Source organism: Meles meles, chromosome 8, assembly GCF_922984935.1.
Source record: "Meles meles chromosome 8, mMelMel3.1 paternal haplotype, whole genome shotgun sequence".
In the NCBI taxonomy this organism is placed as follows: domain Eukaryota; kingdom Metazoa; phylum Chordata; class Mammalia; order Carnivora; family Mustelidae; genus Meles; species Meles meles.
Genome location: NC_060073.1, coordinates 93,952,669 through 94,015,067, shown reverse-complemented (window position 1 = coordinate 94,015,067; position 62,399 = coordinate 93,952,669). Strand labels below are relative to the sequence as shown.

The following is a 62,399-nucleotide window of genomic DNA, read 5'->3' as shown; positions in this document are numbered from 1 at the left end:
TTCGTGTATGTCAAGTATTTTTATTTTTATTTATTTAATTTTATTATTTATTAATTAATATATTTTTGAGAGAGAGATGGAGAGAGAGAGAGAGAGCACGAGCATGGGGAGGGGCAGAGGGAGAGGGAGAGAGACTCCTACGCAGGCTCCATGCTTAGCACGTAGCCTGTTGTGGGGCTCCTGAGCCAAAATCAAAAGTTGGAGGCTCAACAGACTGAGCCACCCAGATACCTCTAGATTTGTTTATTTACTTGAGGTGGAGGGGAGGGGCAGAGACAGAGAGAATCTCAAACAGACTCTGCGCTGAGCACATACCCCGTCTCAGGGCTTGATCTCTCGATCCTGAGATCATGACCTGAGCTGAAAGCAAGAGTTCTATGCTCAACCAACTGAGCCACCCAGACGCCCCTCAGGTACTTTTATTAAAAAGAACACAATGATGGACGAAAACACAGCCTCCTGGAGGAATGATGTGTTTTATTTTGAAGACTTGTCTGACATTCTGAAAGGTGGAGGGGATTCTTTACTACTGATGCTGGTACATGGCCTGAGGCTCGAGTTCAAGCTCACATCTTGAAGCTACTATTCTGCATGCTGATGGTGATGGGGAAAAGGTGTACTGGGAGGAGCAAAGGGGATAGAAGACTGGCAGATAAAACTGCTCTCTAAACCCCAGACAGGAGTGAAGGATTTAGTGTTCATTTCTTCTCCCCTAGTCAAGATATTCCTCCTCCACCAACCTGAATGCTAGCTCTGTCCTCAAGACCCAAAAACTCCAAAGTAATTTATGTGTGTGTGTGTGTGTGTGTGTGTGTGTGTGTCTTTACATCTATAAAATGAATTGTTAAATTGGGAAGTCTGGGATCTAAGGGTAGTGTCTGTTATTTAAAACTGTATAAGGAGCAAGTCAGGGTATAAGCAGGAGGCAAGCTGGAACTATGATCTGATGAGTTTCCCCAAGCCAAGTCAGGACCCTTTGTTCTAACTTCCTAGTGTCCAAGAGAACAAATACAGGACTTAAGTACCAGAGGACCTTCTATGAAATACTTGGCTCCAGAGAACAAATCAGAGTGGGTGGCTGAGAGGGGAAAAATAGAGTTAAACATTTCCTCTGAGCAAAGAAGAATGGACCCAGGCCCAGGGTTATAATTCATGGGGCCTCAGATGAATCTCCAGCTGCTTCAGCTGTCTCCACATCTGGGAGAAGACTGGCCAAGGAATTCAGTACTGGTGGAAGCCCATGGATGATGCAGCTCAGTAGGTCAACACTCTCCAAGTCTTCCAAGAAGCTTCCTTGAACCCATGCCTTTTCTAGATGTGGTATGCTTTGCCCATCTCTGTGGCACAGTTTCCACGAAAAGCACTCAAACACATCTGGGGCTTTTAGAGATCTGTGACAAAGAATGCTAAAGACATAAAGCATCCAAAATAGTAAGTTCTTAAATTTATTTTCTGTGACAACCTAATCTGAATCCTAACATGATAAACCAATGAATTAATACTGTCTGATCTGAGGAATGGGAAGACTTCCTTTAGTCCCTTCCCTCCCCATTAAAATATTGCCTAGACCATAGAGCTTGTTTCTTATTTCTTTGCCTACCCACTCTCTCTCTCTCTCTCTCTTTTTTTTTTAGGGGAAGGGAAGCAGGCTCCCTGCTGAGCAGAGAGCCCGATGTGGGGCTTGATCCCAGGACCTTGGAATCATGACCTGAGCGGAAGGCAGAGGCTATAACCCACTGAGCCACCCAGGCGCACCAACCCACTCTCTTTCTCCTTGATTTTTTCCACCCATTTGGAGAGAGAGTCCAGGATGCTTGGTTTTCCAGGAAGGCAGGTCCTCACACTGAATAATCACAATCTGAAAGAAGTGAAGTCTAAGTCTCCAAAAAGAATCTTTGCAGCTGCATCCTCTGTAGATGCCTCCATGCATCATCCCTTTGGGCTAATTTTCTTACTGGAACCTTCTGCACCCACTTGACTCAGCCAGCCAGAGTCAACACCTCTTCTGGGGACTGTCATAGAGGCTGACATAAAAGTAAGGGAAGCCCTGGTTTTGGTGAGTTTCTAGTCTAGTCCTGTGTGGCCATAGCCCTGTGCAAGAAAAGGGTTTACCACTTGATTAGCAAAAAGACAAGTTCGAATAGAAATTCTTATGCTAGAAATGGAATAAGCATACACTGTAGGAATTGAGAAACAAGGAGCAAAACTGTGTGGTTTGAGTTAAATTAAGTGGTTTCCTGGACGAGGTGAGAATGAAATATACAGGCTCCAAAGAGACTGAGAGGACATCCTAGATGGAAGAAATGGTTTACATGAAGTTATGCATGTTGAAACCACAGCTTCTGGTCAGAAGAAGGCAAGCTAGCTAATTTAGCTAGAGCCATATTTTTGTGTAAGGGGTGAAGAGAAACGAGTTTATGACCTGAGCAAAGCAGCTGGCCAGGTAGCCTTAGACAAGTAACTCTCTCTCTCGCCCTCATCTGCCTCAACCAGGAAATGAGTGGGTTGGGTGACTAGGGCACTGGGGGAAGGTTTCCATCAGAGGTGAAGAGAGTTAATAATTATGGGAGCAGTGTGTCAGGTACTCCAAACTCTCCTAAAATTTCCTCTTACCCTCCCCATTTCAGAGACGAAGTACCTCATCCAGAGTTTTGTAGACTGTGAGTGACCAAGCAGGGACTAGGGTTGAGTCAATTTCTTTATCCACCATAAATGAATAGCTCCCATTTGCCAAGCACTGAGCCAGGCCCTGGGAGACATAACAGGGAGTGGGGCAAATACAGTCTCGCTCTCATTCTACTTAGGGTGTGGGGGAGGATAGTCAATAAACAAGTAAATATCCAAGTGAATAAAACAGGTTCAAATAGAAGTACATGCTATGGAGAAAATAAAATACGGAATCATGGTCATGATTTGGGGCTTCTTAGGTCAGGTGGCCTAGGAAGGTCTCTCTGAGGAGTTGGCAAACCTGGGTGGAGACTGGAAGGGCATGAAGAGGTCTGCCTAGTTGGCAAAGGGCAGAACTGGCCAAACTGAGGATTCGTATTTGACAGCATGGATGAGGCCCCCAGTCTTTCTTCTGGAGAAGGAGTTGAAATTATATTCCAAAGAGATTAAGATGGTGGAGGACAGGGCAAAGCAAGAGTGTGGCAGCATCAGAGTCCTAATATGGAAGTGCGGTGGCCAAAGTGACATCGGAAATTTCTGAGCAGGGTTGGGAAATGTTGTTTCCATTCACTTCCATCCCTTCCCCATTAGCAATACCAGAAAGCTTCAGAAAGTGATGATGACAGTCATCTTGGAGCCAAGTAAGGCTTGGTAATATATTAATATATATAATAATAATAGTTAATAAGAATATTAACTATTAGATAACATTTAAGGAGCTTTTTAAAAAAAGATTTTATTTATTTATTTGACAGAGAGAGATCACAGGTAGGCAGAGAGGCAGGCAGAGAGAGAGATGGGGAAGCAGGCTCCCTGCTGAGCAGAGGGCCCGATGCGGGGCTCAATCCCAGGACCCTGAGATCATGACCTGAGCTGAAGGTAGAGGCTTTAACCCACTGAGCCACCCAGGCGCCCCATTTAAGGAACATTTTAAAAAACATTTATTTATTTTAGAGAGAGAGAGTGCATGAATGGGGGGAAGGGCAGAGGGAGAAAGAGAGAGGAGGCAGACTTCCCGGTGAGCATGGAGCCCATGTGGGGCTCAATCCCAGAACCCTCAGTTCAAGACCTGAGCTGAAACCAAGAGTCAGACGCTCAAGCAACTGAGCCATCCAGATGCTCCAAGAAACATTTTTTATGTACTAAGCATGTCTGAGCACTTTTAAAGCAGTAACTTATTTAATCTTCATAGTAACTACAGGAGAAATATAGTATTATTATCCTAATTGTAATAAAGATGCTGAGGTTTAGGGAGGTACAGTCACTCACAAATACGAACACAAAATGCCTTTTGGTTTTGGAAAGACTTTGTAGGTATTAGGAGAGAGTAGGATTGCACAACTGAGATGGGTAGAGCAAGGATGCACACCATAGGCTTCAAACAGTCATGTACTATTTGATCTAGAAGTGATCTTAGATATCATAGAGACAAGAAATTTATAATTTGGTCCTCTGAGAGAAGACCTCTGATTTAGGATAATCTCCTCTCTTTTGACAGATGAGAAAATTAAGAGTTAGAGTATCAGATTAGTGATGGAAATGGAGGGTTGATGCTGAGTTCTGACTTCTGCTTGAACGCTCTTTGTAATCTACTCCACCGTACCCCTAGTTATGCAGATCCTGGTTAGGAACCCTGACAGAAGTGATTGCACAGAATCATAGCCTCCAAGAGGGGAGAGACAAGCATGAAATAAGATAATGCACATAAAATTCTTGTTTTGGGCTCAGCACAGAGTAAGGGCTCAGTGCATGCCCATGCCTTTGAGAAAGTCCACATGGTTGGTTTCTGTGCCCAGTGGTGAGAACAGCTGGGCCACGAATGGGGAAGGGGAAGCAAGACACACAGGTGGAGAAGGGCTTCCTCCCCCGAGCCTGCCATCTTGATTGATGTGCCACAGTCCTTACCAAACCCCATCCACCACAGTGAAAGTAAAATGTCTTTAGAAACCTTGTAACCCATCATTAAAACTGCTGGGTGTACGAAAGCAATTGCTTGCCCTAAATAAGTGTCTTATGATTGCCCTTGGTTTGTCTGAGTTTTCCTTTAATTATAGGCCCTCTTGAAACACTCAAACACACAGGGTCTTTGTAAATTTGCATCCCCTCTCTCTCACATACAATCCTCCCAAATGCACATACTCCCTTGCATTTATAGAGCACAAACACCCATCCTTTACTCATTCACATAATGAATTTCAGCCCCATGCATCTCAACTGAAGAGGGACCCAGGAGAATTATGGGTATCTGAGCAGTTTTCCTGTTCCAAGGCACCACAGGGCTCTTGGAAGAGCGGGTCCGTAATGGGGAGAAGATAATGGGCAAAAAGTGCTCTTGACTGATAGACCAGTCCGAGCATTCTCTTTCCTATAATAATAGAGTTGTTTGCTTGAGCCATTCCCTAACCAAATTTCACATTTCTTCCACCCAACCCCACTTTAGGCTTCAAATTATTGCACCCCCCCCCCATCCTCTTTCCTTGCGAACTCAACTTGATGCCTTTTGGTTTTGTAAAGACTTTGTAGGTATTAGGAGAGACTAGGAAAGCCTTCCTTCCTCTACTTGGATTTCTTCCTTGTCAGAAGAGAGAAGTGGGCTTTACGGAGAGGTACAGAGTGTCTTGGAGACCAGTGCCTGAAACAGGGCTCCTCAGAACTAAATGGGAACTCATAGCTTGATGGTCTTGTCCCCACCGACCCACACTCAGCCTTCCCTTCCAGTGTCCTAGATGACACCTGGTCAAGGATTTGATGAGAGAAACTCTTGGAGGAAGTACTGGTGGATTTCCCTGTTGCCCACCCTCACTCAGTGCCTCTCTTAGCAGGAGGACAACTTCTTTCTTTACATCCCCTCCAGGCATTGGTGCTGGTACAGTGGTCTCTTTCCTTCCCCAAGCCCTGGGTGATAGTGGTTACCCATTTGGTGGTGTAAGAACTCCCACTGGGACCTGTTTCAAGGTCCTGTTGTGATGTCCCTGAATGGGGAGGGACTGATTGTCCAAATCCCTGAAAATTTAAACTCTGCACCAGCTATCAGCCCACCATTGCTCCAGGGAAGATGGTGGGCCCACAGGGCCCTGGGTTTGAGACAGGTTCTCCATGTTCCTGGGAATTTGCCTCCTAACGACAGGACATTTACAGGGACAGTTCTTGGTTCTGGGTCTTTTAGGGGCCACTATGATGAAGAAACAGCAGGGATGTTGCAAGCGGTGGGGGTGGGGTGGGGGGGATGAGGCCGGCCTGGGAGGGGGCGGTGGTCTGTGGGGAGTCTTCATTCCCAACTCCTGACCCTGACTGCCTTGAGAGAAAGGCTTGGACCCAGGGAGCAGACAGATGTCGGTCGGGACAGAAGTAACTGATATGTGGGGGCACTGGGGCATAACGCGAGGGCAAAATGCGAACCGAGACACCAAGGCTGGTTTCTCTAGCCAGCCCACGCCTCCTGCCTGGGCTCAAGGCCACTCCCTCCCCGCCGAGTGGCTCTCGGTTCTGGAGGCGGGACTGAGTTCTCCGGTGGCCCCTGGAGGCTCGGGGCTGCAAGCTTTGGGAGGCTGGGAGGGGAGAAAGGGAGGGGCGCTGACTGGGCAGTCCAAAGAGGAGGGGGCCTTTAATAGGCTCGCCCAGCGCCTGGTTTGCGGCGCCGCGAGAGGCTGCGGCTCGAAGAAGCGGCTCGGCACCCCCCTCTAGTTCTCGGCTGCAAATCTCCGTCCTTGCACTTGACAGCGATTGTACTTAAGCTCCCAGAGCGCGCTTCGCTGTGGAGAGGCACAGGTAGGAGGCGCGGGCTGCTTGGTGCACGCTCACTGCTCTGGGAGGAGTTTCTCTCCCTTTGCTCTGCTTTCCGGGAGCTACTGACTGCCCCGGAGCGTTGGTGGTTCCCCTGTGCCGGCTGCAAGGAGACTCGCCGGCGGGGGAGCGGGGCCGAGCCCTTCGGAGAGCGCGGCAGTGCGCTGCCGGGCGCCATGCTTCTGCTGGGTATCTTAACCCTGGCTCTCGCCGGGGTACCCGCAGGCGGGTCAGAGCCAGACCAGGAGGTGGTGGTCCCCATCCGACTGGACCCGGACATCAACGGCCGCCACTACTACCGAAGGGGTCCCGAGGACTCCGGGGATCAGGGACTTATTTTTCAGATCACAGCATTTCAGGAGGACTTTTACCTACACCTGACTCTGGATGCTCAGTTTCTGGCGCCCGCCTTCGCCACAGAGCATCTGGGCGTCCACCTCCCGGCACTCACCGGGAGCTCTCCAGACTTGCGACGTTGCTTCTACTCTGGGGACGTGAACGCGGAGCCAGATTCCTTCGCCGCTATGAGCCTGTGCGGGGGTCTACGCGGAGCTTTTGGGTACAGAGGCGCCGAGTATGTCATTAGTCCGCTCCCCAACGCCAGCGCGCAGGCGGCACAGCGCAACAGCCAGGGCGCACACCTCCTCCAGCGCCGGGGCGCCCCCGGCGGGCCTGCCGGAGATCCCACCTCTCGCTGCGGGGTGGCCTCAGGCTGGAACCCTGCCATTCTGCGGGCGCTGGACCCTTACAAGCCGCGGGAGGCCGGCTTAGGAGAGAGTCGCAGTCGGCGGAGGTCCGGGCGCGCCAAGCGCTTCGTGTCTATCCCGCGTTACGTGGAGACTCTGGTGGTGGCGGACGAGTCAATGGTCAAGTTCCACGGCGCGGACTTGGAGCATTATCTGCTAACGCTGCTGGCCACGGCGGCACGACTCTACCGCCATCCTAGCATCCTCAACCCCATCAACATCGTCGTGGTCAAGGTGCTGCTTCTCGGAGACCGCGACACAGGGCCCAAGGTCACGGGCAACGCGGCCTTGACGCTGCGCAACTTCTGTGCCTGGCAGAAGAAGCTGAATAAAGTGAGTGACAAACACCCAGAGTACTGGGACACAGCCATCCTCTTCACCAGGCAGGTGAGTTGATCTGTCACCTTTTTGGACCCCAGTAGCCTCATTTTCTTAGGGTCACCGCCCTCAGCTCTCCAAATGCCCTTTGTGCCTAACAGGTGAGCCGGGTTAAAGTTTTGTTGCTCTCTTCCGACTCCCACTTTGGATATTCCAGGGACAGGCCGCTCCTAGGTTCCGTGGAGCTTCGGCTTGCTTGCATCTGGAAGCACGTGGGCGGTCGGAGGAGCGCCAGCTACTTCAGAAGGTGTTGGCCTGGAGTGGCCAATCAGCGCCTCCTAGATCAGGCGTCGAGGGGTTGGAACCCAGGAAGTTACCGCCCCGGAGCCGCAGTGTGTCTGCATGGCAGATAGGAGGCGCTCTGAGGATGGTGTTGGAGGGGTCGGAAAAAAGCCCGCCCCTGTTCAACCGGGGCGTCTAAATCCTTTCAGATGTCTCTTCTGAGGCTTCTCTGCTTTGCTTGTAAAACTGGAAGGTGATGCGAGCATCCCAGTTCAGATCCTGGGTTCATTTCCTCTGGGCATGTTCAGTTATCCTCTGTCTGGGCCTGGAAAACCTGGACTGGGAGGGAGGGAATCATTTGGGATATTTTGTGGTTGAAATGGAAAGGACAGACTCAAGTACGGGGAGCATTCCCTCCTTCGTTGCTGCTTCTCCTGTACCCTCCTGTGCTGGGCCCGCCTTCTACTTGAGGGATCCCAATCCATTCAGAGCTGGCAATCTAGTTAGAACACCTGTTTGGAGTCAGAATTTCTAGTGGTGTTTCACTTGGAGCTGAGTTGGGGAAAATCTCTCAATTTTCCCATTTCCTTGCTGGCCCAGGGTGACCCGTTTGCCCTGATGTGTGCTGGGGAGCAGAACAGGCAAGATGGCTCATGACACCGACTCACTAAAACTTCCAATGACCACACTTGACGGTGGGGCTCCAGCTTCCACCTCTGGCGGTGGGCAAGTGCTGTGAGCTGAGTAAAGAGCATCTGGAGACCCCAGGTGTGGGATTGGAAAGATACCGAGTATGGGGCTAAGAAAGATGGTCAGATCACAGAAGCAGCTCTGCCTTCTGCTATGAGTTTATGAACATTTATGGTTATAGATGTTGGAGCAGGGGGGTCCCATGAAATTTTTGGAGTCGTGCAATATCTTCAATTCGTGGATGGGACTGGGAGGAAGACGGGTGTCCAAGTGACCCGCTTCCTCTGATTTTGGGGGCTTAGCTCGAATCTGTGCCATGCTCTTGTTTTGTTATTATCGCAACCACGTCATTCCGGGGATGGCCCAGAATCCTTGGTTGCCTGTGGGGCTCTGAATCTCCTCTCTTTCCAACGGCCACTCAGAGCTGCGCTGGCACACACGGGGCTGGAGCTAACGTCTTCCACACTAACCCATTTGGCACTGTTTGTCCCCTCCTGGAATTGAACTTCCTCCTTTCCCAGCCTTCTCCTCCCACCACCTGGTTTCTCTAGGGAGGTCTTTGGCCTGAGACTGCTTCCTTGCACTCATTCTTCCAGCTGAGGTCTGTGGAGCAGCAACTGCCCGGCCCCTACACACACTGCCTGAGTCATGGGGAAACTGCAGAGGAGGTGGCTTCCACCTCTGCACACAGACCAACTCGGCAGTCAGATTGCTGGCGGAAAAAAAGCAATGGCCAAGAACAGGATATCTTAATGGGCAAAGCAGCTGTTGGCCCATCTGCTACCTGGGATGCCCCTGTGGAGGTCACTCTCGGCTTCTAAAGTAACAGACCTCAGTCTCCGCCGCTTAGTGGCTAGGCTGACTTTTGGAACCAGCCATAGAAAGAGGACTCCTGCTGGGAACATGGGCCACACCATCAGAAGGATTCGCCTTTTGAAGAAGCAATCAAGCAGCATGACAGCTTCTGCCTGTCAGTGGTGTGTGCTAGACCCAGGGGCTATGTCAACCATGCATAATGAGGACAAGATGCAGGAGCACTTGGGTCAGAAGTGGTGATGGGCAAGATATGACTTTTAGAAGCTGTCTTTTTCTTAGGCGGCTAGAGGGCAAAGCCAGGAAGTGGGGAGGCTGTGTTGGCAGGACCAGCATCCAGGTATGTGCTTAATGCTTTAGAATGAACATGTCTCTCTCTCTCGCCTCCTTGCCAGTGCAGACTTTGGGGCCTGCCACGTTCTCAGGGTCTTAGGAACTGCTCATTCCTCAGCTCCTCTGGGGAAGGTACAGTATGTGATGAAAACAGAGCACACAGCTGCTCTTTGTAGACTGAGGCAGATGTGGTCTTGGGGAACCTGGAGGAGTCTCCTGCTGTCCTCCTTTTGTTGTACTTTGTAAGGGTTAGCAGTAACCCTTTAACTCTGATATGAGCTTCCCTGATTATTATTATGTTGGTGTAATCCATGTTTTTTCAAACTAAAATTGAAATATACATATATACACACACATATACACACTTATTTATATGAAGATAAATATATACAGTTGATCCTTGAACAACATGGGTTTGAACTGCACGCGTCCACTTGTATGTGGACTTTTTTCGATGCATCATGGTACTCTGAGTGTATTTTCCCTTTTGATTGTCTTCATAACATCTTATTTTCTCTAGCTCACTTTATTGTAAGAACACAGTACATAGTCCATCCAGCATACGAAAATATGTGTTAATCGACTGTTATCGGTAAGGCTTCCGGTCAACAGTAGGGTGTTCATTGTTTAAGTTTTGGGGAATCAAAAGTTGTATGTGGATTTTCGACTGCATGGGGGGCCAGTGCCCCTAACCCTTATATTGTTCAAGGGTCAACTGTATATGTACAGTTCTTCCTTTGTGTTTGGCTAAGAAGTTTTTAGAAATGTGCTTATTTTGTTAATTGCCTTTTGCCTAGAATGGATGTCGAGCTGTCAGATGTCTTTAGAGCCACCTATTCCTTAGTCCCCCCCCAAAACTCTGAAAAATGGCCAATGACTCTGACTGATAGTACTGTAGCCATGGTTTTCACAGGGAGGAGGCAGAAAAGGGTCAGGCTTGGTCAGACTGTATTTCTTCCCATGAAGAAGAGGTGAGCCCAGTTCCTGGAGAGCTCCAGGTGCGGGGTACTTGAAGGGGGGACAGTAGGGGCATCAGGACTGGCCAGCACCTGGGCTCCCCCTTCCATCCACCATCATTGGACTTGCTGTGTGTGTGAAAACAAGGCTGGGCCAGGCTATGGGGAGATGCTGCTTTCCTCTTGGCAGGGAGAGGGAGGGATGTGGGGTGTTGAAATCAAAACACTAGGAAGACATGACCCAGGGAGGAGCCTTTGCTGTGTGCAAAGGAGAAAAAAAATTGATCATACAACAAGTATTTTGACAATTTGAGGAGTTTACTTAAAGATTCAGAGTAAGTTCATGTTCCTGGAGAAGGAGAACATATCTGATTTTGCAAAGCAATCAGTCTCCAGACTCATAACAGCAGGGTGAGGTCAGCACAGGATTGGAACCAGGATTGGCGGAGAACTGGAGCCAGCCTTTCAGGGTGGACATTCATTTCTTTTTTGTTTTGTTTTTAATTTTAATTTTTATTTATTTGACAGAGAGAGAGATCACAAGTAGGCAGAGAGGCAGGCAGAGAGAGAGAGAGAGAGAGAGAGAGAGAGAGGAAAGCAGGCTCCTTGCTGAGCAGAGAGCCTGATGCGGGACTCGATCCCAGGACCCTGAGATCATGACCTGAGCCGAAGGCAGAGGCTTAACACACTGAGCCACCCAGGCGCCCCTGGACATTCATTTCTATGAGAAGAAACGTTTCTACGGCTTCTTGCTGCCGTGGGCAGCAGAAACGGTATTTGGTGCTGGGACGTAGTAGGTCTGCATGTCTCTCTGTCTTCTCTCTCTTTACGTCTGATACCTCTGCTCTTGGGTTAACTTTGTGGTAGACTAGGCTTCGTGAATTTGTTCTACATTTTAAAAATACTCATTGAGCATCTGTTATTTCCAGGTACTGTCCTGGGCTGTGGAGGTATGGATATTAAGATGTGGCCTCTGGCTCTCAGGAATTCACTGAATATCAGGGAGCCTGACAAGGAAATAACTTAGTATACTAGGGCATGTTAAGTGCCATGAGGGAGACATGGGCCCTCTGTCCAAAGTCCAGTGGGGAGGCATTCTCCTTGTGGCTGGAGCCAGGGAAGCCTTCCGAGTTGGGGCGAGGGACAGGTGGCAAGAAGGCACTGGGATCAGAGCTGGTGGTGATGGGAAAGGAAGCTTGTCTCCTGTCCTGCAGGAGGTCCTCTCTTCCATCCCACCATCTGTTTTGCTATTTGTAACATTTTCTCCTTTGAACCGATTTTGTCTTGTGGGATTTACAGTTTGTGGTTTTTCTGCCTGTTTATTCCTTCCTTTGTGTTATTTATTCTGTTGTGCTTAGTACCACTGTGGGCCGTTCCCGGGTCCCCTCCTCCCCTCCCCATTTCTTCTGTGCTCTCTTTCTCCTCTTTTGAGATTCTCCAGGGCCATTCTTTGTCATCTCTCTCTTCTTTTTTGTTTCCTTCATCTAATGTCCTCACCTCTCTGCCTTTTGGTCCCAAGCTTGGCGCATTCCTTCTTGTTCTGGCCTTGAGTTGTTCTACGTTTTGTGGGACCGGTAGGCGGGGACATACATGTATTCTATACTGTGCAGAGTGGAACGGCAGCCTGGAACCTCATTTGACATAGAGGTCAGTTCTTTCTGTAATAAACGGCTTGTCATATGGCAGTGAAGTTTAGTGTTCAATGAAAATGTTAATAAAGTGATAATATGTATTTTATACATATCTCCTAATACAATAAAGAGAATCATAGTTGTGTGAGGACCTTTTTTGAAGTCAGGCGTTGGAAGTTATTAGCAGAGAGCAGCATCTGTAGTTTCGGTATTTAAGAGTTTGTAAATCTTTATCACTGAATGGAAACTCAACACTGCTTCTAGGCGGGAGGAGAAAGAGAGAGGAAGGAGTGGAATACTGTTGCTCCCTGACTTGGAAGGTAATTGCTCTTCTCCCTCCTTCTTTGACTTGCACCAAATAAGAAAGCCTATATTAATAGTGGAAGATGGGGGAGAAAGTTTGGAGGAAGGAATGTGCACCTGAATCTCTCTGTGTCTCTTCTTTAGTTTTTATTTACATTCCAATTAGTTCACATACTGTGTGATATTAATTTCAGGCACACAGGTTTTTTTTTTTTTTTTTTTTTTAGATTTTATTTGTTTGTCAGAGAGAGAGAGGGAGCATAAGCAGGGGGAGCTGCAGGCAGAGGGAGAAGCAGGTCCCCCGCTGAGCAGGGAGCCCAATGTGGGACTCCATCCCAGGACCCTGGGATCATGACCTGCATTGAAGGCAGACGCTTAACTGACTGAGCCACCCAGGCTTTCCTCAAGTGTACAATTTAGTGATTCAACACTTCCATACAACACCTGGTAGTCATCACCGTTAAGTGCACTCCTTAAATCCCCTCCCCTCTGGTAACCACCACTTCGTTCACTATAGTTAAGAGTCAAGAGTTTCTTGATTTGCCTCTCTCTCTTTTCCCCCCATGATCATTTTGTTTTGTTTCCCAAATTCCACATATGAGTGAAATCATATGGTATTTGTCTTTCTCTGATTGACCTATCTCGCTTAGCATAGCGTTCTCTAGCTCCATCCATGTTGTTGCAACTAGCTAGATACCATTCTTTTGATGGCTGAGTAATATTCCACTGTGTGTACACCACAGCTTCTTTATCCATTCTTCAGTCAGTGGACGTCTGGACTCCTTCCATGATTTGGCTCTTGTAGATAATGCTGCTATAAACATTCAGGAGGAATGTGCACCAGAATAATTTTCTCTCTTTTTCTTAAACACGGGGTTGAGTCAGGGAGGCAAATGAGGTTTTTTCCCCTCCTTTGGTCCTGCTCTTGTCCTACCTTTGAACTTCATGGTAGATGTTTGTATCACTCTTGGTGCATACCCTCGGCCCCCCACACCTTGCCTCGATGCCTGTCGTTGGTTGTGTGGCACAGTGGAAAGAACATAGGCTTGGAGTCAGACAGAGCTGAGTTTCAGTCCTGGCACTTGACTTTCAGCTATGGACATTGAATGAATCAGCCACTTGAACTTCACTGTCCTCATACATAGAAGGACAATGACAATGACAATGGTACTGAGCTTAAAGGCAGTATCAAGGACAAGTTAACAAATGTTCCAGAACAGCCACCCAGTTAATGGCATCTACAGTCATTGTTACTTTCTTGGTCACTCAGCACGTGTTTGTTGTTTTGAATAATTACCTATAGGTCCCTTGCCAGAATTTACATTTGGGACAGTCCTGTTTTGAACTATTCTGTTGCATTGCACTTGTAAGTATACTTAATATTTGTCTGTTTTTGTGGACCCAGCATTTGCCATTCCCACTGATTTGTAAGCTCCTTTAAACAAGACCTTTTTATATCTTTGTGGCTGCTCCAGTGGGCCCTGCATGCTGCCACTGTCCAGTATGTATTCATGGGAGGAAGGCACCGATGTCAGTGAAAAGACTGTGTGTGGCTATGGGTGCTTAGGTGGTTCACCTCTCTTACTGGGGATCATTATTCCAGCCTTTGCAACTGTCAGGCTGCGGGGTTTGGAGAGGGAGTCTCAAGTTCTTCTGGCATTTCTTCTTGGCTCTTTGCCATCAGTTTTTGCCCTGGAGAAAGGAGAGGCCCCAGCGAGGAGCCAGCAGACATGGTGCAGCGCAGGGGGTCAGTGTGTCAGTGCAGGTGTGGGGCAAGGACTTAGGAGCTTCCTCAACCAGGAAGGGGGCACAGGCATTGTGCTAAGAGCATTCTTGGCACTTAATCCTGCCATTTCCTTCTCCATCGGCCTCTCCCAGGCCTCTCTCAACTTCATGGCCAACATGAACATGCTATCTTGAGAGTCTCTGGTCTCTTCATTTGTGGGGTGCATCTGTACCAGAAACAGTACCAATGCAAGGAAAGCATTCAGCTCTGAGGCTGCACTTTTGGATTTCAACCTTCACTCTGCCTCTCCCTTCCTGTCTAACCTTGGGCTCACTGACCCTGTGCTAGTAACGTCCCTTCTCTGAGCCTCATCTGTAAAATGGGCCTAATAATGACATCTCCCCCATAAAGCCATTGTGAAGATGTAATGAGTTAATACGGAAAAGCTCTTAGAACAGTGTCTGGTTCACAGGAGCAACTCAGTAAGTGCTCGCCACCAACTTTGTGTTAGGTGTGCACCCTTGCTTGAACTGATGATTTCCGAGAGAAAGCTTGGTCTTCCTGCAAGCTTCAGATTTCTCTTCTTCCTCACTGAGGCAATTCTTGTCTTGGTTATCCCAGTCTCCTGCTGTAATGCCATTTTGCACACCTTAAGGAATTTATATTCCAGCGAAACCGATCCTGGATGGACGTGACCAGGGTGCATTCTCTTCTTCATCAGGCATCCTTAGCCACATTGCCCCGACACCTAGAATTGGTAGAATTTTTTTCTTCTAGCAAAACAAGGCCCTTCCATGTTTGGGGATCACAAACAGCATTGGGTTTGGGGTTGGTCAAGGAAATACAATGATGCATGGAAGAGATTCAGATGGAAACAAGTTCAAGGCACAATATTAATACCAGTGTGGGTGGTTTTCAGGAGTAATTATGATATCCTGAGTAGCATGCTGTGGTTTAGACCCAAAACCACTACCAGCCTTGGTGTCAAAAGGCATGGGGTTCAGTTCCCGTGTTAAAAGCTGCGTGGCCTTGGGTGAGAAATCTTAGTCCACCGAGCCTTAGTGTCCCCATCTGCAGAATGAGAGGATGGCTCTGAAGTTGTGTGAGTGCGAGTCTTGGATGTTATGGTGTGGCCATGAAGACGAACCCTGCCCTTCCATGAAGAGGAAGTTGGTCACATGACAGCATGTATTTTCTGCTCCATTAAAAAAAAAAAAGTTAACGTGCTTGATTTTTGTAGGTCCTCCACCCTGTATGGCTGGAAAATATGAGCATCTCAGTGCATGGCAGGGCAAAGGAGAGGAGCTGAGAAGGAGGGCCAAGGGGACTTGTGGTGGGAGGTGGAGGGAGCGTGCATGGGAAATGTGGATTGAGCCACTGCGAGGTGCTTGCTTGTTTGCCTTCTCTCAAACTGTGGTTCCAATCCTAAATTATTCTGTGAAGAAGGACAGTTAGAAAACAATAATCTGGGGTGCCTGGGTGGCTCAGTGGATTAAGCCACTGCCTTCGGCTCGGGTCATGGTCTCAGGGTCCTGGGATCGAGCCCCGCATCGGGCTCTCTGCTCCGCAGGGAGCCTGCTTCCTCCTCTCTCTCTGCCTGCCTCTCTGCCTACTTGTGATCTCTCTCTCTCTGTCAAATAAATAAATAAAGTCTTAAAAAAAAAAAAAGAAAACAATAATCTGGGAGGACTAGGTTCTTGGCCAAGATGATTCTTGGGTTATCTGGAAAAGCAGCTGCAGCTTCAAGGAGAAATGGCAAATTACCAGAAATAGTGAGGTAGATAGGGGTTGGGTGGGAAGAGCCTACACCCTTCGGGCGGAGGGGACCAGAACAGTTTCTATTGCTGGAGACAAATGCCTGAGCTGAAGAGGTTAAAGCAGTTTGAGTGCATCTGAGTTCATTCCAGAAGAGTGGAGATCTTCAGTGCCACAAATGAGGCACTGCTGGGCCTTGGGTACCCGCCTGTGGGCGTTCAAAGAACTAAGGTCCAGCGATTCTTTGCTGGAGTCTCTGACTGGGGGAAGAGGGACAGGCAGAGCCCGTGACCCCAAACAGCTGCATCTTCCCACAGTGAAGACACTGGTTCCTGCAGGCTGGCTGGTCTCAGCTACACCCTGACCCTCAGGAAATGTGCCAGCTCCTTCCTTGTTCCTCTTGTTTGATCCAGGGAAACCGGGATTTCTTGATGGAAAGAACAGGTTGCTCCTGGCCAGAAAGGGCCTGCAGCTGCATGTCTTCACTCCAGAGAGAACCCACCCTCTCAGGGAGGAAGGAGGCTCTTGACTTTAAGGACCTGCCAGCGGCAGAGGCAGGCTGCTGGACAGTGGAGGTCCAGCGGCGTCTTAGAGCCCTGTCTGAGCTGTCAGTCTGGCGTCCTCATTTCTGCTGAGCAGCGCAGGGGCTGGGACTCCGAATGTCCACATGGGTGACCTTCCCTTTTCTGGGAGTTAGTTTCGTGGGTTAGTAGACAAGATCAGGGTTCTTTCCATTCTAAAGTATATCATTCTTTGGGTTCCTTTTATAACCTAGAGAGGACCAGAAGGGGCTGAGCACTCTGGGATTGGGGCAGGAACAGAGGCTTAATTAAGGCACTGGTCCAGTCTGGGTTCTAGCTGAGAACTGGCCCTTCTCCTGCAGGAGAAACCCTGAGGAAAGAAGTGATCTGCCCAAAGTCACACATCTACTTCGTGGTGGGGCCAGGACCAAAATCTAGATTTCTTGGTTCTTTCTCCTATGCCCTTTCTCTTACACAAAGCCAGCAGTGAGCGTGCCTGGTGGCCTGGGGCAGTGTCCTTTTTGCCCTACAGGTTCTCCCTATGGGCTGTGACCACCAAACAAGAGTTTTCAGAGACTTCTGTCCAACCTCTTCTAGGTTTCAGAACTCTAGGGGAAGAACTTACTGGAAGAGTGAGCCTTTGGTGAAGGAAGACCATTTGGAAGAGGGGGAATTTGAGGTTCATCCTGAGGGTTCCCCGAAGTGGCAGCCTTGCTACGTGTGAGCCCAGGAGAGCAGATCAGGGTTGGGCACGTATCGCTGAGTTTTGATCAGACTCTGGAGTCTGATTGCCCTCTCTGTTCTTTGGCCAGAGAAACTGTAAACTCATTATTAGGAGGTGTGACCATCACCTGACCGTGGGAAGCCAAGTTTGACTGCTCAGCTGGTAAACTTCTGAACATTCTGGGTTAAATTTTGCTGATTTTCTGTACTATGACCACTTTCCTCCTCTGCCCCCTGGCCCCACCAACTCTGCTGCCCACCTTTCCCCCCATGTCAGCATGTGCCTGCACACGCACGTGCCCATAGCCGTAAAGAACATGAAGATTGAGAACAGTTCAGTGGGGTGTTTCTGCAGACACCTTGGCTCCCACGGAGAACACACGCAGCTCTTTCTCTGGAGAGTTAACTTAGGGGTTGCTGAGCAATCAGCTTTGACATGGTGGAAAGAGTGCTGATGGTATGCAATCACACAGACCCAGTGCACATTTCTGCTTTGCGACTTGGACCTCTCTGAGCTTTGGCTTCCTTGTCTGCGGAAGGTGATAATAGCTGTCATCCTTCCAGTGGGATGTTGCGAGGATGAAATATGGTCACGCGTGTGAAGTGCACACATGATGTCAGCATTTAATAAATCATCGCTGTGATTAGCTATGAGCATGAGCCTCAGTTTTCACCTTTGACAAATAGGTATAGTAATACATCTGCCTCCTAACGCTGTTGGGGATGAAGCAAGATGATGCATGGAATAGTTTCTTGTCAACTGTAAAAGAAAGGCAAGGATGTAATGAGAATCCTAGTATCACTGATTCAACAGGGTATTTTCTGTTAAGTGATAAGTATCTTACCCTATTTCCAACTCCTTGGCTCTTAAGGTATGTGGGTGCATTGCTGGCCCATAATGCTCGATAAATTCATTGACATTATCTGCCCCGCTGCCCCATTTTTCCCTTCCATATTCCCGGAAGTCCTAGCTTCTGCTGCAAGTTAAGTTTTATTACAAAAAGAGGGACTGTCTTAGGTGGCGATCCATTGATTTTCTTCCTGAGCTTCTGCAGCCAGTTGAGCTGTGTCTGGATAGCCGCTCGTATCCACCTCAGTCCGCCTCCTCCCAGCCCAAGGAAGCCAAATCTCTGGCTTGGGCGGGTCCTTGGCCCGTGACCCTTTGGCTGAGAATCTGAGCTTAATTCATGGTTGTCCAAAGGCAATCACTCAGCGCGGACTGAAACGCTCAGGACTGACTCCGGATGAGGAACACACTTGTCTTCCGCCCCCACCTGCCTCCGTTAGCCATAACCAGGGCCTTGCCTGGCTGTGGAACTCACCATTTTCTGGTTTGGAAATCTCTCTATATACAGCAATGGCCTTGTGGTTTAATTTTGTACCTCCTAATTTCCTCCCACAGGATGTCCCTGAGTAGGATTTGGGTAGAATCTTCTTAGAGACCCACAGCGCTTTCCTCCTGAAGCCTCCTCCCTCAGCCTGGGGTTGATTCCATGAATAACCCTGAAATGCCTTGGGAGAAAGGGGCTGGCTAGGAAGGTGCTGGACTTGGTTGGGCTGGGAGCGAGGATAAGCTGGAACATCCCGTATGATGCCTTTTCTTCCCATCGGGTCCCTTCTGTAGCTGTCACTAATTTCTGGCTGGCTTCTGCTTCTCCCCTCACCTGGCAGGACCTGTGTGGGGCCACCACCTGTGACACGTTGGGCATGGCTGATGTGGGCACTATGTGCGACCCCAAGAGAAGTTGTTCTGTGATCGAGGATGATGGGCTACCATCAGCCTTCACCACTGCCCATGAGCTGGGTAAGGCTAGAGGGGGCTTCTTGGGCGGAGGGGGGAGAACTCCCCTCGGGGGCCTTTCTGGGTTTGTCCTGGGTGTTTTGGGCAGGAGGTAGACACTTATCTTTGCTTCTTCATGTCCTGAAGCCTTAGGGATCCTTTCTTAGGGTCAGAGTCTGCCTTAGCAGTGGCTTGGTTTTATTTTTTCCAGTTGCCCCAGCCCAGTTGGCCAGCCATATTGTCTGACTCAGCAGTCAGAGTATCTCATCCATCAGGCACTAAGGGGAGAATATTTTAAATACACTGCTGTCCCCACCGAGCCCACAGCCCAATGGACAGGACCGAGAACACGAGAACATCATCTTGACATTTGCAAAGCAGTCTATCTCCAAGTTGAAATGACCAGCCTGGGAATTGCTGACACGGGCTCTCTAGCTTCCCCGGCTGAGCCCCTCTCCTTTTAAAACTGCAGAGCCCGGGGCGCCTGGGTGGCTCAGTGGGTTAAAGCCTCTGCCTTTTGCTCAGGTCATGATCCCAGGGTCCTGGGATCGAGCCCCGCATCGGGCTTCCTCCTCCTTTCTTTCTCTGCCTGCCTCTCTCCCTACTTGTGATCTCTATCTGTCAAATAAATAAATAAAATCTTTAAAAAAAAAACAAACAAACTGCAGAGCCCACATCCTTCTACCCTCTGAGTCCTCTTGCCTCCCCCCGCAGGCCACGTGTTCAACATGCCCCATGACAATGTGAAAGTGTGCGAGGAGGTGTTTGGGAAACTCCGAGCCAACCACATGATGTCCCCAACACTCATCCAGATCGACCGTGCCAACCCCTGGTCTGCCTGCAGCGCAGCCATCATCACCGACTTCCTGGACAGTGGGCATGGTAAGCCAGGAGGACAGAGGAGGGGTTTTGCTGCTGTCCCTGGAGAGATTGCTCAGCACCTCTCTGGACCTGTCTTCTATGACCTTAGGCGTGCGTGACCCCCAAAGAGTTGGGCTCTCAAAGAGGGTCCCTTGCACTGGCCCTTGCTTCATTGTCTCCCTACCATTTAGACTCTGGGCTGGCCACGTCCCACCCTTCTCAACTCATCTCTCATGAATGCCCTTGGCTCCCCACAGGCGACTGCCTCCTGGACCCACCCAGCAAGCCCATCTCCCTGCCCGAGGACCTGCCTGGTGCCAGCTACACCCTGAGCCAGCAGTGTGAGCTGGCCTTTGGCGTGGGCTCGAAGCCCTGTCCCTACATGCAGTACTGCACCAAGCTGTGGTGCACCGGCAAGGCGAAGGGGCACATGGTGTGCCAGACCCGCCACTTCCCCTGGGCAGATGGCACCAGCTGCGGCGAGGGCAAGTTCTGCCTCAAGGGGACCTGCGTGGAGAGACATAACCTCAGCAAGTACAAGGTGAGTGTGCGGGAGCTGCGCAGTAGCTCTGGGGCTGCTGGGGGTCGGGGGCGGACTTGGAGGCCTCTGGGGGGGACGGCTTTGCTGCGTGGCCGGAACTGTAGCACGTCGCAGCTCCGCGTCTCTGTCTTCCTGTCTGGGTTCCTCTTCCCGTCTCGATTCTGAGACTGGAGACAAGACATATGGTAGGTCAGAGAACTTGCTGAAGCCTTCCTTAGACGTGGGGGAGAAGGCTCGCCCCGGGCGCCAGGAGGCCCAGCCCTGAGCTCTGGGCCTCATCCTACCTGGGGAGGAGCCCTGAACCCAAAGCCCAACACTAGATCTTCGACATTCCTCACTTGTTGGCTCCTTCCAGCCCCCACTCCTCCTTTTATCAGCTATTTCTGAGTGTGTTTTGTTTCCAGGGAGCTCTGGGCCAGAGGGGAGCCAGGCTCAGCTCTGAAAGGAACCAGATCCCTGGGCAGGCTCCAGTAATTTCCTACATCCCGAACCCAGCTTCGCTTTTTGTCAAGATTGGTTTTTGAAGCTGAAACAAAATAGGGAAAAAGTTTTTCTTTCTTTCTTTCTTTTCTTTTTTTCTGGTAAAAAAACTATCAGTTGAATAGGAACAAATCCCAAACCCCACATGTTCTCTGAATATAATCAAAACTTCAGGTTAGGGGTTGGAGTCACAGAGGGATTGGGACTTCGTCAGCCAGGAATAAGATGTCCCTTCTCTTCCTTGATCCTGGTGATGGTCCCTTCCCCACCCCTGCCTCTGCCGCAGACCACCTTGACTGGGGGTTTAGTATGTGGAGACCATAACATAAAAAAGCATTTGCCAGCACTTCATCGGCTGCCCTGAGCTGTGTTTGGTACACAATTATGTAAGATCTTTTTCTGTGTTTTGGAAACATATATTTAATTAAGCTGTTAGCCCTTTATTGGGCACCAGCCCGTTGTACTTAGAGAACTGTGTGAGGTTCTGTGGTCATCAGAAAAAGAAATAAAACCTGGGTCGTGTCTCAGTGGGCTCACAGTCTAGTGGGGAAGCTAGAAATGTTCCTATGATCACAGACACAGAGAAGGTGTGTCCTGTGTTAAGACTGATGTGTGAAATGCGTCCTGGGAGAATAAGGGATGAAAGACTGATGATTACTAGAGAGGTCTGAACAAACTTTGGTGAGGAGGTCAGGTTTGGAGAGAGCCTTGAGGGTCTCAACAGGCAGAGATGGACCAAAGTCAGAGAGGTGGGGTGAGCTGGAGGGGTAGACAGGCTGGGGCTCTATGGGAAAGAACTTTGGGGGCATGGCTTAGGGCTAGTCTGGGCTTGCCTTGACCACCAGGCTGTGGGTTTAAACTAGACAGTCCTGAGGACAGGCCAGCCGTGGCCAGCTCCTTCTCTTGGGAAGATGAGTCTAGTGGATAAAGACATCGCCCTAGAGGATACTGGATATAGGAAACAGGAAATGTGATCTGAGAAGCCTGTGGAAAGATGATCCATCAGCAGCAAAATCCACTACGTCCTCAATCTCTTTTCTGGACAGTCCCTTCTCCACCCTGGCCCTTCATGGAGGATACTGCCCTAATCAGCAGAGGTCAAAGCACAAAGCTTATCTTCCTAATCACACAGCTTCCCTCACCCACTTGCCCCCCTCGCCCCCCCTGCCGGCCTGAATTCCACAGTTACAATCACTCCTTCAGGTATGCTCGCGGCTCCCATGTTCCTGCCTCTCTTTCTTGGCTATACTCACTTGGATGCGCTACCGTCCTGCTGAAATCCAGCTCCCACCTGTTCAGCTGGGCCAGTGTGGGTGAGCGTGGCTGGAGAGAGACACGGAACCGTGCTCAGCAGTCTCAGTTTAAACTAATGACCTGACAAGTAGGTGGGCCCGGAATGCCGCTCCGCAGGCATCTCGTATTTTACTGGCTTTACTGCACTCACTCTCCCAGTGCCCTGCACAATCATGTCACACCTTTGCCTCTCTCCTCCATCACCAACTCTTTCTCCTCATTTCCACTCTGGCCAGCGACCTTTTCTTCCTATCTCATTAAGAAAAAAGAAGCAATCAGCAATCCCATGAGCGCGCCCACCAGCTCCCACCTCCACATCTGCCGTCTGCCCACTTCTGAGCCTGTAATCTCTACCTTTCCTCCTTTGTGATGGGTGAGCTGTCCACGCTCTCGCTGGAGGCCCTGCACTGTGCTTTGCACTTAGGATGCTATCCCCTCTCTTTAAGGAAAGCTCTTTGCATTCTCCCGTCTCTCTCCTGCAGTGTCAGGTTTCCCCTCTCTCGAGCTGAATCATGCCTATCAGGATTCAGACTTGCTGTAATTCCTCCCACCTTAAACAGAACTTCTCCTAATCCGACTTCCTCTCCATAAATCACAGTCTCTCTCTCTCTGACTCCCTTTACCACAAAGTTCCTGGAAAGAGTGGTATGAAATTGCTCTCTCCGGTTCCCGTCTTACCATTTTTTCTCCGGAGCCCAGTCCAGTCTGGCTTTCAGTCCGACTCTTCCTCTAAAAATAACTCTCACTACAGTTGCCAAATGGCCTCTACACTGCTGAAGTCCGTGATTGATTATCGTTCCTCATATTGCCTGACCTGTTAGCGGCTTTTGACACAGCAGATCACCCTCTCCCCTGGGAACACGGGCTCCACTGCATCTTGGTTTCCCTCCCCCCCTTACTGGCTGCCCCTTCTGGTCCCCTTCCCTGGGTCTTCCTCATACTCTCGTTTTTCCAATGTTGGGCATTCTAGCGCTGTCCTTAGCCCTGCCCCCATCACACTGACCTCTTTGGTGATCTAGGCCAAAGACTTTAAGTATCACTTACGTTTATACGTTGAAGTCCCCCAGATTTGTATCTCCAGCCCAGACCTCTGTCCTGAACTACAGATTGGCATGTCTCACTGAATCTTGACACCTCCATCCGGATAACCGATAAGCATCCTAAACACGACATGTGTAAGACTGAGCTCCCATCCGCCCACTGCTCGGGCCAACCCTCTTTTCTCTCACATCCATCCATCTGATATTTCAGTAACTCCTGTTGACTCTATCTTCAAAACAGAGCCAGAATTCAGTCTTTTTTTTTTTTTTTTAAACTACCTTATCTGTAGTCACCCTGCTCTAAGCTACTTTGGATGATTGGTCTTGTACCCTAAGTGATTTCCTTGCTGCCCGTCTTACTTCTTACATATTGTTCCCACCATAGCAGCCGGAGGGATCCCTTACAGTGTAGCTCAGGTCATGTCCCATGCTCAGAACTCTTCAGGGGCTCTCCTCTGCGCTCAGGATGGTGAGCCTTATCTCTGCCTTCATCTCCTGCTTATCTTCCTCTTGTGAGGCAGGAGTACTCTAGGCTTGTCCCTCCCCAGAGTCTTTGCACTGCTCCTTCTGTCTGGAATGTTCTTGCCCTCACATCTGCACAACTCCCTCTTGTACTTCCTTCAGGCCTTTTCACTATGGTCACCTCTGCCGTGAAGCCTCCGTGACCCCCTGTAATATAGAGCAGCTCACCTTCCCCTCTCCCACCTGCATTTAACCCCTCCTGACCCTCTATAAGCACAGGCTTATCTTTAGTTTCTTCTGCTGGATTGCAGTCACTTGGAGGGCAGGGATTTTCTGTACATGGTGCCAGACATTAGTGAGAATGCAACAGATACTTGGTGAATGAATGGCCCATGGCAGGGCAGGAGTGTTTTCTGGGGGATGAATGTTTTCTGTAGGAACAGGTAGGAAGAAGTGATACCAGGGTAAAAACAAAAGTAATGACCACCACCACCACCACACAGCATCTTCTCAGAAGCCACAGAGACAATGTGAAGAACTGAAGGAAAACTGGAGACAGTGAGGTCTAAGCACAGACTCTTTTGGTCTATGGAGGGTCATCTCAGACCTTTGAAAGAGCAGCTTCCCTGGTGTGATGGGGACCAAGCCCATGGTGCAAGGCACTGAGGAGGGAGGAGGCTGGAGGAGCAGATGTGGACACTCCTAGGGAATGGAAGGCTGGAATGAGGTGGGGCGCTGGCTGGGGAGGAAGCAGGGCTATGGGCAAGAGTTTCTCTCACAGGAGGAGAGACATGTTGACACAGTGAAACAAGAATATCCGACCAGGCAGACGGATTATGCAGCATGTGTGCATAAGCTAATGTATTTACGTGACATGCAGCCAGTTCCTGATCAGCTCCACGCGGGTTAGTCTCTTTTGAGGATGCATGACAGCATTTTAATCCCAGGCTTGTACAATTGGGCTGCTTCCCCTGTTGTCTGACTGATGTGTGTTCAGGGGATGAAAACTCGCTTTACTGGCATCCTAAGAAAAACATAATGAAGATACATTTTCGACCCCTTCCCCACCCTCTTAAAAAATGAAACAACACTGCATCATTCACCTCGAAGCCAAAGAGAGTTTTAGGATTGCTTTGTAGTTTCCTATCTTCGTCTTCTCCGAGCACAAACATTAGAACCTCTTCGAGTGAAACTTTCTCAGATTCAGCCCCTGATTGAGCTGAACATTTGGTTAAGTCTGGTTGGGAGAGAAGTCAGAATTATGGAACACTGACAAAGAAAAATATCGAGATTTCTAGGGCAACAAGGTTTCCTGGCAAGGCTGGGGGCTGCTGCTCCTCAGATTTAGAGACTCGTGTCTCCAAGAGTGGGTACGGAGAAACTCTGAACTCTTGTTCCGTGGCAAGCACAGTGCATTGCATCATTTAAAGTTCTGTCTGCTCTCACACCTGAGTATTATTGGCCCCATTTTTGCAGATGAAGCCCTTGAAATTTAAAGAGGTTTTACTACTTTCTCAAGACCACCCATATGGTGAGGAAAAGGGCAATGATAGAATTTGGCCATCTGACTCCAGAGCCCAAAGGGGCCACTCTTCTGAGCAGCCTCATTTATAACTGGGTGCAGTTGGCACTTGTTAATTACCATGTTGAAGTGTTGCCTGGGCACTGTGTATGCTGACCATTTGCTCGCTATTTTCCCCGTGTGATACACAGTGGATTTCCTTCCGGTGGGATGGGACCATGAGGCTGTACCCGTGTAACCCTTCTGCAGGGTCAGGGTGTGGATATGCAGCTCAACCCCTGCATGAGGGTTGACGGACTCTTTCTTATAGGTGGACGGCTCCTGGGCCAAGTGGGAGCCCTATGGCACCTGCTCGCGCACCTGCGGCGGGGGCGTGCAGCTGGCCCAGAGGCAGTGCAGCAACCCTACCCCTGCCAATGGGGGCAAGTACTGCGAGGGAGTGAGAGTGAAATACCGATCCTGCAACCTGGAGCCCTGCCCCAGCTCAGGTGAGGAGGGGAGGGCCCCTCTCCCTGCCCCCCTTCCCCCACTTTCTGGCTGCAGATTACTGCAATCAAGATTCTTTCCCCTAGGGCCAAGTCTGGAAGTGCAGAAGAGCAGATGCCTCTTGGGATCACTTCTTTGCCCACACCCCTTGGGCAGGGGTGTTTTATTCCTGATGCTTAGGCTGGGAACCTAAGTGCCCCAAGGGAATGACGCACTAGATCTCCCCTTAGTTAAGAACTCACAAGCCCATCTTCATGAGCAGGAATTCTTTATCCAGGGTCCATGAACTTGGGAGGGAAGGAAATTACTTCTCTATTTTTTACTAGCCTTTTTTAATTTAAATTTTTTATTTCCTTCAATTAGAGTTTAATATTATTTTGCTGCTCTTTCTATCTAAAATTTATTATGTCTTTTAATTAGGCAACAAACTGTAATATTACTAGCAGTACCCATGACTCTGTCACCCAGAGAAACCATGGATATTTCTATATGACATTTCAGTTGGTGGGATTTCTCAGAATGTCATTTATTCGCATCACGACTTGAAAATGACAGCGGTTATTAGAGTCATTGTATCTTATTATGAAATGGATTAACAAGTACAAATATCACAAATATGTTTCAATATATATTGATAGTTGTCTATCAGTATAATTGGTATTGTTTGTAACCTACGTAATTTATCCATTTAATAACATCCTGAAAATAGTTTCAAAAGACTCCTGAAGGGTTTGATAGTCCCAGACTCTCTGGGGTACCTGTTATCCCAGATGGGGAATGGAGGTCAGATTACTGGGGAAGTTGGCAGAGCGCCTAGGGGATGCATGATCGTCTGCGACCCGCATCCTTTGGTCCTAGTCTACTTTAGTTCTTTGAGATGGGGTGGCGTCAGTGATGAGGGTAACTTGGCTGAGGGGAAGGGCTGTTGAGATCCACAGGCAGCCACAGCCAGGACTCTCCCAGCACTGCCCCTCCCTTTAGCTTCCTGCCTGTGCTTCCTTCCTCCTCAGCTTCCGGCAAGAGCTTCCGGGAGGAGCAGTGTGAGGCTTTCAACGGCTATAACCATAGCACCAACCGGCTTACCCTTGCCGTGGCATGGGTGCCCAAGTACTCTGGCGTTTCTCCTCGGGACAAGTGCAAACTCATCTGCCGAGCCAATGGCACTGGCTACTTCTATGTGTTGGCACCCAAGGTGAGTGGGTGTGGGGCAGGAGACCAAAGCGGAGAGAAAGTCTCTGGAGAGGCATCCGGCTGAGCTGCCCCTCTCTCCTTTTCTCCCCCGCTGGGGCCACTGCAGGTGGTGGATGGTACACCGTGTACTCCTGACTCCACCTCGGTCTGTGTCCAAGGCAAGTGCATCAAGGCTGGCTGTGACGGGAACCTGGGCTCCAAGAAGAAATTCGACAAGTGTGGGGTGTGTGGGGGCGACAATAAGAGCTGTAAGAAGGTGACAGGCCTCTTCACCAAGCCCATGTGAGTTCTGGGTCCTGGAGCAGGGGGAGGAGGGCTGAGGGCAACTGTCCCAGGTGATGAAAGCTTGGGTCAGATTGGGGTAAACCGGCAGTGCCCTTACTGGAGAGGCCACTCGGACTCTTCTTCTGAGAGTATGATGTTCGTTCATTCATTCATTCATTTCTTTATCCATTCATCCATCAAGCAGGTGAATGCTTGGTAAGTCCACCACTGAACAGGAGATGCTAGTTAAGGCGATAGCAGAGGTTCATTATGGTCTGTCTAGAATTCTAGAGTGAGACTCACCTGTGTTCAAATCACCCATTTTCTGGATGACCTTGAGCATGTGACACAATCTTTGGAATTCTGGATTTGCTCATTTATACAGTGGGTATGACATGAATATATTTCATGTTATGCTGTTGTGAAGATTAAGGTGTTAATCCAAGTAAATGCTTAGCATTATACTTGGTGCACAATAAATGCTCACTAAGTGTTCATGATGACGATCACAAAACAAAACAAGCCTAGAGACAAATGCGACAGCCTCTTCATCTCACAGAGGCTGAGGCCCTGTCCTCAGGGGTGAGACTGAGCTGAGAATGGCAATAAACAGCAGAGTAGGCAGCTAAGACCAAAGGATTCCCTCTTCCTGGGAGATGTGTGTAGGGTCAGCTGAAGAAATGTCTATAGGTCTCTCCAATTCTTACCTCCAGAGCTGGGGTTCCTTGCTTTCTGAAGTCCAGCATATTCCCTTGTATTTTCAAGGGGAATGTGCTCCTTGGAAAGTCCTGACCCATGGTCTGGAAGAATCTGGGGGAAGCAGAGCCCTCGAGGTCTCAATTGAGCAGGGATATGGTAGGCTCTGAAAACTCGGGAGTCCACGGTCTAGATGGCTGTCCGGGAGTCTCCGCTGCCCCCTCTGGACACAGTGCACTTTGCTGGGCCCCTAGCTGGGCAGCTTTTCTGGGAACTGGGGGCACTGCAAGTGGATGGCATTCGCAGGGATCTGAGGGGGAGGCCAAGTGGAGAATTAAAGGTAAATATTCCCAAACTTGCTTGGCTGGCTAAATGGCAGGTACCCGCTTCGTAGACTAGTAGGGCTGGTAGGAGCCTTAGAAAGCATCTAGTTTGACCTCCTCATTGTATAGGTGAGGACACTGGAACCCAGAGAGATGGATATGCTTGAGCCACCAGGGAGTTGGTATCCAAGGCTTGATCTGGGGGCCCGACTCCAGGGCCATTTTGTTTCAGTAGAGTGTCTGGCCCCAGCCTTGGACTCAGGGACTGTAGACTTATCTTCTTCCCCTCCTCTCCTCATTCTCACAGTTAGTACATATTTAGTGCTTACTGGGTGGCAGGCACTAGGCCATAGGCTTTATGGGCTTTAATGAAGTATGTGTGATTATGATCTCCATTTTCCAGGTGAGGCACTGAGAAGCTTAGAGACTTATCCAAGGCCAACAGCTAAGCCAGTGGTAGGGAAGGGTCTGGATCCAAAACCTTGGCTTTACTTTGCCTTAGGATTTACCACAGTATAGAGGCCCCTGGGTGGACAGTCAGTTGAGCGTCAGACTCTTGGTTTCAGCTTAGGTCATGATCTCATAATCTCATGATGATGACAATCATAATTATGATTATGACCTGAATAAAAGAGGTCACACACAGCCAGGGTGTGTAGCTCTAGATGATGTGGTGACAATCTCATACCGTCTTTCAGTTTGTGTGCCCCCTGACTTCCTGAGGGGCAGTTGAAGCCATCTGCTTAGTCTTTGTTCTCTGACTTCTTGGGTTTCTGAAAGGGGAAGCAGCTGTGACTTTTTTGGGAAAGAGGGCCTTACGTCCAGGCATCTGTCTAAGGCACAATCCCCTTTTCCACCACAGGCACGGCTACAATTTTGTGGTGGCCATCCCTGCGGGTGCCTCGAGCATTGACATCCGCCAGCGTGGCTACAAGGGGCTGGTTGGAGATGACAACTACCTGGCCCTGAAGAACAGCCAAGGCAAGTACCTGCTCAACGGGCACTTCGTGGTGTCGGCTGTGGAGCGGGACCTGGTGGTGAAGGGCAGCCTACTGCGCTACAGTGGCACGGGGACGGCGGTGGAGAGCCTGCAGGCCTCCCGGCCCATCCTGGAGCCCCTGACCGTGGAGGTCCTCTCTGTGGGCAAGATGACGCCACCCCGGGTCCGCTATTCCTTTTACCTTCCCAAAGAGCCTTGGGAGGACAAGGCCTCCCACCCCAAGGACCCCCGGGGCTCCTCGGTGCACCACAACAGCGTCCTCAGCCTCTCCAATCAAGTGGAACAGCAGGACGACAGGCCCCTGGCACGTTGGGTGGCAGGCAGCTGGGGGCCTTGCTCTGTGAGCTGTGGCAGTGGCCTGCAGAAGCGGGCGGTCGACTGTCGTGGGCCCCCAGGGCCACGTTCCACGTCTGCCTGTGATGCAGCCCATCGGCCAGTGGAGATGAGAGCTTGTGGGGAACCCTGCCCGACCTGGGAGCTCGGCGCCTGGTCGCCCTGCTCCAAGAGCTGTGGCCGGGGATTTAAGAGGCGTCCGCTCAAGTGTTTGGGCCCTGGAGGGCGGCTGCTGGCCCGGGACCAGTGCAACCTGCGCCGGAAACCCCAGGAGCTGGACTTCTGTGTCTTGAGGCCATGCTGAATGGGACTGTCCTTTTCTCCTCCTCACTCTCCGCCCCATTGGTGCTGCCAGGGCTCTGGCCAGCAGGAGCCATGGGCAGAGGGCGGTGGCCAGGTGTCAAGGCCATAACGTCACTCACTTCCAGGGACAAGGACCATGGGCAGGGCTAAGAGGTCCCTTCCTCCTCCCTGGCCTGGGCGGGGGAAGCCAAGTAACTAACGCACAGTCTACCTCACGCCCGGCTCCTCCAGGGCCCAGTCTCTGGGAGAGGCTGAGAGGTGCGGGCACTGGGCAGAGGCGCTGGGGCCCAGTTTCTGAGGGACCTGGAGGATGGGGCACCTCCCAGGCAGAACTTCAGGGACCTTGGCCCCCATAAGGGAGGCCACATGCTGCTGGAAGAGCCATGGCCCAGCAGCTTGGCACCCTCAGGTGGCCCCGGGGGCTCTAAGCCGTTTCTGAACAAGGCAGGTTTCTATGGTGCTGTCAGCCCGCCTTTCCCTTCTGACTGACCAGGACTGAATAATGAAAAAAATAATGGCTGGTGTGGGCAGAAACTGGTAGGGGAGAGGGGTGAGGAATAACTGGAGTCTGGGAAGAGGTTTCCGTGTAGGGGGAGTCTGGAGCTTTCTCATCTTCCTTCTACTCCTGACCCTCCGTCAAGAGCGGCCTCTTCTTCCTGTGTTGTCCAGGACGTCAGGCTGGGAGGAGGGCTTCCAAGTATGTGCCCTCTGAGGCTTTGCAAATAGGTACAGGAAGTCAATAGGGAGTCTATTGCCTTCTTCAGGAGGGATTGGACCATTGAAAAAAGATGGAAGGGATGATGGATTCTGTGGTGAAACAGGGAGTTTGAGCAGTGGCCTAGAATGTTCCGTGTCACTGGGATTGGGCTTGAGGTTTGGGGCAATGTCCCCCTGGGATGGGGAGGAGGCCTCAGTTTCAATGACTTCTTCCTCCAGAGAGGTGGGTATAAATAGGGCTGCTGCCTTGGGCTCTGTGTTGCCTCAGAGAACCTTCAGAGTGGCCACTAAGAGGGACGTGGGAGATGCCCAGGAGGGTTAGGTGCTGAACATCCACATGCCTGGAGGTGGGTCCTTCATCTGATAGCTACACGTGATCTGGCTTTGGGCACATCACATGGCATTGCAGTTGGATAACGGGGTTCACTGTTTGCTACCTCAGGCTATGCTCTTTGGGTGCCCACACCTGTCCCTTCCCTGGGGCGATGGTGACCCTGGTGCTTCCAGCGGACCTGGCTGTTGTCCTCTGCAGACTGAGCTGCCCAGACACAAAGATAAGTGTGTGGTACATGGCTTCCCACCCCCAGAGTCTGGCCACCCACTGGGGCTCCAAATATGAAAGCAGGATCTCAGGTGCCTTGGGGACAGGCTTCAGGAGACACAAAAATCAATGGCCTAAAAAAGAAAGAAAGAAAGAAAGAAAGAAAGAAAGAAAGAATCAATGACCTGACCCAGAGGCACTTGGCAGCCACCAACGGGAACTCCTGTCTATCCTAGAGACGTGTTGGGGCTGTAGAAACCAGGGTGTTTCCTGGAGCTCCGAATGGGAAGATGTTCTGGGGTGAGAGAGCCTTTGGTCAAGCAGGGTATTTCTTGAGGGTGCAGCTGCTCCCGCATGAACGTGGGAGATTCTGCTTCTGAGTCAAGTAATACGTCCTGGACTTTCGTGAGGTGATATCGGAGCAAGTGTCTTCCCTGAGAAAGGGCCTCAGTCCTTTTATTTGGCTTCCCCTAATAGGCAGACTCCACAAACCAGCCATTCATGTAAACCTCTGGGATGGTGCTCCAATCCCAGCCCAGCCCTGGGCTGAGCCCTTGACTGGAACCCCCACAGCAGGGTAGAGGGTGTGTGGATCTCTGAGGCAGAGCTGCGGCCACTTCTGGAGAATGAAGCGAGGAGGAATCTTCCTCCCTGTATAGAGAAACCGTGGGGCTGAGACCCTCAAAATGACGCAGGGCACCAGGGCACCAGGGCACCAGGGCAGATGTGTACCCCCACTAGCCGACGATAGCACTGCTCTCCGTGCTTGGTGCACCCCTCCTTGGTGAGGAGACAGTGGTGCGGGGGCTGTGCAGAACAGGCAGGGGAATGGGGAGGGGGGGAAGGGTGCTGCCATCAGTGGGGGTGACTGGTCTCCTAGCAGAGCAACTTTAGAAATCATTTCGAGGAGAGACGACCTATCTTGTTCCTGACACAGGCTGGGCCTCAAATGCTCTTTTCTGTCATGATTTTTTTTTTTTCCTTTTTAAAAGAAGTATGACCAAGACAACTTAGGAGGTTTGTCTTATCTTTGACCATTTTGCTAATCCAACCATGTTTTCCAAGGCTGAGCAAAGACAAGCCTCAAGGTACAGGTTTCTGGTGATGGAATGAAAAGTTAAGGTGGTATATCATGTCTATAGAAGAGGAGGATTCTGGGGGTTCCAGAAACTTCTTCCATGGGGTGTGGACCAGTAAGGATCTGGGCTCAGGAGTCCCCTGCCTCCTCTGCCCTTTGTGTGCACTGATTGGAGGAGTCCAACCTTGTGAGCCTGGCCGTGTTGGAGTAGGGGGCTGGGGTGAGCTGAAGGGCTTGGTTGTTCCCAGCCTGGGAGTTGGCTCCCGAAGGCACTAGACACTGTCACTTACAGAGCCCCCCTTTTGTGTTTGGTTCTTTCGCATTCCATGTGCAGCAGACGGATGGAAGGACCTAGGTCCTGGCTGGGCTGTGTATACTGTGTATACATGGGAGCTGGCTGCTGCAGGGACAACAGCCTGCTCCTAATAAAGTTGTAAGTATTTAACATCCGTGTCCTGCTTCCATGACTTCATCTCATTTGTGCAGACATCCCCCAGATCTGCTGAACTGGCCCATGTGCCAGCCATGTGCCAGGGGCTACAGTACCACAGCGACAAGGACAGGCACTGTCTCTGTCCCATGCAGCTGGGAGAGGTAGGACAAACAGTTGGGAAGCAAAGACCCGGAATAGTGACCGATGTGGGTGGTGCAAGGATCTGCGTATGGATCGTGTATGGGGTGGAGTGACCATGAAAGCCCGGCAGAGGATGGGATATGGCCCCGTTGAGAGGGGTGGGAGTCTTTCTGCGAGGGACAGCATGCTAGGGCTTGGTGACCAGAAGGAGCAGGTGTGTGTGCAGGAGGGTCTGAAAGAAGGCCCCTGAGTCGGGACCGTGGTGAAGGGGGCAAGGCACAAGAAGAGGCTGGAGGGTCCCTTCAGCGGGGTCTCCCAGGCACCTGCCTTCGGAGGAAATCCTGTTTCCTGAGGGAAAGTATCCTCCTGATGAAATGTTTCCCTCTTCTTAGCTCTGTTTTGGTCTGACAATGTTAGCAAATACCTAGGCAGGGAAATGGTGTGACACATTTTAAAGAACATCTGACGAGGAGTCCAGAAACTCGCCTTGGCCTTAGGTCGGAGATCCTCTCCGGGACCCCATTTTCTATCTGCAAAGTGAGAAGGTAGATTTAATGTTTTAGGGCACTTCCAGCTTTAACAGTCAGCGTTTCTAGGCACAGTGACGGCTTACATTTTGGCAGATGATTGATTGGTTTTAGTTTGGGATTCAGAGGAGAACGGGCTTCTTCTCATGCCTTCCCTGCAGGGCAAGGCCATGGGGTAAATAACTTCTTTATGGGCTGGTTGTAGACCCAGGGCCCGAGTAGGAACTTGGACAAAGCTTTGGCACTTGCTAGAAGGTTCTGGTGGAAGGAGAAGCTAGTCAGAAAAGCCCACTTGACACGATGACCTAGTTGGAGGCCTGGAAGGGACCAGGAGTGTTGATGTCTAAGCTGGAAGTCAGCAGCTTCAAAGTCTTTGTAAAACGTCTCAAGACATTTGGCATATTTAAGCTTATTATTTTATTTTTGTTACCCCTTCTGTTTTGTATTGTAGCGACTGCCAGGAAAACCTTTCTAAGGAAAATTCCCACGGGTTGGTCTCTGGGTAAAGGAAAATGGTTTCTCTACTTACAGTGCTTCTGACACCAAATGTGTGTGTGTGTGTTTCCCACGCCAACCAATTTTCCAACTCTCCAGACACCAACTGAGTGTCCTAGAATTTAAATCATTTCTGACGGTAACTAGCTGGAATTAGAATCAGGTTTAAGGGCTCAGTTCCAAGATACTGCCTTCACTTCGGACACTAGTCACAAGCAGTGGGTCCCCAGGGTCCCCACACTTCTGATGGACGTAGATAGCTACAAAGTTGAGTTTTCCCATAGTCCCTGGGGAGAGGGTTTTTTTTTTTTTTAAGATTTTATTTATTTATTTGACACAGAGAGAGATCACAAGTAGGCAGAGAGGCAGGCAGAGAGAGAGAGGGAGAACCTGGCTCCCTGCTGAAAAGAGAGCCTGATGTGGGGCTTGATCCTAGGATCCTAAGGTCATGACCTGAGCTGAAGGCAGAGGCTTAACACACTGAGCCACCCAGGTGTCCCAGAAGGTTTTGATAATTTGCTGGGTTGGCTCACAAAACATTTACTTATGTTCAGTGTTTTATTAGTTAGGATATGATAAAAGATACAGATGAAGAACCCAGTGAAGCAGTACATAGGGTAAGGTCTGGAAGGGTCCCAGAATGAAGGAGTTTCTGTCCCTGTGGAGTTGGGCTCTGTCACTCTCCTGGTGAGTTCATCAAAGCAAAAGCTCTCCCAACCCTGTGGTTTAAGGATTTTGGGGAAGGCTTTCTCATATAGGCATTATCATTTTTAATGCAATTTCTAGTCTGTCTCCTCTCCCTGGGGGATAGGGGTTGGGCTGAAAGTTCTCAGCTTCTAATCACGAGTTTGTCTTTCTGGCTGGCAACAAGTCCCCATCCTGAAGCTATCCAGAAGCCCACCCAGAGTCACCTTATTAGAAAAAAATCACTCCCGTCACTCAGGAAACCCAGGCATTTAGGAGCCCTGTGTCAGCAACCAGTGTCGAAGACCAAACAGAATAAAAAATAGTGCTTGTTCCCTTATTACTCGGGAAATTTAAAAGGCTTTAGAAGTTCAGTGTCAGGAACTAGGCGCAGAGACAAATGTGTATTTCTTATGTTGTAGGAGCTTAGCAAATACAAGAGGAAGGAGAGTAGTCTGAGTCCCACCCTGCAGCCGGTTGGGCGGTCCTGGAGAGCCAAATAAGGTAAAGAGACAGCATTTCACACTGGAACCATCTGGAGCAGACCACTCTGCCTGGATTTTCAGGCTTTCTGGAGAAAGAAGGAGAGTGGTTTCCTAACCTTCTTTTGGAGAGAGGCAGGAACCATTTGCTTTGTCAACCATCCTCAGGAGAGGAATGCTTTCTTGCCCAAGTGGAGAAATAACCTCAGTACTTGCAAAAAGGTCTTGACTCCCTGGGCCTCACTCCCCTTGCCCAATGAGCCCTGGCTGGTCCCCAGCAGGCTGAGCTGGCACGCCAAGGGCAGCGCGTGTGACCCTGAGAGTCTTTCCGTGACTTCTTGGCTTGCAGCCATCACTGTTGAGTGAGTCAGCCTCGAAGACCGCTGTCCAAGCAACAAATCCCAGAAAAGCAGAAGGTCTCTCTTCAGCCTCTCCAGACACCATCACATCACCCCCAGTGATGGGGATTGCAGTGACATGTGCCTGCTCCCCATTGTGTGAGAAGGTTTGGGCAGTGGGGCAGACCCCTTGCTCCCCACAAAATTCTGTGCTCACTCTTTCTCTCCCACCCCAGCACTTTCTGCCCTGCCCCCTTCATGCTCTACTGGGAAGCCCTTCCTTTGTTTTGTTCTCCTGTGCTCATGGTGGTCAGTAATGTAAATCAAATTCCAAACATTGGCCAGAAAGTTGTTGAGGGAGATAAGAGTTCCTGGCTTCCAGAGGCATTCCAAAGAAGAAACAGAACTATTTGTTCCCAAAGGAGAGCTATTTTGGCAGAAAGGGCAAGATAGAGAGGAAGACAGAGGGAATCTCCTCACAAAGAATTGGATTTGGGAAAATGGTGAAAATATGGTCACGTGAGTAGTTGGAGGTTGAAATTTCAGTTGCATCCCTAAGTTGTTACAAACAGTCTCCTTCTACCTACCCCCTTCCCCTGCCCCATCTGGGCCACAGTCTTAGACTGTACACATAATAGTTTAAGCCAGTGAGTCTAGGACTTCTGACCAACTGTCCAGATGACCTTGTGGGACTGTCATTCTACTGTCAGCAGAGAACACCTCTCACCTCCATCATGGGTGATCTGGCAGGTACTCATGTTGTGGTGTTGGTGTTGAGGATTTTGAGGAAAGAGCCTTTGAGAAGCCTAGGGAGATGTATTCAGGAAGATGACGTGCCTCTTCAAGAACCCTTTATGGACCGGGTCTGCAATGCCAAGGGAGTCTGGTCCTGAGACAGATGGCAGAGCCCATCCTCTCCGGAACTATGAGGACCCTTCTCTGTGCAGGCACTGTTGGAGCCTACAAACACATTTGGCCTTTGTAACCATCTAAGGGTAGACCGATCCAGCCTTACAGATGCTGAAACCTGGCTTTCAGAACATGAAGTACCCTGTGCAAAGCCAGCCTAGTGAGTGGGAGCCAGGATTCAAGAGTGTGTTTGTTTCCTTCCAGAACCGGGCTCTTCACTACTCTGCTGGACTCTCGGAGGCCTTGCCAGGCTCTCTTACGGCAGAGAGACAATAAACTATTTCTTTTGCCCTGAAAGATTTCTTGAAATGACCTGGGAGCATGTTCTTGAGGCAAGGTTTTATGGTTTCTAAAGGACCTTTTAACCCAGACTTGCCCTGATCCCATCAGCTCTTAATAGGAAGCCTATTCACTCGAGTGCTTATTTGGTATGTTTCCCAGTGGACCTTCTTCTGAGGTTTTTAGGGCCGGTGTTTGGCTCTTGGAAGCACCCTGCCATCATATGAGCCTAGAGTTCAAAGAAGCCCCAGAAACCTCCAATGGTTTGAACTATTTAGAGTGTCAAGGAGGCAGAAAGGAATGACGAGGAGTAAAATGAGTCCAGGAATCCATGTAGGTCTTCATTTTCCCTAGAAACCTCCAGAAGTTTTTCTGTTTCCTCCCTTCACTTCCTTAAAATGCTTATTAAGTATTTAAAACAAACAGAAGGAACAAAGCATAAGAAAATGAACCCAAGGGGTGCCGAGGTGGCTCAGTCAGTTAAGCTGCTGCCTTTGGCTCAGGTCATGATCCCAGGGTCCTGGGATCGAGTCCCCCATCGGGCTCCTTGCTCATCAGGGAGTCTGCTTCTCTCTCTGCCTCTGCCTGCCACTCTGCCTACTTGTGCGTGTGTTCTCTCTCTCTCTCTCTGACAAATACATAAATAAATAAAATCTTAAAAAAAAAAAAAAGAAAATGAAGCCCAGGTGCTAATCACCCATTGTGAGAGCTGGAACATCAGCTGAAGCTCCCAGAGGACACCGGCCCTTCATGCTCCTCCCTTCTCTGCCAGAGTTAACCGTTATCTTGAATTTGGTGTTTATTATCCTCAGCCAATCCGTCATCCGTTCACTATGTATATCTGCATCCCTAGACAATGCACAGTTTGCTTTGCATGCTTTTCGACTGTACATGCAGGGTAACACCTTCTGCAATTGACTCTGCTTAAGATGGTCTGCGGGAGGGGTGCCTGGGTGGCTCAATGGGTTAAGCCTCTGCCTTCGGCTTAGGTCATGATCTCAGGGTCCTGGGATCGAGCCCCGCATGGGACTCTCTGCACAGTGGGGAGCCTGGCTCTCCCTCTCTCTCTGCCTGCCTCTCTGCCTACTTGTGATCTCTCTGCCAAATAAATAAATAAAATCTTAAAAAAAAAAAAAGGTGGTCTGTGGGAGTCATTCATAGGGATACATGTAGCTCTACCTCACTTGTTTTTCAGTCTGGTATATTACTTCATTATGTGGCTGTGAATGATAGGCATTTAGGTTATTTTCAGAATTTGCTAATACAAAAATTCTGCTGTGAAAATTCTTGTCCATGTTTCCCAGCGCATGTAGTATATGAGAGCTTCTGGTTTGGAATTTCTGGGCCATAGGGTATGTTCTTCTTCAACTTTATCATGGGTTATTTCCAAATTAATCTCCCAAGTGGTTTTACCATGCTCAGTGTTTTGCCAATTTGCCTTTCTTTTTTTAGGGGCTACTTCTCCACCAACTGGGGTTGCTCCTAATTCACCTTACTATTGGGTAGGATTCGCATTTTCTAGTCCTCCCCCCACCCCCTGTCGCAATTATCAGCTAAGATTCCAGCAGGAAGTAGATGGCACACTCCAATTAGGATGATCTGAGGAGATAGTAGAATCAAGAAAAGTTTCCAAAGGTGTGTGTGTGGGATGGAAACCACAAGAGTTAGTGTAGAACCCCAGGTTAGTAACTGTGGGGCTCAGTTTCCACACTGGCCTTGGAGGGTGAAGGGAGCAATGGTTTTGAGGACCAGAGTTAGAAAAGTTTATGCAGATGGGGCTGCCCAACAGGAGCTGAGACTTTTGACTGGAGGACACAGCTTCAGTTGCTTTAATCTATAAAAGGGGAAATAAGTGTTCCTAACTCTTACAGTTCTTGTGTGAATCCAAGCGTGTTGAATGTGCTCATTCAATGCCAGCTAGTTATACTCTAAACCGAGAGTTAGTTACATTGCATCAATAATTCTCAAAGAATTTTCATAGTTATTTCCCAATCTGTGTTGAAATATTAGTAGGTTAAGGAGACACTTCTCATAGTTGTTTCCTTAATGTTTAAAATAATACACATAGTATCCCCATTTTTTTTTTTTGTACTTTTCTGGGACTCTGCCTCCTGCCTTTTATCTAGCTCCTCAGGAGTCAGTGTGGTTCCTGCTTCCTGGATGTTGCAGAATGGCTTTTGGGAGATGACTCTCCAAGGTTCTAGAGACTACATTTCTCATTCTTTCCCAAAATTTTACCATGAAAAATATCAGACATATAAAACTTGAAAGAATAGAGTAATGGATAACCACATATCCTCTACTTAGAATCTACCATTATTATTTTACTGTATTTGCAGCAACTCTTTCCTAGAGAGACTTGTTTTTTGGTCAAACCATTTGGAAGTTGCATCTGACACTTCATCCTAAATACTTTAGCATGCATTTCCTAAGAATAAAGCTAGTCCTTTTTTTTTTTTAAGTTGGCTCCATGCCCAGTATGAAGCCCAACGTAGGGCTCAACCTCATGACCCTGAGATCAAGACCTGAACTGAAATTAAGAGTCTGACCCTTAAACAACAGAGCCATCCAGGTACCTGAAAAGACAGTATTTTACATGAGCATGATACCATTATCATACCTAATAAATCAACAAACCCATTATAGCACCAGATATTCAGTACATATTCAAATTTCCCCAAATGTCCCAAGAACGTCTTTGTTAGGATCCATCAAGGTTCTCACATTGAATTTCATTCTTTTTTCCTCATGGTGCCTTTTGAGTTGTCCCGTTCTCCTCAGTATTTCTTGTGTGGCTCTCATGTTGCAGCTATTCCACTAGTAGTGAAGCTGTTGGATTACTTGGTTTCTCTGACCTTTTCTGAGTGGTCTTGAGGACATTTGGGCGTTCTTCCTGCTGTTCTTTCATTTATGAGATGGATTTCAGTTAGCCTTTTTTTTTTTTTTTTCCATTTGAGAACAGTCCTCTATTAACTGGCCAGATTACAAAAATAATCATGGTAGATACCTTAGTTCATTCTTCGAATAAGCCTGTTGATCTGGTCTTCCCTGATGCCAGCATCTACACCTTCCACAAAATGGGTGGTCTTTTTCTTCATTCCCCCTCATGGAGAAGATAATTTGAAGGGCCATAAAAAGTTGTTTGCCTCTTTGAAACGTTTCCCTACAGTATAGTCCTCGTGAATCAGATCCTCCATGCAGATGATGCCATATTTACCAAGAGATTGGGCAATCAATGTGTTATCTGTCAGGGCAATTCACTTCTTGTTGATTTTGCCACAACCATCCTTGTAGATCAATTCATTCACCGACTTCATGTTTGGGTACCCCCATGCTATATATGGTTCCACAATCCTTAACATGTTAACTGAAGCCTTGTTGAGCTTAACAAAGGTGCCATTGAAGATTTGACGAAGGCAAAGAAGCTGCAACGCCTTTCAAACCTTTGGGCTCACATCACTGATACCTCTGATCCTGATGACAAATGACAGTGTGGGTTCTGCAGGTACATAGAAGTTGTCAGCTTTTCTTGCCACCCTCGCCATTCGAATCTTAGTTCTGTATATCTGTCTATATTCCTCACGGTAATGCTTAGCTTTTTCATAGATAAGCTTCCTCCTTGCCTTTCGGAGCATCTTTTGAGCAAACTTCTTCCTCAGATGTTTGATCTTCAACTCTGCGAAATTCCTTCGTTTCTTTTTAAGGGTTTCTGGCACAACAGGAACCTTCTTTTTCTTCTCTTCTGCACCCTCCATGGTTCCAGCCAGAAAAAGAGGTTCAGCTAGCCTTTTGTTTCCCTACTCTTTTACTGAATACCAAGGTCCCTCTGTCCATGATCTTAAGTACCCCATAGACTATGAGGGTGAAATAATAGATAAGTTCTTAATCCTATGAAAGGAATTTCATGTGTCTTCAGCTTTAAGTGGGCCACTTAAATTCAGTGATTCAATCATTTATTCCACAAATACCTGTTTATCTACCAGGTATCAGGCATGAAGAATATCAAGAACATTCTTTTCTCTGCTTCCTTGACTGCTTCTGTGCTGGATTCCTTTTCTCTCTCTGGCTGTTCTCTCTCGGTTCCCTCCCAGGCAAATTTTGCTCCTTTAGCCTTAAAGGGTGGTGCTTCTTGCAGGTCTCTGTTTGGCTCATTTCACCCAGTTTCCCTGGGTAAAAAACATGCTTTCACATTGCTTCGGTTATAAAGGAGCATATTGATGGCTCCTGAAAAAAAAAATCTACATACTTAAACTTCTCCTGAATCAGTGCACATTTTGAGTCCTCCCTGCTGGGGGACCCCCACACCTCATCATTCAGTGAGTCACATGACTTGATTCCACTTCCTAAATGTCTTCCTAAATGCCCACTTCCTAAATGTTCCTTTCCACTGCAGCTACCTTACTGCAGGCCAGCCTCATGTCTCACCTGGAGGACATCATTAGCCAATCTTTGACATTTCTGGTCCCAGATTCAACCCTTGCCAGCCCTTCCTCCTAGAATGACTTCTAGGCTTAATAGTAGATGTCCCATTTCATGTTCCCCTGGCATCCTCTGTGTCCTTCTGACATTGCACAAAGTGTTATCTATCTCTTGGCTTATACTCTAAGGACCTTGAGAGTAGGCCTTAATCGACCTTGCACTTAGTAGGTGCTTGACATACATGTAATAATAATAGCCATCACTTAGGATAACTATATACAAGTATTATGTTAGGGGCTTCACTTGTATCATCTTATTTATTCTTCATCACAGCATTATGAATTATATTAAATTATTGCACCCTTTTTTATATGAGGAAGCTGAGGGGTAAAGACGTTAAGATCTAGCATGTTTCTTTCAACTTGTAAGTGGCAGAGTTAGGACACTAAGCTCCATATTTAATGAATGAGATATAGAATGAAACCACTTGTCCTGGGGTTCTCAAGAGGCTTACATTTTGTAGGGGGATGGGTAGGTATAAGCAAATGATTCTGATGCAGTTTGGGAAGGGCTGTAATGGTTATATGCATATTGGGATTATAGAAGAAGAAATTGTGGTAATAATATTCAGTGGCTCTCAGAAGACCTCACAGAGAAAATGGTTTTGGGGCTGGCTCTTGAAGAATGAATAGAATTTGTTAGTAGATAGGAGGGAAGGCATTCCTCACAGTGGGGCCAGCATGTATGAAAGGGTGGGAATGTTAGTAATGGAGATAGTGTGGTATGGTATGGCTAAACTTCCAAATGCAAGGGGCAGAGAGGTGGAAGAGGAGGCTTCAAGGTTGGGCTGGGGTCTCATCATGAAAGGCCTTCTATGCCATGTTAAGGAGTTTGTGCTTTGTTTTATGGGCAATGGAGAGCCATGGAAGGACTTTAAATCAGATTTTAAAATCAGATTATATTTTAATCAGCTCACAACTCTGATGAGGCTATAGTAAGCATGGATTGGAATAGGAAGACTGTTGGTAGAAAGACCAAGTAAGAGGCCCCTGCAATAATCCAGACTTAAGACCATGATAGCCTGGACAAAATGAATTGGAGAGGATGACATAAATTCCAGAAATATGCAGAGTCAAGAGCCAGTCTTCATAACCGTGTACAGGGCATGATGGTGAATGAATCAAAGGAAGCTGCAGATTAATGTTTTCCCTCTCAATGTCTTCCTCTCTTTAAAAGGAAGTATAAAATTAGACCATCCCTGGACACGTGGATATGACCATGGAACAAAGGGAGAGGAAAGTGGATATTCTTGATCTCCTCTTTGGATTATGTTTCTAAAATTCAGTACTGCCAGGATTGGAAGGGATGGGATGACTGATACTTTTCTTTTCCCTATTGTTCCTCACTTCCTACCATGCCTCCTTACTGACTGCATTAGTTTCTGGCAAAACATCACCCTACTTCTAACCTTATTATTTTGTGGTAACCTTGGTACCAAGAAAACATACAAGGAGACATACAAGATTGAAAGGAAAAGGGCAGAGTGATCAGAGGAAAAGACAGAGATAGCCCCCATACATTAGTGTGGAAGCAACTGTATGGTTTCAAATGTATTTAAACATAGGTCACATAAACTGATTTATTTTTTAATATACCCCCTGTATCTTTCAATTAAGCATACATTGTGCATAATATATTTTAATACACGTATCTCAGGATGGGAATAGCAGAACCATATGTTAACGGAGTTATATTAACTCTAGGGACAATTCCACTGGTTACAAGATATTATGGCTCCATATGTTACCCATAAAGAATCCTGTGGCTTTAATGTGTAACACACTCTATTTTGGATTGGCAAGTGGACTGGAGTCAGGCTGAGAAAAATGTGGATTTTCTGAATGAGAAGGTTTATGTACTGTCTTTGGGTAAGAAAACATTCTTAAAGTAACCTGGGTAAATCTCTTGGCTGCCTAATTTCTACCTGAAATGGAAATTGCATTGGTTAGGCCACTGCTATTCTCTCCACACCATCCTGGGAAAGTTTGACATGTACAAATTACCTTCGAGATAATTAGATAGATGCCTCATTGCTTAGTGGGAAAGTCTGTCCTGTTCCACGAGGCCAGGGCACGATGTCTTAGTAAGTCACTTTGTTCTTATTTCTTCAAAGGCCACCTTTTTATATATGGAAAATCATGGCTGTGGGAGTCATGGAGACCTAAATTTTTGTCTTGACTCTGCTAAAACTGGGCTCAGTGACCTTCTACAAGTGATTTGTCTTTTCTCAGTGTCCCATTTTTTTCACTTGTTAGATGAGGTATTACTAGGACTTGATCATTAATGGCATGGTTCCTTTCAAGCCCTAAGACTCATCAATCCCATAGATTGAAAAACGTAGTTCCAGGGGAATTTTCCAAACGTTTTTGCCCATCATTTCTTCTGAAACAAAAGGAAATGTATCTTCTGGCTTTACACTTTGGAAATTTCCATGATTCTTCACTCCTTTTGGACCTTTCCCCACCCAAAACACGCCTACCTGCTTTTCTATCGGTAGGCAGTCTTTGAAAGGAGTATAAATATTTGAGAAATCTCAGTACAGAGGCTTGTTATTGCCTTTGCGGTTTCCCTAGTCTTTCTTGACTTTGAAAGTAGTTTTGGATGTCAGGGGACAGGAAAATGGTACTGAAGTATTTCTATTTCTTCCCTGTAATTATCCTGCCCATGTCTAGACACCAAACTCTGTTTTGAACCATGCACTGCCGCCCAGTGGGTAGCTCTCATCATTGCATTCTCTTTGTGCTGGGCCTTGGGGAAAGAAATCTGGATACCTTTTGGAAGGCGGGTAATAATAAGGCTGCTGTGGCTAATAATGGAGGGTTTTCTACATCCCACCCTGGTCCTGTTAAGTCCTTATACGTTGTGTATGTTATGTGTGTTTATAGGTTATGAGTATTTTCATGTTATATGTTGGCTTATCTTCAGAGTGACTTGATGAAGTGGGTTCCATTATTATTTCCATTTTGCAGATTAGAAAACCAACGTTGGTAAGTGACAACCAGCTTGGTAGGTTATATGCCTAGAAACAGTGAGAATCATTCTTCTTGGGCCTCTGATTGCATAGAAATTCTCAACAACCATGTTTCCGTCTCACCTGCTTTCCTAAGCATCAGAGGAGAATGGACTAATCATTGGACAGTGTTTTCAGTTCAGTCCAATATCTTTGTACTGCAGTGTGTGCTTGGAGCTGTGGTGTATAAGAAAGAAGCCCAAGGAAGGGTCCTTACTCTTAAAGGGCCTATCTTCCAGTGCAGGGGGTTTATGTATACATTTAGGAAATAAATAAATAGTGCAGAGTAGTCCAGAAAGTTTTGTAGAAGAGGAGGAGTTGAGATGGACGAGGAGGGCACAGGCTGAATGTGGAGGCTGGAGACAGCTGGGAGATAGTGAGTGTGGGTGGATTGGAAGGTGGTCTTCTTGAGTAGGCACTGTGTCCTTCCTATTCTTTTTCTCCTCCTTTTCCTTTTTCAACATTAATCTTTTTTTTCCACTTGATTCCAGGCATATTGAATATGGGATATGAAATGGAATATGGAATGCAAGATGGAGATCAGAGTGTAATAGAGAGACTGTAAAATTAACCTGAGTATAGGTACCAGGCAGGGAGAACTTCACCACCTTCAGGGCGGCGAGGAAGCTGGCTTGAAGCAGAGGCACTGTGCCAGAAAGGTGTGGTGGCTAAAAGCAGATAAGAACCAGACTGTGGAGGGATTGAATTCCTGCCCAGAAAGTTGGGGATTTATGCCAAACTATAGCAATGGTGAATAAGGTTTCTAAACAGGGGAAATCATATGGGATTGACTTTTTTTTTTTTTTTCAAGTAAGGGAAAGAAGAGAAGATAGAAGAAAGAAATGAGTGAACTCTTTGAAACCTACTATGGAGAATTCTCCACCACCACCACTGCCTTTCTCTACCCACAACCATTCCTGGAGGGATTTAGCAAGGGCAACCATATTGGCCATTAGGGTCACATGGCTTCCCAGATGGTTTAATGTGGTATTTGTAAGTTTAAGAACAAAGAGATGAATAGACTCCAATAGAAGCTAGAGATAGAACAGGCTGTTTGTTTTCTATAAGGTTGGGGGGTTTTGTCATTTTCTGAAGCTAAGCATGTGACTGGCTCTTTTTTCTTTACTTTTTTAGCTCTCTCTCTATGATAAAGGTCAAAAATTTAAAAAACGAAACAGGCGGCAGGGAAGGGAGAACAGGAAGCCAGTTTAATACAGAAAAAGAACTATGAGGAGTTATTTAACAAACTATATGCATGCAAAACTCAAAGCTTCCAGGCAATATGTACTGACTTATAAAATATGCTTCTTATTTGATATGGGAACTCTTTTTGGTTGAATTTAACCTATAAGAAATACACATCGATCAGTGCACAAGAGTGTATGTAGATGTGTTAATTACAGCACTATTTGTAATTGAAAAGGAAAAAAGAGGAAAGAAAAGAAAGAAGGAAGGGAGGGAGAGAAAGAAGAAGGAAGAAAGAGAGGTAGGCAGGCAGGCAGGCCTTAAATGCCTATCAAAAAGGGAACTAGTTAAATCAATTATGATAAGTTTATAAAATGGAACTCTGATCATGGGGCACCTGGGTGGCACAGTCGGGCGTCCTGCTCTTGGTATTGACTCAGGTTGTAATCTCAAGAATTTGTGAGCTCAAGCTCCAGGTCGGGCTCTGTGGTCAGCTTGGAATCTGCTTGGGATTCTCTCTCCCTCTGCTGTTCCCCCACCTCAAATAAATAAATAAATAAATCTTTTTAAAGAAGTGAATTCTACATGGCAGTTTTTAACTGTGGTAAAACTATGTACTAGTTAGCTAGAGCTGCCTTAACAAATACTACAGACTGAGCGTCTTAAGAAATTTTCTCACAGTTTTGGAGGCTAAAATTTAAGATCAAGGAGTCAGAAGGTTTGGTTTCTTCTGAGGCTTCTCTCCAGGGCTTAGAACTGTTTCTCCCTGTATCTTCACAAGGTCCTTCCTTTGTACAAGTCTGTGCCCTATTCTCTTCTTTTCATTAGGACACCTGGCATATTGGACTAGGGACCCTAATGACCACATTTTAACTTAATCATTCCCATCTCTAAATACAGCCCTATTCTGAGGTACTTGGGGTTAAGACTTCAACATATGAATTTTTGGGGAAACAATTCAAATAATATATACTCTCATGTGGAAAAGCCTCTAGTATTGTTAAAAGTAAAAAACTGAAGATCAGTTTAGTCAGTATGATTCCGTTTTGAAAACATAATATGTATGTATGTGCATACCATATGTGCACATATATACCAAAAAACATTTGGAAGGGTATTCATCGTATGCTTAACTGGATATTTGTGAGAAAGAGGTAGACATTGTGGGGAAGGGGATGTGGCTTCTCAGGAGTGGATTATGGGAGAATTTTTTCCCATTTATTATTGGTTGAATTTCATTTTTAATTTGTTTTATTTTTGGTATTAGCTTAGCTATAAAGAACATGCACTCTAGAGTCAGATGGTTTGATTCATGATTTGAATAAACGGCTCAAATTCTGGCTTTGCTCCTTTGTAACTGCTTCTCTACATCTTCACAGCGTCATTTGTAAAGGGGAAAATAGTAAGATTTTTATGACAGCCACATTTGATAATGAACATAAAACATTAGTCACAGTATTTGGCATCTACTAAGACCAACAAATATTGGCTATTTTTATTACTCTGGTAAAAAAAAAAAAGCTCTCATTTGAAACTTGGAGTAAAGAGGTATGTTCTTAATCCCAGAGTGTTGTTAATTGAATCTGGTTCAAATGAACAAATAATTTTAGGGTCTACTATGTATGCAAGGTGTCATGCTAAACTCTGCAGAGGAACAAAGGTCGTTAGGTCAATGCCTGCCTGTAGTAACCTAACGATAGGCAGACATGGCTTCATCTGCAAAACAACCTTATAACACAGGAGTTTTGTGACTGCCTAAGGAGGGAATACCTACCTAGAAAACACTTAGTAAGAATTCAGTATGTGACAACAACTATTGTTATTTTTTACCTCTCTTTTATAACAAAATCTATTTAGGAAAGTAAATTTAGAAGGCAGCTCTGGAAGAATAAGTTTGGGGAAAATTACCTAAGAGAAGTGCCACTAAGTCCTGCATATTCCAGCTCATTCTGGACATCTCTAGAATTAGAAATACCTATGATAGCTGGGTGTCATCTCCCCCACACTGGGCAGTGGCAGGGGAAGTAGAGGGAGGAGGGGGGATCTGCCAAATTTTCTTTTCAATATTCCTTTTTGGTCATCAAGATCTTCTTCGAATATAGCTGTACCATGGAGATAAATTAGTTTCTTAGGTCATTGTCCCAACATATCAGATTGGCTTTTGGCACTTTCTCCACGGAGAATGGGTTATTTCTGAACGTTTCCTGCCAATTCTTGTCCCTTGCCCCAGTTTTGTTGGTCCCCTGTTGGCCAGTCCATGGTCAAGTCCACTGTGGTCATTTTCAGTTAGTGGTGACAGTGATGTTCTGGTGCTGGAGCTTTGCTATCTTGGTCTTAAGATGCCCCAGGTTCTTTGTACTCAGGGTGTGTGTCCTATCCTGACCCCATCTGCTCACTGTATGCAGCCCAGAGCCCGTTGCCATCAGGCTCCGCCATTTAATCCTAAAAGATTAGCTTATCAAGGCCAACTTGACAAAAAATAAAAATATTTGGGTTAGAAAGGGGGAACAGCTGATTTCTTTTCTTTCTTTTTTTTTTGGAACAGCTGATTTCTTCTTTTTCCCTGTTCTTTCTTTTGAGGGAAGTCATGTGGAATTGGCTTTTTAGTGAGAGAGAAGGATATATACTTGTAGGCTTTGTGTCAGAAGCTCTGGATTAGCAGCGAATATGACCTGAGGGTTATATAGCAAGAGCCCCACAGAGCTAAGCTGGGTGGGCTGAGAGACAGGGGCATGTGAACATTGTTCGTAGGTATAACACTACTCTTCCATGGAAACAAGCCACTGGAAGTTCAGGTGAGTGGCTTGAGGGTGGGGAGTGATATAAGAGGGCCTATGGGAAGCCCTGCAACCAGGAGGGGTAGAGAGAGCTGGGACACATGGTCTAGCTCAGGCTCCAGAACCAAGGGTCCAGGTTCAAACCTCAGTTTACCCCCTATGAACTTCGTGTGACCTTAGCAATGGTTGCTCTTCCCTGTGCTTTGGCGTCCTCATCTGTAAGGATGATGTATGGCAGTACCTGCTTGGTGGGTTTGCTGAGCAGATTAAGTGATACAACATACGAGAAACACTTAGAACACTGAGTGCCTGGCTGTTCCTACTGTCATCCCAAGAAGGCACAGAGATGTGAATGCAGAGAACAGTTAGGAGCACTTAGCTATGGGAGGAGGGGAAGTCCTCCTGCTGCCCTAAGGCCACACATGTTTCTTCCTGCCTTTCCCATCTTGTGTTCCTCAGACAAACTCTCCATGGACCAACAAGGTCACTTTTCCAACTCACCAGGGCTGGGAGGTGGCCCCTCCTTGACCATTAGCCACCAAGGTCCCTTTGGGGGCAGATCTGGTTCTTTCCTTGTTAGATCTGATTGGCTCTGGATCTTTAGGCCCGCCAGCCAAAGAAATGTGCCCTCAGTTTCCACCTCTGCTGGATCATGGCAGACTCCCCCTTGGCTTGACATGCCTCTCTCTTAGGAAGAAAAGGAGGGCCAGTGGCCTCTCCAGCTTTCAGCCTGCACAAAGCCCAGCCCTTCTTGGGCTTTCATGTTGGAAATATGAAGTGTGACTTCCCTTGCACAGGGGAGTCTGAGCCAACCCAAGGCTGGACTTATCTCTTTACTCAACATAGTGTTTGTTTTAGGAAAATCAAAGCACTTTCTTTTTCTGCTTTCTTCAAAGGGAGGAAGAGCAAAGCTGGCTGCTGCTTGGGAGTAGGGGTTGCTGAGGTCACAGGGGTCAGATCTGAACTTCCCTCTTAGGTGCCTGCCCTCTGTTCTTCAGCATGCCCCCCTTTGGGCCAATCTGTAGGTGGTAGACTGTATCAGAGTACCCAGACTCGGGGCTTGGCATCAGCCTCTGCAAGAGGATACCGCCCAGGGTTCATCTGCTTCTACGATCTTCTCACTCCCAGGTCACAACCGTGTACCACCTGCACTGCAGAAGCCTCCCCTCCTATTCAGGCTCTGCGGCTCGAGGCACCTTCTTTCTGGGCCACACCGCTAGATTCTGTAGTTACTGCAGCTTCGGACGTCTGCAGGTGGAGAGGTCTTGAGTTGACAGGAAAGTTATCCCACCCCTCCTCAGGTCTCAGCTCCTTTCCTTTTCTTCTTCCCATCCTACACCCACCAGCCCCTAGGGCTAGGGCTATATTCTCCCTCCCCCCCTCTTCAGGGAGGGCCAGAGCCCCTCTTCTCCCCTAGCATCCATGGAGGGTCAGAGTTTCTTGTTGTCAGCACCGAGGGAGCTGAGACCAGTTCTCCAAGGCCCAGCCACTGACAGGAACAAACAACTCATTGTTTGAGATGCTTCTCGAAGCACTCAAAGTCCACAGGGTCCCCGGGTGCCCTCAGCCAGGACTGGGACAAGGACAGTTTGTGAATTCTGGAAAGCCACTGGGGGCCTCCTGGAGCTGCTGAGTCATAGCAGGAGCAGCGAATAGTTGGTGAGCCCAGGGTCCTGCTTTACTACTCATTCAAATCATTTTGTAGCCAGGATCTTGCAGTATAAATTGTAATGCTCTTAGGCTTATTTTTTTCTTTTGAAAGGAAAAGATATATATATATCTTTTTCAAACACATAAAAGCATAGAGAATAGAAGCCCAGGTACCCTATTATCTAGATTCAAAGAGGCCTGGCCATGTGGCCATGTTCTCAGCCTCCCACTTCCCTCCTTACTTCTCTCTTTGCAACACTCCTCTCTTTAACTTGCAAACAACTGATGACTTTTTAGATGCATTTGGCACATGCCTTTCTGCCACAGTAAACAGGAAACCAATGCTATTATCATGGTTTATTATCATGGCTTATGTTTTACACTTGGGAGACATGATCTGTTTTACTAGAGAGCTAGTCCAATGGCAAATTACTGTCAGAGAGAACGGCTCGACCTTATGCCAAATGGAAAATAGTTGTTTTAGGCAGGCACTTTCCTACACCCAATCAGACAGCATTAAATAATGATGTGACTGGCTAATTTACACAGCTGCTTTGGGCTGGTGGGGGAGGTTAGTTGGGGGCTGGTTCCTTACTGGAGCCCTTGCAGATCCTCTCCCAGAAGCAGGGCCTCTCTGGGTTAGAGGCTGTTCTGCAGCCTTGTGATTCAGGGAGGGGGCAGTTGAAGATGTTACCCACAATGTTATTCATCAGACTTTTAAAAGTAATTACACCATAATTCTTGCAAAAGGCAGCTCCGGGAAGGGGTTTGTCTTTTCCTGATATCTGGGATGAACTTTTTTTTTTTTTTTTTCCTGACACTATGAACTAAGAACACTATTGCATTTTGCTTTTTGCTTTGGCTACCAGGAAGCTTAGTGCTAAATGTGGAGCCTAATTACAGTGACCTGTGTGGTTCCAGTTAACTTATCTTTCCCCATTTCCTCTATATGATTTCTGATTTCTCATTTTTATTGTTATATGCCTTTATATGCACAGGCGTTTTATTGTATCCAAGTTTCATTTTCATTACTTTGAAATTAGGAGTCGTAGAGATCAAAAACAAAAGCAAACAATGCAACTGTACCTCCCCATGATCCCTATCCATAGAGTCTTGGTTGTGAGAAGCCCAAGGAGGTTAAGGTACTAGGTCCAGACCACACAATCAGTCAGTGGTAGGGGAGGGATAACCAGACCTTATTTATACAAAGTACATTTACACTTTGTAATCTATGGTTTATACTTTCGAAAGGGCTTCCTCGTATCTTGAGCAAATTATCTCAATTTGTCCTTGATTTATTCTCTCAACAAATACTCGCTGCCCACTTTATCTGTATCATATTACGCACTAGAGCTAGATGAATAAAGATACAACAAATATTGTCCTTAGGGAATTTACAACTTAATAGGGAATATCAGAATGTTCATCTAATTATAACACAAAATAAAAAGTGTGGGAGTGTTTCAGATAAAGTTTATAGGAGTTGAGAGGAGGGAGAAGCTATGTGAAGATGAGTGAGGATAGACTTAGTGTACATAGTTGGCATTCAAGTTGATTCTTGAAGGAGAGAGAATGTAGGGCATCAGTGTGTGAACCTTATACTTGCTATTATCCCATTTTATAAGGATGAAATCAATGCAGAAAGAAGAAGGCCTTTTCTTTGCATCACATGGAAATGACTACTGTTATAGGCATCCTACTGCCTCCCTGAGTTGAAGCTAGTCCTGTGGCTTGAGGGCAACTGAGGGTTGGATTCCATTTGTTCTGAGTGACAACTATTTAGTTTATGGTAATTACATGCCAGGGCCCAAGCCTTGATATTTGGGGCAGTACTTTTTTTTATTTGCAAGAGACAAAATATTACTTTTGAGCTAACTTAGGGTAAAAAGTGGGAATTCATGGAAGCCACTGAAGCATGGTGGACAATTTAAGGACAGGCTGAAGAAGCAGCTGGAGCTCAGAGACAGCTGGCCCCAGGCCAGGCCACAAGAAGCCACCCTATGTCTGCAGTCTGTGGTTCTACAGGGGTATCAATCTCATTTCCTCTCCCACTCCCATAGCTAGTGCTCATTTTTTGAAGCTGACGTCAAATTAGCAACCTTGGCACATGGGTACGTGTAAGCCTATAGATGTCTGCTCTTCCTCTGGACTGATACAGAACTTACTCTCTGTCTGCCTCCTTCCAAAGCAATGGTATGTACAAGCCACCTTCCCTCCCCAAAGCCTTTCAGAGCCTTGAGGGCAAACTGGCTTCACATGGTTCTTTGGGTCGGGGAAGGGAAGTGGCATCGAGAGCTGGTGGTTTGTAACAGCTCCATATGGCATTTTGCATTTCCCTGCCACCATGGTTTTAGGACGCTGTATGTTGGTTCCATTTCTGGATCTCTCCAGCTCTCCTTCTGTTGTTTTTTAAAGTACAATTTGAATTTTGAAATAACTCTAGATTTACAAACAGTTAGAAGTTTGTAATTCTTCTATACAGAAGACACTATACAAACTATACAGAAGTATTTATAATAAATTGGAAAATGTAATTTTTAAAAAAAGAGACTTTTTGAAGAGCAGTATTAGGTTTTATAGCAAATTTGAGCCAAAGGTACAGAGAGCCTGCATACTCTTGACTCATGTCCCCCAAGGGTAACATTTCACAAAACCAGAGTATAATGTCACAACCAGGATACTGACGGTGACACAGAACGTTTCCATCAGCACTATCTTCATGCTGCCCTTTCTGGCCGCGTTGCTCTTTTGTAGTGGCTTCCCTCTCACTCCTACACCTCCCTCACCCCTGGAAACCTCTAATCTGCTTCCCATTTCTGTAGACAGACGGAATCACACAATATGTCGGATTTCAGGTTTCCTTGTTGCATATTTTATTCCCTGCATCAACAGCTTCTTACTTTTCCTTTCCGAGTAGCATTCCATGGTATGGCTGTGCAGTTCAACCTTCACCCACTGAAGGGCATTTGGACTGTTTCATGTTGGCTAAAATGTAAAACACTGCTACAAACATCTGTGTACAGGTTTTTGTGTGACATGGCTTTATTTCTCTGGGGTAAATGCTAAGAAGTGCAACTGCTAGATTGTCTAGTAGTTGCATTTAGAAAAATTTAGATACACTTAAAAAATAGACTTTTTGTGTGTCAACTCCACTTCAATAAGAAAACCAAACCCAAAAATATTTTTTGCCACAAGTTATAGCTGTATTTATAATAAATTGGAAAATGTAATTTTTTAAAAAAGAGACTTTTTGAAGAGCAGTATTAGGTTTTATAGCAAATTTGAGCCAAAGGTACAGAGATTTTGCATATATCTCCAGCAACCCCCATCAACATTCCATATCGGAGTGGTACATTTGTTACAATCAATGAATCTACATGAATACAGCATTATTACCTAAAGTAATAGTTTATCTAAAGTCCATAGTTTACATTATGGTTTGATAACTCATTCTTTTCAATGTTGAATAATATCCAGTGTCTGAATGTACCACAGTATATGTATCCCCTCACCTACTGAAGGACATCTTAGTTGCTTCCAAGCTTTGGCAATTATGAATAAAGCTGCTATAAACATCCATCTACAGGTTTTTGTGCAGGCCTAGTTTTCAACCTATTTGGTAAATACCAAGGAGTGAGATGCTGCTTCATATGGTAAAGTATATTTAGTTTTGTAAGAAACTTCCAAATTGTCTTCCAAGGTGGCTGTACAATTTTGCATTTCACGCAATGAATGAAAGTTCCTATTGCTCCACATCCTCACCAGCACTTGGTGTTGTCTGTGGATTTTGATCATTCTAACAGGTGTGTTATGGTTATGTCATTGTTTTAATTTACATCTCCCTCATGATATACAATGTGGAGCATCTTTTCATATGTTTATTTTTCATCTGTGTTTCTTCTTTGGTGAGGTGTCTGCTCAGGTCTTTTGTCCATTTTTCAATCAGGTTGTTCAACTTAATATTGTTGAGTTCTAAGGGTTTTTTGCATATTTTTGGTATTAGTCATTTATCACATATGTCTGTTGATATAATGGATTATTTTAACTGATTTTCAAATGTTGAACAAGTCTTGTATATCTGGGATAAATTCCACTTAATTGTGGTGTATAAGCCTTTTTATGCATTATTGGATTATATTTGCTAATATTTTATTGAGGATTTTTGCATCTAAGTTAATGAGATAGTGATTTGTAGTTTTCTTATAATGTCTTTGGTGTTGGTGCTAAGGTAAAGCTAATGTCATGGAATGAGTTAGTTTACCTCTGGTTCTGTCTTTTGCAAGATATTTCAGAGAATTGATATAATTTCTTCCTTTGGTGGAATTAATCAGTGAACACATCTAGGTTATCTAGGTTTGGTGCTTTATGTTTTGGGAGATTATTAATTATTGGTGAAATTTCTTTAATAGATATAAGTCTATTCAAATCATCCATTTATTCTTGTGTGAATTTTGGCAAATTTTGTCTTTCAAGGAATTGGTTCATTTCATCTAGATTATCAAAGTTGTGGGCAAAGAATTGTTCATTATAGTTCTTTATTGTCCTTTTAATGATTATTGGATCTGTAGTGATGTCCCCCATTCATTTGTGTGTCCTCCCTTTTTTCTCTAAGCTAGAGGTTTATTAATTTCACTGCTCTTTTCACAGAACCAGCTTTTGGTTTTATTGATTTTCTCTATTAACTTCCTCTTTTTAATTTCATTGATTACTGCTTTTTATCTGCTTATTTTAGGTTTATTTGCTTTCCTTTTTCTAGTTTCCTAAAGTGTAGCTTTGATTATTGATTTTAAATCTTTCTTTTTTTCTAATATATGTATTCAATTCTATGGATTTCTTAACACCATTCCCCCTGCATCCTGCAAATTTTGTTTCATTTTCATTTAATTCAAACTGTTTAAAAAATTATCTTGATAGTTCTTCCTTGATCCATGTATAGTTTAGAATTGTGTTGTTTAATCTCCAAATGTTTTCAAGTTTTCCAGCTATTTTTTTGTTACTCATTTCCAGTTTAATTCTACTGTGGCCTGAGAGCAAATACAGCTTGATTTCTGTTCTTTTAAATTTATTAAGGTTTATTCTATTGTCCAGAATGTGATCTATCTTGGTAACTGTTCTACATGAGCTAGATAAGAATGTGTATTCTTGAAAAAAATCTATATTCTGTTGTTGCATGAAGTAGTCTATAAATGTCAATTGTATCTACTTTATTGATGGTTTTGTTGAGTTCAGCTTTGTCCTTACTGATTTCCTGTCTTCTGGATCTGTCTGCTTTTGATACAGGGGTATTGAAGTCTCTAGCTATAATAGGGAATTCTATTTCTCCTTGCAGTTCTATCAGTTTTTGCCTCACATAGTTTGACACTGTGTTGGTAAGTTCATATACATTAAAGATTGATAGGCCTTTTTTGGAGAATTGACCTTTATATATGTAATGGGTCTCTTTAAAAAAAAAAACTTATTTAAATTCAATTTAATTAACATACACTGTATTATTAGTTTCAGAGGTAGAATTTAGTGATTCATCAGTTGCATACAACACCCAGTGCTCATTACTTCAAGTTCCCTCCTTAATGCCAATGACCCATTTATCTCATCTCCCCACACCCTCCCTTCCAACAACCCTGTTTGTTTCCTATAGTTAAGAATCTCTTATGATTTGTCTCCCTCTCTGATTTTATCTTATTTTATTTTCCCTCCCTTCCCTTATGCTCCTTTGTTTTGTTTCTTAAATTCCACATATGAGTGAAATCATATGATAATTTTCTTTCACCGAATGACTTATTTCATTTAGGATAATACCCTCTAGTTCTATTCAAATCATTGCAGATAGCAAGATTTCATTTTTTTGGCTGCTGAGTAATATTCCATTGTGTGTGTGTGTGTATATCTCATATGATATTACATATATATAGATATACATATCCCTCTCTCTTTCTATATATATCTATATATATGTATATCTCATATCTTCTTTATCCATTCCTCTGTTGATAGGCATTTGGGCTCTTTCCTTAGTTTGGCTACAGTGGACATTGCTGCTATAAACATTGGTGTGCAGGTGCCCTTCCAGATCACTATGTTTGTAACCTTTGGGTAAATACCTGGTGGTGTAACTGCTGGGTCATAGGGTAGCTCTTTTTTTTTTTTTTTTTTTTTTTTTTTTTACTTTTTGAGGAACCTCCATATTGTTTTCCAGAGTAGCTGCATAAGCTTGCATTCCCCCCCAGCAGTGTAAGAGGCTTCCCCTTTCTCTGCATCCTTGCCAACATTTGTTTCCTAACTTGTTAATTCTAGCCATTCTGGCCAGTGTGAGGTGGTATCTCATTGTGGTTTTGATTTGTATTTCCCTGATGCCTAGTGATGTTGAGCATTTTTTTTTTTTCATGTGTCTGTTGGCCATTTGTATATCTTCTTTGGTGAAATGTCTGTTCATGTCTTCTGTCCATTTCTTGACTAGATATTTTGTTTTTTGGATATTGAATTTGATAAGTTCTTTATATATTTTGGATACTAGCCCTTTATCTATTAAGACATTTGCCAATATCTTCTCCCATTCTGTAGGTTGCCTTTTAGTTTTGTTGACTGTTTCCTTTGCCATGCAAAAGCATTTTGTCTTGATGAAGTCCCAAGTTTCCCTTGCCTTTGGAGATGTGTCTAGATGTGCCTAGAAAGAAGTTGCTGTGGCCAAGGTCAAAGAGGTTGTTGCCTGTGTTCTTCTCTAGGATTTTGATGAATTCCTGTTTCACATTTAGGTCTTTCATCCATTTTGAATTTGTTTTTGTGTATGGTGTAAAAAAGTGTTCCAGTTTCATTCTTCTGCATTTTCCCAACACCATTTGTTGAAAAGACTGTCTTTTTCCATTGGACATTCTTTACTGCTTTGTTGAAGTTTAGTTGATCATAGAGTTGAGGGTCCATTCCTGGGATAATTATTTTCTTTTAGCACTTGAAAAATATTGTGCCTCCTTCACATGACATTCATGGTTTCTGGTGAGAAATCCACAGTCATTTGAATTGCCCCAGTCCCCTATGGTTCATTTGTCTGAAGCATGCTTATAAATGGAAGTATTTTTATGGTGGCTGTTTTAAAATCTTTCTCAGATAATACTACAATCTCTATTATATTGGTGTATATGCTTATTGATCATCTTTTTTCATTCAAATTGTTTTCTTGGTTCTTGGAATATTGAGAGATTTTTCAGTTGAAACTTGAAAATTTGGGGTGTATTGTTATGAGACTGATTCTTATTTAAATCTTTTGTTTTAGCTTCTGTTTTTTTAAGTTACTGTTCTAGCAGAGGAAGGACACCTTACTATGGCCAGGTGAGAATAGATGTCTGGGTCCCTCACTTGACCTCCAATGACATCTAAGTGGAACTCTTACTGCTGAACAGGGGGTGGAGTTTCTGGCTCCTCACTAGGCCTCTACGGAAATCTGGCTGGCAGGGGTAGGAGAAACTTGTTTCTACTTTCCATGTGGCCTCCAGTGACAATAGGGAAGGGAGGTGTGGTGGTTTCATTACAGGTGGGTGACAGTGAATCCTGACTTTTCACTAAGTTTCCTTTGACACAGGGTCAGGGGGTGGGGACACCTTTATTTCTATGTGGATGTGATGTCCACTTCCCCTTGGTCTTCACCGAGTGGGGAGGGGGCAAAGCTCCTGGCTCCCTTCTTGATCTTTGTGACAGTCCATGCTGGGACATTGGGGTGTCTTTTTACAGCCTAATGAGGTGGTAAAAAGTAACTCCTCTTTCAAACTCTGCTGGCAGAGATAGGGTAGGACCACATCATTTTCTGTGGCATCTGGCTTGAGTGGAACAGTGATTGTTTACAAGTTTTCTGTCTTGATGGGCTTGCTTTTCCTGATTCCTTGGCCAAAGAGAGAAGTCTTTCGTTGGGAGTTTGTCAGTCTTCTGGTCTGTTTGCCACTACCTTCAAGTCTAAGTCTGGTATATGTGAGGCAAAAAATAAGTCCAAGGAACTCATCACTCTGTTGTCCATGGTTCCCTAGGTTCCTATCTCATCTGCCTTCTTCTACCTGCTGGAGTCTTTTTTGTGTTTGTTTTATATATTCTGTCCAGGACTTTTAGTTGTACATGGTGGAAGGCATAGGGAAAACTCTATCAACTTCTCTTCACACAAATGGAGATTTAGCCCTTCTGAGCCTCACTGAAGTTTTCATAATTATCTGAACTGGAGACTGGGATGAAAGGTAGCTTTTATGATTTTTTAGTTTAATTTTTTATACTTTATTAGTGAAAATGTATTTAATACTTAATATTAAGATTTAAAGCCAGGAACTATGCGAGCTGTTTTATAAGTATCTTCTCATTTAACCCTCACCATCACACTTTGTGTGGGCATTGCTATAATCCTGTATTTACAGATCAGGAAACTGGGGCTTGGCAAGCAGCTTACCAAGGGTCACACAGATGGTGAGTACAGGGCTGGGTTCTGAACCTGCACCTGATTTCAAAGATTCTACTGAGATGCTAGCTGCCAAGTTTTTCTGTCTGGGAGGCCTGGCAGGCTATTGGCTTATTGATGGGTTGTTGACTGTAGGAGTTATGTGGTTTGGCCAGAATCTTACTTGTTGTGGTTGTTGGTGTCTTTCAGGACTCTCATTGACCCAGGAGGGTACTGGGGAACAATTCTTTTTTTTTTTTTTAAAGATTTTATTTATTATTTATTTGACAGACAGAGATCTCAAGTAGGTGGAGAGGCAGGCCGAGAGAAAGAGAGGAGGAAGCAGGCTCCCCATGGAGCAGAGTGCCCAATGCGGGATTCGATGCCAGGACCTGAGCTGAAGGGAGGCTTTAATCCACTGAGCCACCGAGGCGCCCTTGGGGGACAATTCTTATAGTTAAGGATTAAGCCCAGGACCTCAGGGCCATCTCTTCCTTTTTTCTAGTTTCTAAGCCATGAAAGCCCTTTCCTTTAAAAGGGACTCAAACTATCTGCCTGCTTCATAAGAACTTGGATTTGTTTAAAAGTTTGATCAGGTCATACCTGACTTTGCTTGTACCCCTGAGTTTCTAAACTAGAAAAGAAAATCTTTCTTAGTCCGAGGAACTCTGTCATTGTGTCTGTGAATGCCCGTAAAAGGAGATTTTTCCCTGTCATAAGCTTGCTGGGTTTTTTTAGCTCAGGAGGCCTGGTTTAAAAACAAACATCTAACATTTATTTTGGACTTTAACCAACTCCACCAATCTGACATTCTCTTTAAAGTGCAGTTGTAACTCCAAAGTATGTGGTGAAGAAAAAAAGGAACACCCTTCATACGTCACATCTCTGTTCCTGGCTGAAACTGAAAGCCACTTTTAATGCTGTTGTCTGCGTGGGGCCTGCTTCTACTGGGGAAGCAGCTTGGACTGCAGGGAAGGTAAGGGCTGAGTATCAAAGAGATAGAGTTCAGAATTTAGAGGTCTAGGGAATTTAGTGATAGGCAAACAAACAAGTGAGGGCTCCTTGGTTCCCACACCCACATTTTAGAATCTGTGATGAACCCACAGGCAGAAAGAATGTGTCAAGCTTGAAATGATCAAAGGCAAGGACTTTGGAATCAGAGACATGTTAGGTCAGTCTTAGATTCTCTACTTGAATTTGGGTGTCATTGGAAAAATTTCTTAAACTTTTTGAGCTTCAACTTTCTCAGCTATGAAAGTGAAGATAACAACACTCAGACTCTCAGAGTTACTGTTGTGAGGACTATATTAGATATTACAAGGAAAATGACCAGAATGTAGTGAGTATTCTATAAACATTCATAACTCATGACATAATCAAAACACAACTTTTAATTTTCCCTTTAAAATTATTCAACTGCTACAATCTTCCATTGCCTTAGAAGAAAATGCCTAGTAGGTACATCTTACCAATACATGAAGTCCATAAGAGCCTCAATTCAGAAACTGCAATGTCCAGGCAAAGACAATAATCATTCTGAACTGGATTTTGTGTTGTCTCCTGCCTTCTTTTGGCTCAAGTGAGCCTCAGGTAGGATTCCCCCTGTAGCTGACATGGGGATGGAAGTGGGGGATGTAGTTGGTTCTTTATTTTTCTAGCTCTTTCTTTTCATCTTTCTTCTTTCATCTTCCTTCCTCAATTCCTGGTTGGTTTCTGTTCTCATTATGGCTGGGAAGGGGGGAATAGTGGTGAGGAAAAACGTTGGAAAGGTCTTTGTTGACTGGAAAGGTCCTCAAGTGGCTCTGTGCTTGGGGTGTAGAGCACTCTCTACTTGTGGGCACTTTGGTGGGTTCTTCCACATTCTTAACACCACTCCCTTCTGCAGACCCCTTAACTTGGTGGCTGTTTTTTAATCTAAAGGGACCATAAAAAAGGAAATCTAGACAATATTATTTCCTTTTTCTTAAAATATTGTATCTTTCCAATTACTTTTTCAGGGTATGTTAAAAGCATAGGCTTATTTAGTGAAAATCAAAACCCTAAATAATTTGAGGCAGAACATCAGTATAAAATAATGGATGAAAATGGAAAATACTATGTTAAAATAATCATACCCACTGAAATTTTACACATTGCACTGCAAATGAGGGCTAACACACTGAAGGTATTATGTAATGTCACTGAACATGTCATGTATTGTAAGGTAATATTTGTTATGTCTATTTGCCTATGTGTCCAGATTTAAGGCCTCATGTGGGTAGTTGCTTTCAACTCCTACAGACCTCTGAATTGATCTCTATCCTCTTGAGGCTGGGAACCTTCTTCCAATTTGTGAAACCTCTTGACAAAATTTATAAGACACCCTAATCTGCATCTTTCTCTCTTGGGCTAATATCTTAATACTTGGGAGATGTGATCCACACTTGCCCTGACAAACTGTGGGGAAGAGGTTTGACTTCCATGGAATTACTTCAGATGTCACCAAGATGGCAACACAGGAAGCTCCTGATTTTCTCCTGTGGATGTACTGAGTAGACACTTATACATGGACCAATTACCTCTGAAAAAAATCCAGAAACACCTCAGGTCTGAGAAAATGCAGACATTAAAATAGGTGAGAAAGGCTGAGACATACTCCCACCATAAACTTCACTTCCAACAGCGTGCTTATCCTCAGGATGCAGCTCCTAACTCCCAGTTTTTCCCTGAGGAGTGAAGACTTTGTATCACACATCTAGCATCCCAAATTTTTGAAGCTGTCACCCAAGGTATGGGCCCCAAATCACTTCTGAGAGCCAATGTGTCTTACATTCAGAAGTCCTGTAGGACTATAGTAAGCAGAGAGGAAGTTGTTAAATGGGCACACAAGCACTTCCTGTGGTTATCCCATTGGACCCAGCATAGTGGCAGAAGACAAAAGTGCCCATCTCCCAGATTTTTCCTGGAAAAGGTTTGACTATATTTTCCCAGCTGTTGCTGGTAAAGAGCCCCCCAGCATCCAACTTCTAATAAGTCTGCATCTGGGTGTTGACTGAGAGCCTTGCAGGAGCCTGAAAGAGCTGGGGGGACATTTCCCCTGCTGTCTCCTTCTGTCCCACTACAACAATAAAACCATACCTCTAGCTTCTACCTGGAAGGAGCTTGTCCACATATCTAACACCCCAACTTTTAAGGCTCTCACCTGGGGATGAGCCTTCATACCGTAGCTGTGATAGCCCATGAAGCTCAATATTTACTAGTACCAAATAAAATATTAAACAACAACAACAATAAAACAATAACAACAAAAACAGTTTTCAAATGGGTATACAAGCACTTCCTACAGCCACTCTGCACTTGGGAGCTGATTGGATCCTCCTGGGTGCAGGATGTGTGTATATGCCCCTCACCATCTGCCTCCAGCTCACTTCAACAGCAAAAGTAAGTCTCTAGATTATTTCTGGAGGGAGCTTGTCAACATATTTGGCACCCCAAATATTATATCTGTTGTCCAAGAGACTGGATCTCAAATCGCCTAGCTCTGAGAGTCACTGGGGCTTGGTATTTAAAAAAAGTTCCCTGGAGCCACACAAAACAAAGGGATGGTTTTATTTAGGCACATAAGCATTCCCAGTGACTACTACCTCTGGCTCAGCACAGAGTCTATTCTGCTTGTTTTGTCAGAATAGACAAAAACACCCAGCTCCCAATTTCTCCCTGATAGAAGCTAGAATGCACACCCAACATTCTGATTTTTCTTTCCAGCTGCCGCCTGGAAGTTGGGTATACAATTAATCCATACTGCAGAACTGAAGGGGCAAATAATTAGTAGTCCTCTGAGAGTCTGAACATGCATATCTACTGCGACTAAGAGCAAAGATAGTGGGTTGGGCACTCACAAAGATTTGGAGGTGACCAGGACTCAGGCATGGCTGATTGATGAGGTTCATCTCCCACATGAGACTAACCTGTCAAGACTAAGAAAGCTGGCTGTTTTAGCTAATTCACAAAAACTAATACAGGGAGTCAAGGAAAATGAAGAGACCAGGGAATATGTTTCAAACAAAAGAACAAAATCAATCTCTAGAAACTGATCTTAATGAAATATGGATAAGTGATTTGTTCTATATAGAGTACAAATTAATGGAAATAAAGATGCTCACTGAAGTCAGGAGAATAATGTATTTACAAAGTGAGAATTTCTTTTTTTTCTTTTTTCTTTTTTTTTTAAAAGCTTTTTTTATTTATTTACTTGACAGAAAGAGATCACAAGTAGCAGAGAGGCAGGCAGAGAGAGAGCGAGGGAAGCAGGCTCCCTGCTGAGCAGAGAGCCCAATGCGGGACTCGATCCCAGGACCCTGAGATCATGACCTGAGCCGAAGGCAGCGGCTTAACCCACTGAGCCACCCAGGTGCCCATTTTTCTTTTTTTTAAAAAAAGATTTTATTTATTTATTTGACAGAGAG

At 46.1% G+C, this 62,399-nt stretch overlaps 1 protein-coding gene and 1 pseudogene across 1 annotated transcript; one reads left to right on the top strand and one right to left on the bottom strand.

The window, feature by feature from the left end:
* Positions 1-6,271: 6,271 nt before the first annotated feature.
* ADAMTS15 (ADAM metallopeptidase with thrombospondin type 1 motif 15) lies at positions 6,272-34,027 on the top strand. The gene is made up of 8 exons (XM_046017465.1): positions 6,272-7,583; positions 18,919-19,051; positions 19,742-19,909; positions 20,146-20,429; positions 25,537-25,714; positions 26,723-26,904; positions 27,010-27,185; positions 29,049-34,027. Exons 1-8 carry the CDS (start codon positions 6,627-6,629, stop codon positions 29,821-29,823), a joined length of 2,853 nt encoding a protein of 950 aa, XP_045873421.1. The 5' UTR covers positions 6,272-6,626; the 3' UTR covers positions 29,824-34,027.
* A 5,401-nt stretch (positions 34,028-39,428) lies between these two features.
* Positions 39,429-40,231, bottom strand: LOC123949541 (annotated as a pseudogene).
* Positions 40,232-62,399: the final 22,168 nt, after the last annotated feature.

Bases quoted from the DNA above. Each gene is read 5' to 3' on its own strand.
- ADAMTS15 (XM_046017465.1), top strand. From the start codon at position 6,627: ATGCTTCTGCTGGGTATCTTAACCCTGGCTCTCGCCGGGGTACCCGCA. The intron at 19,052-19,741 runs GTAAGGCTAGAG...CTCCCCCCGCAG, and splicing joins CACCACTGCCCATGAGCTGG to GCCACGTGTTCAACATGCCC. The intron at 25,715-26,722 runs GTGAGGAGGGGA...CTTCCTCCTCAG, and splicing joins GGAGCCCTGCCCCAGCTCAG to CTTCCGGCAAGAGCTTCCGG.